The sequence below is a fragment of the Crassostrea angulata genome, chromosome 5 (assembly GCF_025612915.1).
Source record: "Crassostrea angulata isolate pt1a10 chromosome 5, ASM2561291v2, whole genome shotgun sequence".
In the NCBI taxonomy this organism is placed as follows: domain Eukaryota; kingdom Metazoa; phylum Mollusca; class Bivalvia; order Ostreida; family Ostreidae; genus Magallana; species Magallana angulata.
Genome location: NC_069115.1, coordinates 10315030 through 10387118, shown reverse-complemented (window position 1 = coordinate 10387118; position 72089 = coordinate 10315030). Strand labels below are relative to the sequence as shown.

Genomic DNA, 72089 nt, shown 5'->3' with positions numbered 1-72089 from the left:
GAACCTGAGAGACTTGTTTACCATTGTGTCATCAACTCATTTATCAATGCGACATTAGAAGTGTGTGCCTATGCACAGTTCATAGTGTTCGGTAAGAACCACTTTTCATAAGCTTTTTATTAACAAATGAATTTAAAAAAAAATTATATTTTAGTTTATTAAATTCACAGAAATAGAATGTTCTAATGAGCTATTCTGATTTCATGTTGTTTTTTGTCTGTCTTTAATTTCTAATTCAAGACACTGGGCTGAATTCGACAAAAATAAAACGAATTAAAGAAATCTGGATAAAAAAGTACAAACTTATTTCAAAAAGGATGTAAAGACAAAATAGAGATATAAAGGGTATCTTAAAAATCATAACATTTACAGTATTTTTTTCTTGAAAATAAGCATTCAATTATTTTAAGTATTTGTCGTATAGGAATTTGTGTCTCTAGCCATCGCTTATATTCAAATCCACAATTACAGAATTATCATGTGATATGACATAGACGTAAAACATCATATCATTTTTGGTGTTGATTGGCTGTTGATACATTCACTAAGTCGAAAATGAAGAGAAAACATGTCATACTTGTCATTTAAAAGTCATTAGGATTCCAATAAAAACAATACAAAAACAGATCTAAATTTCTTTTCACACACTAATTCAATATGTGTGTGTATTTCAACGAACAAAATCCCCAAACAAACAAACAAACAAACAAACAACACAAATGAAATCTTCTTTTAAAAAATCTAAATAACCCCCGCCTCCCCCCAAAAAAGACCCTCAATTATAAGCCCACTTAAAGGTAAATACAATATATAACTTTAAAGCAAGTAAGGCCAAATATATTGTGAGATGTGTCAAAAGTTAAAAAAATGAGTTTTCGGTCTTATTTTAATTCATTGACAACATTTTTATGTATAATGGAATAAAAAGGACACACACTGCCAAAGTGGGTATCATATTTGCCTGCAAATTCCCGTGTTTTCATCAAACAAAATGCATATTTGTTTATAACTAGAAAGAAATATCGTTTCACACAAAATATTGTTGGTCCAGTTCTTTCAAAAAAAGATACTAGTGTTTAAATTTCAGCTTCTGAGTTTATCATATCCAATTTACTAAACCATGCACACACACACAAAATATCAGTGATAGTATGGATGTTCTTTCAGGTCATTGTACAGATTACAGCATCAGTGGAAATCTAATAAAGCAGAACTGGGGAACAAACTGCGAAGTATTTGAGACAAAACCTTGTCCAAATGTTTATCGATCAACTGAAGCTTACAAGTGTAGGTTGTTGTTTTTATGGGGTTTTTTTATTCGAAAAAAAACTAACATTTTCTAAACGTATTTTTAGAAAGAGATGTGGCATTTTACCCCAGGAATGTCATTCATTTAACTGATTGGTCAGTTTGTCGATTACGTCGGTGCCTCATTTAGTATGTAAATTTATTCTGACGTCACAGAAAAAAACGTTTCCCCGACTTTTAGAAGAGCTAGCTAGTATCATATGAAAAATTAGCTGCAGGTCTGTATCTCCCGGTCTGAAAAAAATCGGATGGACGACCTGGGAGATACAGTGCCTCCAATAGTAAAATGCAGCAATTTACGGCACACAAAAAATGCGCTAGTTTTGGAATGATTAACCTTATTCTCACACAAAATCACGGAAAACAGTTCGTACCATTAAAATTTTCAGGCAGTAAACTACTGACATCGTCACTTTACTTGCCTCAGACTATCTCTTAAATTAAACATTATATCGGACCTCGGAATATTATTTCACGTCGAGATTGAGGGTCGCCATTTTACATGTAAAACAAACTGCACCACTTCACTTTACGAGGCTGGTGATGGTGTTTAAAAAAATATCAGAGGCAAGTGAATTGACGATATCTGTAGTAAAATGTCCGGGTAATGTTTTGGAATCAAACATTTGTACAGAATATGTTAGGAAATGAGATTAATCAGTCCGAAACTAATGCGAATTTGTGTGCCCCGTAAATTGCAGTTTTTTTACTATGGGAGGCACTGTAGCTCCTAGGTCGTCCATCCAATTTTTTTCAGACCGGGAGCTACAGACCTGCAGCTAAGGAAAAATAGCATGCATTACATGTATCTACTTTAATAGTTCCTGATATAATCGTAAATGCTTAGTTTTACAAGGTAATTTACATAAAGTTTGAGAATACTATTTCACTTGCCAAGTTTCTGTGGTCTTGATGATAACGCACTAGAAAAAGCGTGGGGACGCCTTAAAGACGTTAAAAAATGCAGACGAAACGCAAAGTGAACACTATAACCACAGGAACAGCTCTTTGGGTCACTGTGTATACGCACTAAAAACACAACACGTTCATACGCTGTATATGCCAAGTAAAAGCGCGATAAAGACGCATTGACATCACAAAGGACTTTGAGAGGTCTTTGTTCAAGCCAATCGACTTTTAATTGCGTTTATACTATGATTATGATTGTTATCTCGGCGCGCCAACGGAACTCTATTGGCGCTGTTGGGGACCTAACGGTGCTTTCACGGCGACCAAACTTTGTTTCTTCTGCGTATTTATCAGAACACAGAGCAATTGCGCGTAGATTTTGCATGCTCAAAGTGCGCGCCATTGCTAGGTGTTATATGCCATCCTGTCGCGTCAATCAATGTAGATGGCGCTGTCTTGTTTCGGCGTGTAGGAGACTCTACTGCGTGTTCCTTTCCTTTTTGGATTTTTTTAAAGGACGAAGCATGATCGCCTTCAGGACGCATCACCAATATGACAGTCGTTTGAGCAATCACTACAGAAAAAATATCAAAGGCGGTGACGATGGTTATTTTAATTTTTTGTAATGTTTGATAACTTTTTACCGGGTTGATACTCTAAAAGACTTTCACCAAAATGTTTCGGACAACGAATGAGTGTAAAGATCTTTTTTGAACTGTATTAAAGAAAAAACCATAAAATACATGTAACTTACAGTACACAGAATGATATTTTGGAAATGGCGTCTTTAACAACAGAATTAGAAAAAGTTTATCTGTTTATGGAAACAGTCTTACAGATATAAACCTAAATTCCTGATATACTTGTTTTGTCGCAATTATGATAATCTTTTACAATTTTAAAACGTTTCCATTCAATTCGACATTCCAATTCCAATAAATTCATCGTATTGTGCTTATTTCATGCTTATACTAGAAAATATATAGAATAGAACCAATATTTCATTTATTTATTTTCTAAAAATATATTTTTTGATCGTTGCATTAAGAAGTTGTAATTTTATATCCTAGCTTTGGATGCAAACAAATCATTAAGTCAACAAATTGAACGGGGTCTGAATTGGTTGTACCAAATTTAAAGACTAATATTTACAGATGATTCTTACAATAAAAAAACGAAAATTCACAGAACATTCATCTATTTTAGACCCAGGCTGCTATGAACTGACAAAAAATTCGAAGAGGTCAACAACGAAATTTGAATTTGAGATTTCGTCAACACGGGGTATTCCGTCCGATAAAAAGACCAAACTATTGTAAGACACTCCTCTTATATTGACTAAAACAACTATTTATTTTGCTGCTGCTAGAAATTCAAACAAGGCAAAATTGATGTGACTGATAAGTTAAAGTAAAAAAGAAAAACTGCAAAAGATACCACTGACCAAAAAACAAATATTACATTTATAATGATATTTTTTTTCAATTTCAGGCATAAAGGCGACGCCAACATAGTTATTTGGGCCGCATCGATTGCTTTTTTTTCTTCATTTCTTTTTCTTATCATTTCTGTGTTTTTTGCAATCTTTTTAAAAATTGCTGCCGATGAAACAATAAGTAGATGTTTATTGTATTGGATTGTTTAAGATTGAAAATGATTAACACACGAGGGCCATTGTGTGGTGTCTTGTCAAAGCAATTTTTTACAGGTTAATTGACAGAAAACAAATATTAGGGGTTCAACAAAAACATATTCATCTTTGTCTTAGATAAAGTGATTTAGTTTTCTAGACAATTTGTCCCGAAGTTTGAATTACTGTTTCCGTGATTTAGTTTTTTGACACCGATATTGACTATTTTAAAATTTCGGATTTTTGGACATTCACCCTAATATTTCAACAAGGATAAGTATCATCAAGGCAATAATAAGATTAAAAAAAGAATCGTGCAATAATGAGAATTGTTAAGACTTTACTAGCATAGAAGAATTCAATCGAGGTGTTTTTCCGAGCCTGTCGGAAAGGCCCGGGGGGTTTTCTTCCAGTGGCAAAATTTGTGTTTGTTTTCTGGCCATATTTTTTTTGTTCTTTTTCCATGAGATTGAGAGCTTCTGTGAGAATATTTCAATATTTTTCTGCTGCTTACAATTTAATTTAGTGCTAAATTCTTTTTTCCCACAGTAGTTCGCTTTTTGCATTTTGTGTCTGGAACAGCCGGTGTAACGAAAAATATAGACCCGGGTTGAAAATTGACCCGGGGGTCATTTTTCAACGTTGAATATTGACCCGGGAGGTCATTTTTCAACGTTGAAAATTGAGACCAAAATCGTGAAATTTATACCCGGGGTCATTTTTCAACGGTATAAAATTCCCGTTGATGACCTCGACACGTTGAAAATTGATCCTGTTGAAAATTGACCCCAACTTCAGAGTTTTGATCTGAACTGGAACTTACTCCACACGGTATAAATGTACAATCATGCACATATTTGAAAGTTTCAGTTTTAAAATTTCAATACTGTCCAATACATATACATGTATATGTGGACGTGGCTGTTTTATTGTTGGTTGATTCATGTATGTCCGATTAAATATTTAATTCTGAGACTGGAAATATAATATCCATTTATTATTACAATATTTACTCTGTAAATAAAACTAAGAAGATAACCGTTTTCTTCGGAATGGAACGGGCTAGTAGGAATATAATAGTTTATAATTATTATTATCATTATTATTATTATATTATTGACTTATATAGCGCAAAATATACATGTAGTTTTTATGCGCTGTACCCTGTGTTAATAAAAGGGGTGTGCTTATAATTTTTTTTTGGACATAGAATTGATTTTCATTCTCTTGTGTGACAGAATTTACTGTTTAAACTTGTGATAATCTTTGACATATATTATCTAATAAATGTTGACCGTAGCTTTGTTCGGTCAACAGGCAGCTGGCGTTGTATATTTTTTAATAATTAAAATAAATTTAACCTCTATACTGTTTTATTAGGTAAAGGGTAATATATTTATTTGTATTAAGACAGAAATATATAACATCAGGTACCTGTGCTTGATTTGAAGAAGTCAGAATACTTCCCGACGTAATATTAAATGAATGGTTGTCATATTTTTATCCAACAAGTTGCAGAAGTCTTTATTTTATACGACTTAACAATAGTTTTTCATAAAATTGCCAAAAAAAACCCCTATTTTTGAAGCACCCGCCAACTTTCTGCACTGTATAGTCATAGTTTATATTTAAACAATACAATTCATCTCTATTATTTTGAGTTTTGCAATTTCATTATTTACCTGTAAATTAGAACCACATAAAACAGAGGTTATATATAGTTAATAGTTAATAACATACCCTCTACAGTAAAAATAAAAACAAAGGAATTTTAAAAAGTAGGGTTGCATCTACATGTACAGGCGGAGAATGATTGATCTAAACATTGTAATTCTATATATGAAAAGGCAATCAAAAAAGTTGAAAAGATTAAGATTTCTATAGTATACAATTAATTAAGAAACACTTAATAAAGTTTGGCTTTTATAAGACCTAGATTGGGATGTGGTGATGTTGTGTAGTGCAACTGTATCATGGAAAACTCTAATTGCTTAAAAATCATTTATATAGTGAACTTGGTTGGAAAACCTTACAATCTCGAAGGGAAAAACATAAACTAATTCTATTCTACAAGATTCTAAATGGTTTAACAGCAAAATACATGCTAGATTTAATTCAATCATATTTTCCAACTGAACATGCATATAATCTTAGGTAGATTGACCTTTTTTCCTGTCTACAACTATATCGGATTACTTATTACAATAGCTTTGTTACGTCTACATGTAAATAATGGAAAAACATTCATGTATTAACGAAAATTACATACATTTTATCCATCTTTAAGTCAAAACTTAAAAACAAAATATAACATTAGCTTACAAACACTTCAGTTTGGGGAATAGGAAAGAAAATATGAGTTGTTTTTCTTGGATGTCCAAAATACACTCAACAAAGAGACGAGCTTTTAAAACAACTTAAAAAGGCGTACCTTTTCATATTAACTATTATTTATATACATTATGGGAGATCTGATTTTTTAGATAAATAAAATTATTACATGCGTATTTAGTTCCCTTTTATTTACTGTTCTTTTCAAATGGGCTGGATCATGAAAATCTCATTCTTATGTTTGTATCTCTGCAAGTATAAATATGGTGATATGTTTGTTAATGTAGGTGTGAATTAACATGTCTAACAACAATATGTCTTACAATCATACATTGTATATGGTAAATGTTCAGATAATTATCTAATATCCAAGTATCCCTTGTCTTATATATACACAATATCAATAATATTCTGTATACTAGTAATTATATATACTTATGACCATATGTCATTTGTTTGAAAGGGTTTACATACATGTAAGCTTTGTTGTTATCCAATCCATTTGAATATCAATAAAGAACGTTTAAATTAAATTAATAACGTAGGTGCCTGTGATAGGAAGGGAAACCTTCTATTTTAACGCTGTTGTATGATCTTCTACTACATTTATGAATTTTTATTTTTTAAAGAAGTGCAATTTACCAATTTGTATTACAGAAAACATTTAATGTTAGTTTTATGTGAAAGTTTTGTAATCAAAGCAATTTAGAAACTACATGTTGTATGATCTTCTACTACATATATCACCGTGCAAAATTCACCTTTAAATTACAACTTTATTATTTTGGACTTTACTTTTAAAATTCAACATCTGTTATATAATATTTTCTCACAGTTTATATCTTACAAAGTTACTTATCTAATGTGATTGACACTTTTCGGACTCTATGTGTGATTTTAAAGAGACAGAGTTTAGTGTCTCAATAACTGCTAATCCCTTAAAACAACATTTTGCAATTATCTGTTTTTCATGTCTAGGACATCAAAGACTCATTGAGTTTATTTAATTATTTAATAACTGTCGATATTTCACTCAGCTTACTTATGTCATCACCTGTCAATTTATAGTCATTGTTCAGATTCCTTTTTATAGTTTTGTACAATTGTCAATCGGTAGTCTGGAATACGGCGGCCAGCCTCGGCCACGTCCGACTCACCCAGAGTCTTGAGTCCGGAGGCCACTACTGGCCATATCCGACTTGTTTGTAAAATGTATGTCTGTTAAAATGTTATAATGTTGCCATCATTGAATCTCGTCCAATAAATACGGAATCCTTCATCACTTGGTTTATTTCTCTGGAACTGTATACTGGTGGACCTTTGGGAATACGGCAAACCTACCCTTCGTTTTTACCTTACGGCCCACAGCGCGCCTCAACCTTATACTACTCATCCCGTCCGTACTGCACACGGCGAATATACAGCTCCAGACGAATTCCCTAGCACCGTAAAATCTACGCAGTCACACATATATGAATTTTTATTTTTAAAAAAAGTACAATTTACCAATTTGTATTGAAGAAAACATTTAATTTAGTTTTATGTGAAGGTTTTGTAATCAAAGAAATTAAGAAACTACATGTATTAAAGCAAAATTATTTTTTCGTCAGTCTGTACTAAATAATTGGTTGTTTACTTGCTACAGATTCCGTGAAACTGAATTGTTTATGCCTAGAGAAAATTATCATTTTAATTGATTATACACACACAAAAATATATCGACTAAAGATATATAGTTACTACAGCATTGTGTAAACAGATAGCCATGCTATGACCTTGAATTGCTAGTATTACATAATGGTCACTATGATATTTATGTGTACCTAGGTACTGCGCACTGAATGGTTTTAATGATAATTAACAGAATGAACTCTGTGAATCTTGTAGCACTGCGTAGTATTCCTAAATGATGTTATAAAACCAAGTGAATAATACGGGCATAATAATATCCAAATTGAGAGTTTAAAAACGATTCTGTGTCTGCAACGATATCTCTGGTACTCTATATTGAGTCATGTATTGCATATTCTATATAATCTTTTAAACCATTAACTCATGTATATTTTTATACATGATATTTCAATACTGCACGCAAGCCATGCGTCATAATAAGGCAGGACACTCAAAGCCTGCATCCAAATACTTTAAGTCCTTAATGAGGTTATTTAATTCTGGCACAGTAAAATCCAAACTGAAAATATATAAACAAGTTATCAACAAATTGTCATATTTGGCATCCTGTGTCCGTAATAAAGACTCTAATTTTGCATGTTAGTCCTGTAATGCTATTTAACCTTTGTAACCTTATACCATGTATGAATGAATGTATTATGAGTTAGTGATGCCTCATACCTGGCGGGGGGGGGGGGGGGAGGACTCAGAAACTAGGACTCGGAGACTCAAAACCTGCGTCACAACATTATTTCTGACAGTTTTGACAGTTTTGTTACTTTATATAGAAATATAATATTAATCTTAATTTTGAACACTAAATGTTCACTCATGATCGTCGTAAATGGGCCGAACTAATCAGAATTGTCCATCATAAGTAAAATCTGATATATATCCATGTGAAATGAGGTTGAGCAGATTCTTTGATTTGGGCTGCTTTTAATTGTTGTAATTCTAACTGTACGACCACGATTCTTAATAAACTTTTGGTGAAAGAAGTACTGGACTGCGTAGTTTGAGTAGCATCTCCAGGAGATAAAGTTTGAAGGCTTACAATTGTTTATGAAGAGTTCATGATAGCGTATCATCATTTTGTAAACTGTTATTGGCTGGTTGGGTGTTAATACAAAATTCAGATAATCACAGTTTTCACAAACTGAGTGGGTGCAAACACAAAAATCACAAATCGAGATACTTTGAATTGTTGTCAATTTTGTTTTTGCACCCACCAAGAAAATTTACAATGAACAAAATCAAAGTTTCAATTTACTGGGTGAATGTAAAACCAAAATTAAACAACATGACGTTTGTAATTTTTTTTTTTTAAATTTATCTATAAGTGTACACTTATGAGTTTTACTGAATTGAATAGTTTAACGTGTAACCATGTATACAAATATTATGAAAAAACCCATTGTTTTGAATATAGATATCAAACAAAACAGCATTAAACGCTAAAAGATTATTTTATATAAAATAGTCATTAAATATTAAAAGAAATAATACGTTAATTAAAAAAAATAATCATGTTTGCCCCCTCCTCATCTTGAAACATATAAACATATAAACATGTAAATCTAAAGAATAAAAATGTAAAAACTGATAATTTCCAATTAAATAAATTCAAGTTATTTATATTGGAGTAAGTTTTTGCTTCTTTGCTGTTGAATTTTGAACCGGTTTCATGATCAAAATTCCACGATGCGGGTCAATTTTCAACAGATTAGGGTCTTTATTTAACACTTTTGGTCTCAATATTCAACGTTGAAAAATGACCCCTGGGTCAATTTTCAACCCGGGTCAAAATTCTTCGTTACACCGGACTTTTAAGAATAAATTAGTTCTGCATCAGAAACATTAAAGAATGGGAATGGCGATCTCATGTCGAGCTATGATCATGGTCAAGCGTTTTTGGTCGCTCTTTTCTTATAAGTTGATTTCTTTTTGACAACCATTAGGCTTACTGTTCAAGATTTCCTGCAGTGTGTTGAAAATGGCCGATTTTCTGACATTTGAAACAGCGCCTACTCATAGCTGTACACTTTGTCAGTTGTCCTTTGTAGAATAATTCTACGCATCGTAGCATATTATGTCGGACATGATGCGCGATATCAGGGGAATTAACTGATTGCACAGTGGTAAAGCTGAAGGCTGGAATCTAGCTATTACACAGTAAACTGCAATACCTCAAATTGTAACAACCTGACCTATGCGTAATTTTAAAAGGAACACAAAAATGGCCTAATTAAAAAAACAGAAAAAGTGAATATTTAAGTTAGAAAACTGAATTATTTCTTTGATGACGGAAAGTCCAGTCCATCTAAATCATGTCCGTTAATCTCCACGGCAGAACTCAAACTGTCTCTTTCACACAGCGCGCATCTTTCACTCAACATTCAAAAACACAATTGAGAAATTATAACACTTTCACACCGGTGAGTCTTTGATGGGAGGAATGGCAGCAAAACATATAATACCTACATGTATACTCTAAAGTTGTCTCCAAGTATCACCATGACCGAGCGTCTGATCAGTAACAACAACAATTTTATATACAATAAAATATTTACATACAATATTTACTGATATACAAAAATGTCAGCAATATACGACGTGAGACGGTCCTTAGTCTCTAATCCTCTCGTCTCCACCAATCACTATGGTACCCTGAACCATTGTTCACTGTGTCCACCGTGTCCACCTTACTGTATTTTACGCGAGTACTTAATTCCGCGATTCAACGGTTTTCCATCAAATCGCAAGAACATAAAATCGCGAATGCCGAAATTTTATCATAGTTTCATGCAGTTTACATATGTCTGAAAATTAAAAGCGATATTTTAAAATTCGCGTTACGTGCTTCTCGCGATTTTGCGCGGATATTTATTCCTCGCGTTTAATTAGGAATTTACAGTATTCACTAGTACATCACTTCACCTGCTCCAGGTAATCAATTCCGGAAACTCTTCCGGTCGTCAACAGTAGGCCGTAAGTCAGCATCAGAACCTCCCAGGCCAATACACAGAGCCTCGTCCATGCACAGAATGTGACTAACCCCGGGAACCTTTAATTATAATGCTACATAAGTACAATGATATTAATGACCTTAACCGGTCTCCGTACACTGAACTCTCGACACTTAGATATATGTTTACACACCGTAGCGAACGGCACAGGTAGCTAAACTACACCATATACTAAATATCTAAACAAAACATGACACTTTTAGACTATAATGCACAAATATTGCGATATATACGTGGCATACACATGGCACTGTTAAACATACAACGCTAGGTAACATTCACGTGGTAACTCTTGTCCGCTATTTATAGTAATATAAAGTAGCACTTAAAAGCTTTAATATTTACAAAAATGAAAATGAAATGAATAAAAGCAAACTTACCCCGTCTGGAGATTTAGTTACCAGGCAATTACGAAACACGTCAGATCCGTGTGGCGAAATCGTGCACTCTGTCCAGAACTGCAAAACTCAAATCTTATAAAGCTCTAACAATGCGGGTAGAATGACCAAGGTTGAGTCTATTATGCTGACCAATGCCAAACTGAAAAACATGAGGCTCCATACGGGATAAAAATAAAATGTATATCAAAACACTGGGGTTCAGTACGGGATAAATTTACTACATATAAAAACAACTTACACTACAGCAATTACTAGGATTTGATTGTGACACCAAGGCCCTCGAGGAATTTGAAGAGAATGTTTTCAATTTAAAAAGAATTTGAGAAAAGCTCGTCATTTTCGAAATTGAGATTTTTCATTAAATTTACAATGTGACACTAGCTAGGATAACACGCTCACAACATAGATATAGTCCCCTGCATAAGCTGAATCAATTAAAACTTGTTACATTACATGTTGTGCTGTGAGAAAATGTATAAGTGGAAAAAAGATACATGTAACAAATGCACTTTGTGTTCGGAAATTTAAGATATTCAACATCTTGTATTCAAGTGCAAGAATGTATATAATTATCTCTTGTTATCCAAGTGAAAATTCAATGGAAAGATGTTATTTTTGGAGTATACATTGAATGTAACAAAAAGACGAGCTTTTTCAACTACCTCATATCTTTTGATGCTTTAAAAATATACGAATACAAAATGTTTTGCAGACTTGAAAGTCTTGATGAAAGAGAATATAATCTAAGAAATCATGTTAAAAAGTATTCTTTTTTCTGAATAAATGTATTGCAATTTAGTAATTGTGACTTAAGAATTGACATTATAATAATGTTGTGAGACACATGTTTTTTCCTCATATATATTTGTATGATTTAGATATACATTTATACTACTTGTACCAAATTGAACAAAGCGATTAAAAAAATATCCTTTCCTTTGTGAAACTACAACAATTATGAAGGTGTTGACCCCAAACGAGTCTTGTATGATGGTCTAAAATTAGCTGTTGATATCACGTGATACATGTATATTGAGAATCAAAAGGATGCATTACTTTCATTGCAAGAAAATGAATATGTTTTATTATTTAAAATTTGATATCTTTATTACGTGATCAAATTAGGCATTATAATTAACAGTATAAAGGTAACTTTTGTAAGTAATCCATTACATGCTATTTCCCCGCCATTAGAAATTGACATAAACTATAGCGTGCATACATGGAGCTTTATTTTATGATATTAATTGTCCGAGTTTGAGTCTATAACATGTCTTCAGATATTTATGCATTTTAACACGATTTGTTTCTCTAGATAAATAAATACTGTAAAGCACATGTAAGTATTTGACATACTGCTTTCGGTTTTTAGTATAAGTGAATCCATCTTTTTTACAAAATCGATTTTTGTCATTGGAGCAGCCATGTTGCTATATTGTTTCTTTTTATTACGCATGCTCTGATTGGTCAGAAGAAGAGGTCACAAAAGTTCAAAAATGAGTTTTCTCACAAGATGGCATGATCGTTAACCCGCATATATTGTCTTTTCGGTCAACGATTCATGTAGAGCGGAGCGGATCAGAAACTTTTGACTTGTGAAGATGCGAAATTTAAATTTGTATCGTTTTGCAGTGCACAAGTAAATATGTCTGTAAAACTGTAATATATTTACTCTGATTATTAGATCAATTGATTCGGTTATACCCGAATTAAAATTTTAATTAAAAACTGTTGGTGTATATTTCAAATACGCATGTTCTGTTCAATGATACACACTCTTAAACTTATGCAACTTCTCTCTGTAGTAATGTACATGAATTATATGGCATCAGGGGCAACAAAACAGACTGAGTATTTGACCAGAGAATAATTTGTCTCGAGTGAACAAGAAAGCCCTTGAGCGTTACATCGCCCAAATCTATTGGTAAATGCAAAATTCCTGTAACTGAAGTGTAAATATCACATTATCTATCCAAATGCTTTATTACTGCCTTGTTAGTTCTCGATTTTTATCGTTAGCGCTACACGTTTCCTATAAAAAGCTGAGAACATAATTTATGATTCATTCAAACCCTTTGGAGGAGGGGAAAATTAGTTTAACTTTGTTCTGAAGAAAAAAAATGACAGCCACTGCGATTATAGAAAATATCCAATAAAACACCGAGAAATATTGAATTATATACTACCTTGTTATTTGAATACCAAGAATCTTTATTACAGAACGTAACTTTGTGTAACATATATTCATTTATTACAACAGCACGTTAAACACATCCAGTTAAATTCAGGCATGTTTTACGGAGGTTGTTGACTATCCGTAAACCTCTCGGAAATGGACACTTGTTTTGATTGCATTTTATCTTAATATCCTATCAATCGTATTTTTGATGTGACATCCAAGAAGATAACGTATTTTTAAAACAGCCAGCTGCCTAATTTTTGAAGCAACCCTTACAGTTTAAATGACATAATTATGAATAATAAAGAAAACATTTTCAAATTTCACAAGTCTAGAGTTTCTTTCACGATAATGTGGGAATTGTGTGTCTTTATAAATCAAATAAAGTTAATGTTCATTTCCAAAGTTCACAAATATAATGTCAATAATGACTGCTATGTTTTTGTAACGTCATTTTCAACGCAATGGCGTTTTAGAAAATGTACCAGCCTTCAAATAACAGAGTATCCATTAAAACAGATAGGGTATTTTGAAATCTGTAACATTTTCTTTATAGATATTTCTTTTCACCTCGAGGCGCTAAATGGAAGTGGCATGGGGAGAAGCCCAATTTTCAAGGTGCTAATGAGAGATATTTAAAAGCAATTGAAACTACATTAATCAATCCATGTTTAGGCACTTAATTATATTATACCCGATAACCCATACCGTTTACCTGTGTAATTGTATAAACAAACAGAACCGACAGCATCTGATATTTAAATGAACACTTCTATAAAGCCTTAAAAATGGACTGACGTTATTGTTCTGCAACTTGAAGAAATTTAATACATATGGAAAATCGTTGGCGCACTATTAATTTTAGCGCTCAGAGGCAGTTGCCCCAAAGGCGCTAAAATTTGTAGTGCGCCATATTTTCTCGTTTTACAGTATTTTATTTCAAAAGTGGTTGTCATGAAACGAATCCTAAACCACTTTTGAAATAAAGTATTTCAATAGTGGTTGAATAAAAAGCCTCCCTAACCACTATTGAAATAAATTATTTCAATAGTGATTGAAATGAAACGCATCCTTAACCACTATTGAAATAATATATTTCAATAGTGGTCGTAATGAAGTACACCCCAAACCACTATTGAAATAATTTATCTCAATAGTGATATTTATAATAATATTTATCAATAAATGATTATTCAACATGCAGGGGGTTTGAATAGAAGTTCTGGCAATGTGAAAGATGTTCACTATTGTGCAAATAACACACAATATTCATAGAACATGATATGTCTGTAAAAAGAGAATTGAAAAGAAAAAAATATAAACTTTCAAGTAATATTGATAAAGAAATTCATTCTAAGCCACGAGTGAAAAAATAATTGTAATAGTAGTTGAACTTCAACAGTGTCTGTAAATTGATTTATAAAATGTAATACATCCCGGAACATCTTTTAAAAAATTCTATATTAGTAGTGGTTTTATTTCAATAGTGGTTGCAAAGTGATTCTTCAAATGAAATACATCCCCAACCACTATTGAAATAATTTATTTCAAAAGTGGTTTATTTCAATAGTGGTTGCAAAGTGATTTTTCTAATAAAATGCATTCCTAACCACTATTGAAAAAATTTATTTCAATTGTGGTTTTATTTCAATAGTGGTTGCAACAAAGCATGCTCACAGTGTAGATTCAAGTTTGTTCAAATCATGGTCTTCGAAAGAAAGATGGGGCCACTACGAAAGCCGAGAAGGATCATTCGAGATTCGAGATTCAAAATACGAGATTCGATATACAAGATTCAAGTTTCGAAATTCGAGATTCAAAATCTAAATTAACCAATCAAATCATGGATCTGAAACCTGTATCCTAGCAACATCAAACTGTTCCAAATAAAGATCATTCGTACATGCTCTTTCCTACAAATAAATGTCTTTATAGCTCTTATATAGTGATTATAAAATGGTTAAATTAACATTGATGAATTATGTTAATTGTTGGCTTTGCGAATCTAAGTGGTTTTGTTGGCCCTGTATGTTTTTCCCCCCGAACAATTTTAACCCGAAGTGTATTCGCCCCAACTGTGTAAAAATCGGCTCGCGAAGAAAGATCTGTTTTATCTAAATAATTAAAACTGAGTGTGGTTTTAGCTATGAAACGAAATTCAATGAAATAATCGACATGTCAAAATATAGGTTATGATAAAGTTTTAAACCATAGAAGATATACTGATTTTACAACCTCAACGACAACAATCCAGATAGGAATAGTGTATTGTAGGGTATGGCAATGCCATTATCGATATGAGAGAGAAAGAGACAGAGAGAAAGAGAGAGAGAGTTTTGTAGTGTCAAATTCAATTTTGATTTAGAATTTGAAATTGATTTTATTTGATACAAGCATATATAGACAATAATTAAGCCTCTAAAAGGAGAAAAGAGAGGAGGTTAGCTAGGGTAGGGCAGACCAACTAGCAAGCTTTATTTTTACAGTGTTAGCGCACTGTGATTTACATCGACATTCTCTCTCTCTCTCTCTCTCTCTCTCTCTCTCTCTCTCTCTCTCTCTCTCATCAGCTAGCATTTCCTTTTCCGTGAGGGGGTTTGGGGTATTTGTGATGTCTTACATTAGCTAGCGAAAATGATAAAAAAACATGAAATTTTCTTTAAATTGTGTGCGGATGTTGTACTCAATAATCTGTTTTCAGTATATACATTTCAAAAAAGAGGGGGGGGGGGGGCTATATAGTCCTAATTAATTTGTCAGTTATTCTTTCCCCACTTGGTTTTCTCTTCGTTTTTCAGACTCTTTTTTTATTTGGCTCGGCAAATTAATATAAAACTTTCTGTGTAGCTCCATAACGATGCACTGTAGATAAATTATGAGTAGTTTTACTTTTGATAAACAGGTACATATCCGTTCTTGATTTTTAATTTGACTCTTATAATCGGATTTAATATTCCAATAAATATAGGGTAGGAAAGAATAGACGGGACTTTTTTGCGCATATCCTTCTGTACCATTCATTCAACACAGGTATTAGCACTCATCGAGTTCGACTTGCTTTCCTTATCCACTGGATTTAAAGCTATTAATTTTTTAAAATGTTTTGAAATTATGGCCTGATTATATATAAATTAGAGCTGCGCTGGTGCATCTATTTACCCAAATGGACCAAAATATATAACCAAATGAATCTAAAAACTTTGACAAAATAAGTTTTAAACGTACGACTCATTTTTCAATTCTAATCGGGTATGTCCTTTAGAAAAATTTTGAACAACACACATTTTAGCAAATAAAACGACAATTGTTTCATTTTTTTATGGGGAGGGAGGTGGTGCCGGTAAAGGACACGTATTGCTTGTGGCAGTTGTGCTATACTCTCATTTGTTATAATAGGTAATACTACATATTGATATAAAATACACTGTACATAGCTTCTATCATTTATATTGACCCGTGCGATAGTTTAAAACAATTTTCAAAGCATTTAATGTAATTCAACCGATCATTTTTGAAATTTATTTTTTCTGGATCCCCGCCTGATACGTCTGCCTTCTGAATCATTAGGGTCTTCCGTTTCCAATGGAAGACCTTATACTGATTCTGATGGTTCTTCTTCATTATAATTTTTCTTCTTCTAGACTTTTTTAAATCCTCAATAACTTTTTTGTTTGTCATCTGATTTCATTCAAATTTTCACGGTATATTGTAAATTGAATTAGGTTTCTGGAGCACAAAAAAAATTGAAATCGCAACTTCCGGTTTTGAGTTATTCCCCTTTTTCTAAAATTTTAGGGGCGTTAGTTTCCAGACAAAGGCTCCGAAATGGTCCGTAGCAAATAATTTATAGTTAAAAATCTTTATTATTGACACTTTGAATATTGTCCTCTGATTTTTTTTATTTTAGTTTCTTCCAATTATTCCACTCGAATTAATCAATCGAAATCTATGTTTTAAAAATAGCGAAATTTTTCTCATGTTTTAGCTTCGTAACTTTTTAGTTTGAAATATTTCCTAAATACATATAGAACAAAAGTTGTGCATAATGTTAAGGGCTTTCATTTGACACCAATAAAAAAGGACTTGCCTCTTAAATTAAGGGCCAGTAGCCCTCAAAAGATTTTGCTTAATAACTCAAAAACGGTTAGGATTTCGATATTGCTGTCGCTGGAAAAGTTGTTTGTTGGGATCTCATAAAGGTCGTTACAATGTTATTTTATAAGTGATTTGGTAGTATGAGTGTAAAAAGCTTTACATGTTGAATTGAATTGAACATATTTTATTGAATAAATCAAAAGGATAAGACACAAGTTCTAAAACTTAGATAGTCCTCTCCTAGTAATGAAATTTTATAAATATTGCCATACATTGAATATATTGAAATATTGAATACACATAAATATACATGAATAAACAATCTACTGCATATATAATAGAACAAAAGTTGTGCATAATGTTAAGGGCTTTCATTTGACACCAATAAAAAAGGACTTGCCTCTTAAATTAAGGGCCAGTAGCCCTCAAAAGATTTTGCTTAATAACTCAAAAACGGTTAGGATTTCGATATTGCTGTCGCTGGAAAAGTTGTTTGTTGGGATCTCATAAAGGTCGTTACAATGTTATTTTGTAAGTGATTTGGTAGTATGAGTGTAAAAAGCTTTACATGTTAACACGTACCTGCTTTCATTTGGCAAGTTAAAAAAAGTCTTTGCGCGTAAAACTGGCAAAAAGTTACCACAGAAAGTATGATGGTTTATACAGGAGGCTTTAATTCATGAGAAAAAAATTAGAACACATGCTTTTTTTTTTTTTTTATAGAAGTTAAAGTCATTGTTGTTTAGTTCTTATAGTGCACAATCCTTAAAGACGAGAATCGAAAAACAAAACATTCTTTTTCTTTTCTAGTAAAACACAAAATACTTATTGAAAAAAAAATTCTATGCATTACATTTTAGTTATCATACTGCATGCATGTGTATTATTACGTGAGCTATCCCTCGCGCACGGCCGAGAAAATTGGTCACCATGGTCGCGGCTGGACTACCTAGCGGTCAGCGGTTATGTAATACACGAGAGTTGCGTCTCTCATATATGAGTTAATCTAGCTGCGAACTGAAGAATTATTTCAGTTTTGATTACACATATTAGGTTTATTCTTCAATTGGATTAAACGATAGGGTGTCAATTAAGAAATCGTTCAGTTAATTAATAAAAGCAATGCCATTCTCAATCTAATGCAATATCATACATATATATCAATTGTGGGTAAAAAAAGAATTTCTATTTGATAGAATTTAGACATTAAATTGCAACCTTTTCAAATCTTCCTGGGGTCTGAGCTGTGCGTGTGTATGCGTTAAACCTTTATGTAATCTATCCTTCGCCCGCGGCCGAGGAAATCATCCACGGCTGCACTACCCAGCGGTAAACGGTTATCTAATACACAAGATTCGCAACCGCACACTTACATGAATATGAACGTGTTTGAGTTTATATAGCCGTTAATACACTGTACACTGTTTTAATTTTATGTTATAAAAGGTTGTTCATTTTGTATTTAGTTAAATTAAACATTGGAGAGTAAATTAAAAAGTCGTTCTGAAAATTAATAAAAGCGATATTAATTACTCCAAATCGGAAATACTCGTGAGACATATTTGAATGGTTGGTTTGTAAGTCTTAAATGTTTTAAAAACTGTACAAATAATGTTTTCAATCAACAACAAAAAAACAACATCACAAATATTAAAACCTTTAAATAATGATCATCCCTCGCACATGGCCGAGGAGATCCCGCGCAAGTGACCTCTACATGTACCTTATCACGCGTGCATGTTTGGTATTTTGTACGAACGCAACTATTTTTATTATGTTTTAAACTATTATATTGGATGAACCGATAAATTTATTTTACTCGTACAGTTGATTTAGCATTAATTTATACGACAGCGTACAAGGTAATTCAAAAAATCAAATCAAATTATGATCAAAGTGCCATGTTTGCGGTAGGTGCTGACACGATAAGAGAATGCCCTGAATTAAGGCATTCGGTGATTATTTTAAAGAATATTCACATGAGTTTTGAAACAAGTTTGTTTAGATTCTATCGGTCACATATTAATAACTTCTGTAGTGTTTCTACATGGTCGTTAGTTTCATTGTGAAAACGAACTTATTTCTGTGTTGCCCTCCCACTGCCCCGCTGCCAAGTGCTCTTTTTTTTTTAAATTCCAGATCTGTCGAAAATCATTTGATAGTGAATTCTTATGTGTAACATTTTCTCCTGAGCGTGTTTCTCTTTCCCACCCGGTCAGTCTTTGTAAATTTCAACTTTCTTTATTGCGTAAATTCAATCGCCACGTGCTACCGAAAATCTTGTGTCACTTTGAACAGCGCAAACAGCTCAGAACATATATAGCCCCAGCTTATTTATGGCTGCAGATCATCAATTGTTATGAAATTAATCAACAGTTCGAATGGTGCTTTCTTCAAAGTGGTCAATTTTCAAACAAGACTTTCATTTTCACATTAAAGGTGCGGGATCGTAATCTGAGAACGTGGCTATAATAAATTAACATGTCGAACACGCTAAACTTCTATTATATATAGTTATGAACAGAATAATATAATATATTATTATTAAAAGTTTTAAGTCAAATGTAATGTTTTCTTGGGATAAGATGTTATGAAATACGACTACATTATGCTATGCAGGTGGTCGCCATAGAAATCATCAAAGTATTGCAAGTTGGGACAGATTAGTTTACTTGACTTACAGACTATAATATAGCGACATATCTGCCTCCAAAAAATATATGCGCTTCTCAAAGTTACACTTCAGTGAGATGGACATGTGTTCTTGGGGATTTTCTTTATTGCTAATTATATGAAAATTGATTTTAAAAAAAAAGTTGTATTGAAGTTGTGTGGTATGAGGATGTCATGCAACTTAATTTACTTACAAGGTTAGCTACAGCCAGTGGAATACTAATTTTAGGTCAACAATCATTGGCGGATTTAAGGGGGGCGTGGAGGGCGCACGCCCCCCCCCCCCCCTAAAATTTTCAAAGTATGCATGACTGTAGATAATTTGTTTTGTTTCAAGTCTAGACTGCGCTGTCATTTCCATATTGCGACGCAAGAAGAAATTTCGGAATAACTATATTTTTTGAATTTTTTTCTAGGTAAATAGACTATTCTAATTTAATATAAGAATATTGAAGATTTGATGCATCAGATATTTCTAACAGCTAATAGGGGGTCGGATACCGTAACGTCATTACAATGTTGTAACTTAGATAACCTAGTTAATTTTGGGAGTTCATAAATGCCCAATTTTTTTGTGTTTAATCCAATACATGTATTAGGTATAAGTAACAATATGTGTCAAATTGTTATATATATGTAATAGGCTTTTGTGTAAAGTGTACATAACTGAAAAAATACCACTATTTTGAGCCTGGTTTTACCTTCAAAATACACGAAACCCAGGAGCTTCCGGGGGCTTCGCCCTCTGGGCCCCCACCAGGGCTTTGCCCGGGACCCACCCCCCAGACCCCCTGCCTCAATAATTTTATCCACGCCCCCCCCCCCCTAACTACAAATCCTGTATCCGCCCCTGACAATGATTACCCCAATCTATTAATATACAAGATAAATAGAGAAGGCAAATATTGCTTGTGACATGTACGTAGTTTTTTTTATATATCTTTATGATAAAGCAGAGAAAACCAAAAAAAAAAAATGAAAACAAAAAAAAACCCACAAAAAACAAACATGGAACTTGCATCAAATTTACTTCATGTACATGTTACCAAAAATCCGACCGAATATGCGCCTTTGTCACATTTAATTAAATTAACTATAAATAAAAACCGTAACACCATTATTTTCCGCTTATTTTTATTGAAGTTTCTCCTTTTTTTAAATATACATACGTAAACTTTCTCCGAGAGAATAACTGTTGATCCGATAAAGGAGAAAGAACTGACTTAAAAATAGGGATTTTGAATATTATTGCATCGTAGGGAGAAGTAATATTCATTTCTGTAAATAATGTTATTAAATTTTACGTTACATAGCGGTGTCTGTATATCAGGAGTAAAATTTAGACGCTCACTTATGCATAAATTCTCCCGATGATCTTAGATAGCTGATTATTATTATTTTAAATGTTCAAGTCTACTCGTATTATCAAATAATGTCAGCCCTGAAAAAATTTTCATAGATGCCATCAATTTTGGCTATTTACCAAATTTTGACAACACGAAACAAATTCAAACTTGCACATAGTCTTGAAAAAATTAGAAAGATTTTTGTACAGAAGTTACGTGTTTTTTATGCACGTTTTTACTTACATTTCCTTACATGAATCATGAGTACATGTAATATATAACAATCCATTCTACCCTGAAAAATATAACTCGCCATTAAACTTCTCATTGATTAAACCCCTGTCACACTGGAGCTGCGTCCTCACAGCGATCCCGCTGCGTAATTGAATAATGTAAAACGCCATGGTAAACGAACTAGAGTCTTCTACAGCGCCGTAACAACTCAACGGCATCTTCGTTCGCCGCGGTGGGATATCCTAGCCTAGAACATTTTAGAACGCCATGCGACGGCGCGTACTTTGAACATGCACAAAGTACGCGCCGTGGCTCTGCGTTCTGATAAACACGCCGTAGAAGTGGAGTAAGGTCGCCATGACAGCGCCGTAAAGTCTCCAACAGCGCATGTGCACGCAGTCAGCGCGCAGAGCACGCTGTGGATGCGCTGTAAAAACTCCTAGCACGTCATGAGCGCTCGGCGGATACCCAGCGAGAGGGCAGTCAATCGCCAAGTAGAACTCTGTGGAAACGTAGTTGGGAGCTCTGTAAAAACGCCTTTCTGAATTTTATTTGCGATCCTACGGCGATTCCATTAATTTTACAACGCTGTGAACACGCACTGGGAACGAAACTTTGTGTGACAGGGCCTTAAAGAGTTTTCAAAACAATTATACAAACTGTGTTCGACAAATAGTTTTCCTAAAACATTTTATTCCTGTCTTTATACAGGTTTTCAATCACAGTACGATTTTTATAACAAAAGCAGAAGTGAAATTTTATTCATTAGTCATTAACATCGTTTGACACCAAATCACATAAATTTTCATCTCGCAGCAACAACGGAAGACCTACTCGTGGCTTTGCCACGAGCTCTGCTTTAGTTAATTTTCTTATTCAAGTTATATTTAAAGCAATACGAGCTGTAATTTTCATGCTGAAAATTTTCTTTACGAGAAATGTTTTTTTTTTCTACCAAAATGACAAAAATATCATGGTTTTAAAAGTTTTGATAGCCATATTTTGATTGGAAAATCCGTAAATAAACCTTAAGTGAAGCAAAATTGAATTACTGTCGTCCTGTACAGAAATTGATCTGCTATATATTCCTTAGAAGAGAAATCTTTCTTCTGACAAAAATTAATGAATCCTTCAAATCTTTTTTATCATTGGAGTTTAATTTACATGCAGACTTATCATACTACAATGTAGCATGTTTTTGCAGCAAAATAAAATTCTAAAAAATACAGCTCATATTGCTTTAATTAAAACCTATTCTAAATTGTTAACTTTAGTTACAATTATGTTTTTTTTATGGAATCAGTAGTTAAATAAGTTTAATCATATTTATTTTTGGTTTATTAAATCATAACTGACACCTGCCGCACTTGCACTTTATTTCTTTTTACAGAGTCGGAAATAGTTATTCCGTTTTTGGTTCTTGAGTTTAAGACTTGTTTACGGCACTGCGATGCAACATTTAACTTTTATATTGTAAGTTTATACTTTAGATACTTAATTGATACTTATTTAAAGGAATACTCAGGTAAATTTATACATTGTTTGAATCACTGCTTCGTTTGTGTAAAACCCTGTTCATCAGATAACTATTTACTCTATTTACTTTTATAAGTTCGAATTTCCTCGACACTTGTTTACATTAACGATTATTTAGGAAAATGTCATTGTTTAGATTTTTTTAATACAGAGTGAGTGTTTTTATATTGTTTAATCACTCTGATAGTCACCAGCGTTAGAAAAGCTAGGGCACCCATATTTGTGATGCTTATGGAGATATTTGTCATAATGTTTTTTGTGCTTGGCGAGTAATATTGTGTTCATTCTGATCTGAGACCTGCAACAATAAAATCATAATTATTTTTTTGAAGGCTTTCCTGCTTCTACCATTTGTGCAATAGTCCCAAACCTTTTTTGAATGGAAATTGCCAAACGGGTCCTTCCACCCAAAGTGAGTTAAACATTCTCAAAGCTCATATCGACGACGAAACCTGTCACGATATTAGAACAATCATTCGTGTGAGAAAATAATAACAATAGGTTTTATGAAAGGTTATTACCATTAATTCTAAAATAAAGTCCATCCATGGTATGTAATATTGAGTTGATTTTTTTATCCATGAACATATTAGAGATGCCATAAAGTAAGCAAGGTTAAAGCTCTTCTGAAATCATAAAATAGCTACGAATGTAAAAAAAATCAGCCGCCATATTTTATCGATAAACGATAAAATTATGGTGGCAGGGGATAGTTTCGGAGGAAAGACCCGGTCAAAATTTTGAAATAAAAGAAGAACCTGGGGTTTGGCTGGTTATTTGAGGGGTGTAAATTGCAAGAATATTTATTGCATTCATTTTGTGGATAGAGGAGCTCATGTCAATTTCATTGATATATGACACTTTAATACTGGTAGCACTTTTCATCAGATATGGAATGAAAATGCGAAACTGTGTAAAACATTTTCACTTTCAGTTTTGTGCTTGAAAAGTAGGGCGGGTTCAGAACACGAATTGTCACTTGAAAAGAAGGTGATTGACCCCCCATCAATTGGTGATTATTTGCATGGGTATACATTAAGATACCAATCATATGGTAGTTTATGGCAGTTGCTCGGGACTGGAGCGTGGTTATGGACCCGTGAAAATGTGAAAAAAGGGCAATTTTCCAGAAAATTTTGAGACCGTCCCTGGCTATTCTTTAAAGTACTATATGTAAGATGTACTTGTTTTATTCTGAAATGTTTCAAAATTCTCAAGAGTCGGGACCATGTGTGCCTTGCATGCAAACCAATTTTAGCAACTTTAAAAATCCACTGAAAAATTAAATCTCATATATGTGCACTATCTGCCTCACATTTCCTCGACCAAAAAAACTATCCCCTGCCACCTATATTAGTTGGTGCTCTTATGTTATTTGCTCACCATATAAAGACCTTATACTTCGTCATCCATGAGCGCATTTGTCCTGTGTACTCCTCGACAAAGTGACGAAATGCCGGTGTGTGCATAGACCTAGAGACCGCGGTCGCATCGCGAAGAAGAATTTGTGAAGTTTGCAACAAGTCATGGAATCCAATATAAGTGTCTTGCATAAAAATGCACATTACATACAAGCAATAAAGAACACCAACATCAGCTGCATACAATACACATAAACAAGCTTCATAAAAATTAGATAGATATACAGAATATACACAAGTTTTCATTTTTCTCATTTTCTACATAGTAAGCACACTTCATAAAAAAAAGATAGATGTAAAAAATGCAAAACAATTTCTCTCTTATATGTACCATACAAAATTAAAAAATTATAATCATTACAAACATGGGCACCCTTAAAACATTTACATGCATATTGAAACTGTATTCTGTTGATGTAATATTATACAATCATACAATATATTATAAAATAATGTAAAAAATATTGTTGTTCGAAAATTACCAGGTTAACATAAAAAACCACGCGGTTAAGTGGCCACAGGTTAATAAAATGTAATTTAAATTTTAGTAATTTGGAGAGAGGTAAAGGATACTGGAAATTAAATATCTCGAATCAAGAAAACGAAGACTATAAACGCAGAATCTTAGAATTATTCAAAAACATAGATGACTCATTGGGCGACTTCACTTGGAACAATCGTACGAACTAAAGTTACTCGCGTAACAAATGAACAGCATTTGTATCAACAATAGCGATGAACACTCGATAGCCCCTTGTACTCCTATGGTAAAGCGAAATACAAAGATGGCGGAGAAGGGTGCAACGTGAGTGCAGAGATGTTTTATTTCGTTGTTTATAACGTTATGTGACTTCATTTAAATCTTAAATGAATATTATTATGTTTATTGTCGTTTGATCCTTGTATATAATAATCAGAATAAATTCAAACTTAAAATTTTTTTTTTTACTTACAAATATCTTGCTCAAATTTGTCGTTAGGTCCGCGCTATATACTGCATGTGCTGTAGAAACTTTTTTTGCATGTCTATATGCATGTATATATGAAAAATTGTTCTAATTTACTAATTACTAATTTTAGAGTTAAAATCAAAGTGAGGCAGAAAAATAGCGAAGGAGAGTTGCAAGAAATGACTTGCGAGATGAATGAAGAATTGGCTATTTTCTTGAATAGCCCAAATGGGGGTAATGTTTTTTATTGAAGCTAAAAAGATATATAAACGAATGTTGCTCATTGTTTCTCATATTAATAATTATCCATTCTTGTTATATCATGTATATGAACTCTGTATTTAGTATACGGTTTGTGCAGAGTTCTTTCCGCTATGTATGCTTGTTTTATTTACCATTGGTGTATTTATAGTAACATATATTCTTTTAGATACATTCTGTGACACTGTTTTTATTTTAATATTGATGTTATTCAGATCCAGAGACTAAAGAATCAATTGTTAAAATGATTTTTGATACCCAAGCCCCCCAAGTGGAACAAGGTCCTGAAACTCCTGACAGTGTCCTACATACAGCGGAAACAGAAGATAGTGATCAAAAGGTACAATTTGGTCTCTTTAACATTGATGATGGAGACAAAATTCTGAACTGTTATGCCCCCAAACTCATAGAGATATATCTTTTGGAATCATCTGAGTCCGATTCTGGGTCTTATCCATCATCATGCTTGGCTTCAACAAGATGTTTCACCTCATCTTTATTCACTCCATCTCCTCCTTATCTGTGTACAGAGAATAATTTAATTCAAGTGGGCCCTAAAACATTTCTTACCCCAGAAGAGTTTCAATCAAATATTATCCTGAAATTGAAATTGAATGACTACAATGAAAATGTAAAGAAGAAAAAGAGAAAAGTTAGGAAGAAATCTAAATGATGATGAGTTTAAAGGCAAAGAATGTGTTTAACAGATTAAAGTAGAAAAACAGTTCTCTTTACTGAGCATAACAAAAATTAAACATAATAAAGGAAAATCTAATCTAAAAAAAACTCTTTTTAGGTTCACATATGGAGTGAAACTGAAGAAAAGCAGCTAATTGCACTACGAACAGAAATGGATGATGCCTTCTACAAAAACAAAAATCATGAAACATTATGGCAAAAGATTTTTGAGAATATGAATTCGGCCGGAATTAAAGTCACCAAGCAGCAGATCATGAATAAGTGGAGAAATCTGAAAAGAAAATATAAAGAAACCATTGACTTAAACAAGAAAACTGGTAATGAGAAGCATGAATTCAAGTACCAAAATGAATTTGATAATTTGTTTGGACATAAGGCATCAACGAAAGCAGCAGTGTCATTTGACAGTGGTGTAAATGCAGAAGAAAGCAAGAATAAAAGAGAGATTGATAAGAAAGCAACACGACCCAGAAAGCGTTCTGCAGAAAATCTGCTAATGAAAATGGAAAATATGAACAAGGAAATGAGAGAACAGATGGAGCGGCATCAGGAGGAAAAGCTCAGACGCTTTGACAGATTGCTTGACATCATTGAAAAACAGGGTCAAAAATGATATTTTTAAAGTTGACATGTCTTCCACTCGACACATTGGTTTCCTTTTTTTTTTTTTTGAAGAAATACAGTTAGTAAAAAAGAATTCTTTATTCAGAAACCATTTTGTATATGAAGTTTAATAGGCTTTTTTGTTGAGTTTATGACCATAAAAACAATGAATAACGTCATAATGTGCCCAAATTTATCTGGAAGTGAGAAATGAAACAGATAAATTGACTATTTGATTTTAACAGAAATGGCTACTTTCTATTATTTACAATGAATGACGGCTGTACTTTTGGGGAAGTAAAAGGATCGGTTTTTTATTTTGTTTGACTAATAGAAATGTCATTATGATTGTTTTTGTTTGTTGTTGTTTATATCTTGATTTTGTTAAGTTTGATGCTCTTAAGAAAGATATTGATTTTTCTCCAATTAAAGAAAGTCATTTTGTAGTTTTGATGTTTTATTCCAGTATATTACAATGGTTTTCTTGATATTATCAGATAAAAAGTAATCATGGTAGTCCCTGAACAAGTTGTTGCCTCCTCTGTATTCCATCTCTTCCATCGGGGTACACATTTGGATAATTATTAGGGTTGCCATTGTTCGGATCAATTGTCAGGAAATCCTCGACACCATCGTGATGCAAGATACAAAGATTGTGCAATATACATCCAGATACAATTGTCTTGATTATCTCCTCTAAGTCATGTACAGTTATTTCTTGTAGGCGCCGAAACCTTTGCTTTAAATGACCAATAGCCCTCTCTACAACTTGGCGTGCAGATGACAAAACTCGATTAAACCTTCTTTGATTTATGTTCAAACGGCCATTATCTTTAAATGGAGTGATCAACCAGGCCTTTAAGGGATATGCGCTGTCTGCAATTATGTACTTATTCACATCAAAGTACTGTCCAGCAGTTGCATTGTTAAAGAGACTTGAATTGCGTAGTACACGAGCGTCATGAGTTGATCCTGGCCAGCCTGTGTATATGTCCCGTAACATTAAATCAGAATCTACTACTACCTGTAATTTATAAAGTACATGTATAATTACATATAAGTACATGCATGGAATATTTTAATGAGGTAATAAATTGCACATGTTTCTATTAATACCTGGAGTTGTATGGAAGGGTAATGTTTTCTGTTAAAATAGTCATTATCTCCACCAATACAAGAAGACAATCTTATGTGGGTCCCATCCAGGGCACCAATTATGTCTGGAAGTCCACATAGAAGCTGAAAGTCTTGTGCAATACTATGTTGCTCAAGAAAATTGGGCCACTGTATGATCTAAAATAGTGTGATAAATGTCTGAATAAGTGTGCAAAAAATATTAAAAATTTCACCAAAAATGAAACATCAAAAATATTCTCTATAATTGCATTGTACACTAAGCGTTTAGCAATAAAGCAACCCCCCCCCCCCGTTTCTACAATAATTGCACATACTCGTAATGGCCATGGGGAATGCATTTGAGGTGCCGATGAGTATGAGGCGCCGTTTTAATATTTTTGAGGTATTTTCTGATATCAAAAAATAAATATTTATCAATAATTCGAATTATTGATATCAAAAAATAATTCTTGATATCAAAAAATAATTCTTGATATCAAAAAATCATTTTCTGATATCAGAAAATACCTCAAAAATATTAAAACGGCGCCCCATAGATGAGATCACATAATTAGGCTAATACAGTGATATAGAGTAAAAATACCTTTGATAAGTTTTCATTGAATGCGCCATTCACTCTTTTCAACACAACATGCACCGTGGACTGTCCTATGCCAAAGTAGTGTCCAATTTCACGCATTGTCACTTTATTAAACATGTAACACATGAAAATAAGAAGTTGCTTTGATGGGGGGATCCCTTCGATGCCACCGCCGTGCTTTGAAGTAAGGCATGCCCCAATCTTGGTTAGGATTTCCTCGAACATTTCTTTACTTATTCGATAATGGTATCGAAAGTTATCTGTCGAAAATAATGGAATGATATTTTCAACGTATCCGGTTATTCGTGGTGTTTATTCGTTTTGTGTTTTGGAGGATAAAAGCTCCTGTTTGAAATAGAAAGTTCATATATTCGTAAGAAAAATCATCCTCCCTGTCATCCAGTAAACTTTCGAAAACGTAAAGGCATAGCATTTTATTTTCCGCCATCTTGACATAAACGCGCGTATTTACTATCTTTGTTCAGTTGGATTTTTGCAAATTAGGTTAAATTTAGACATATGACGTCAGTTGACCCCAACTTGACCGTGTACACTAGTTCCAAGTGAAGTCGCCCATTAGATCCAATATAAAAATGGGAATCTTTAAAAAATAAAGGTTCGTAATTATTCCATTAATTAGGCAAGACAATCCAGAAATAATGTAAAATATAGAATAAAATTGATTGAGGAGAGGATAGATTATATAGAAAACTTACCTAGCGGTAATATTGATTTGAATGAAAAAAAAAATTGAAAAGGAATTAGATTACATGTACGATGAAATAGCTAAAGGAGCGCAAATTAGATCTAAAGCAAAATGGATTAACGAATGTGAACGAAATACAAAATTCTTTTTAGGTTTGGAAAAGAAACATCAAGCTAACAATACAATATTAGAAATAAAAACCGATAACAAAACTGTACACAAGGGTGTCCTATCTCAGCACTTCTATATCTGTTTGTTGCGGAAATATTGGCTTATAAATTAAAACACAAATCAGAAATTCAAGGAATAAATATATCAAACATGGTAGACGATTTAAAAACTATTCAACATGCGGATGATGTCTCTTTAGCCTTGGAAAATATTTCTTCTTTAAATGTTGCAAAAAAGACTGTAGAAGAATTCTGTAAACACGCTGGATCAAAAGTTAATATAACAAAAACGCAGTGTATACTACTTGGTTGTTTAAAAGACAAATATAATAATATTAGCGGCATTGATGTAACCAATGATGCTGTTAGATGTTTGGGTATTTATATTGGACATAATAAAAATCAATGCTATGAACTTAATTGGTTACACTATTTTCAAAATATGGAAAAACTGTTCGAGTCCTGGAAAAAAAGAAAATTAACTATATTTGGAAAAGCATGCATTGTTAAATCACTAGCTATATCTAAAATAATTAATGTGGGTTCTATATTACCTATGCCTGACCCTGAGTATATTAAACAACTGAAAAAGAGCATATTTAATTTCATTTGGAATAAAAGAGATAGAATAAAAAGAGATACTGTAATTGGAAGACAAGAAGATGGCGGTATAGGAGATGTTGATATTGAAGTTTAAGGCCTTGAAAGCTGCATGTTGTAGAATATTGATTGACAAAACATGCATAATTAACAAAATAGTTGATAGTTATCTAAGAATTTTAAATGTAGATATCAATTATGTATTAAACGTATCGGAAACTAATAACTCAAATTTTGAAATAATTTTTAAACTTCCTATTTTTTATAGAGAAGTAATTTGTAGTTTCAATGATTGTAAAAAATCCATTGACATTAAAAAATTATCTGACATAAAGTTTGCTAAACAACCAATATGGAACAATATTTTATTTCAATTTGATAATAAAACAATATGTCATAAAAGTTGGATTCAAAGCGGCATACTGTATGTAAAGGATCTTTTTAATGCTGATGGCCAATTCAAAACCCTTCAAGAATTGTCATCTACTTTAAAACAAAAAGCTAACTGGATGTGTGAATATAGAATAGTTAGAAATGCAATATATAAAAATCACTAAAATTTGATATGAAATGTTGTCAATATATACAAAAAGTATCCAATTGTGATTTTCTTTTTATTAATGGCTTACATTGTATTGAAGACAAAAAATGTAAAAAAATTTACGAAAATTTGTTGTTAAAAAAATTCAAGCCTCCCTGTCACCAGGCATTGTTTAAAAGACTGTCTTCAGTGGGAAAAGAATATTGGAATGACATATACAAAACAAAGTAAAAGATTTATATGACAAACGAATATGTGAATTTAACTACAAAATGCTGAACAATACAGTGTGCTGTAACAGCTTTCTTTTTAAATGCAAATATAGGTCTTCTCCTTCTTGTAATATGTGTAGCGAAAATGAAGATGTAAAACATTTGATTTTTGAGTGTGAACATGTTAAGATGATATGGTCAACTTTTAGTTATATGATTTGATATACAGTGGAAACATGTTATTTTTGGTTTTTATTTTGAGAGAAATACAAACATACGCTATTTTAATACTATTGTGTCATTCATAGCATACAAGATATTTAAATATAAAATGTGTTGTAGATCTCAAAAGAAAACAGAGACATTTAATGAATTAGTTTTATATTTGAAAAACAAATCAGATACAATATCGATGTACTTGTAAATATGTCAAAAATACAAATGTTTAGAATTAATATTGTGAAATTTGCAGATATTCTGTAATTGTTATAATACATATAATATTACTCTATGACTAACTATCTTTGCCCGAGATAGTTGGATTTTGTTAATGGGCTGATTTGTAATGTGAAATAAATAAATAAAAAAAAAAGATAACAAAACTGTAGCAAGTAATAGCGAAATTATAGAGGTAATGTGTCACTTTTATGAAAACTTATATACAGGTAAATCTATTAAAATGGTGATATAAATGCTTTTTTAAATGACTTTGAATGTCCAAAACTTAGCAATAGTGAAACAGAATTTTGTGACTCATTACCTACAATTGTTGAATGCGCAGATGCAGTAAAAAAATTGAAAAATAACAAATCCGCGGGTTGAGACGGTATACCAGCTGAATTTTATAAATGCTTTTTATTTGCAGATAGTGTTATAATACATGTAATATTACTTAATTACTAACTTTCTTTGCCCGAGATAGTTGGATATTGGTTAATGGGCTGTTTTGTGATGTGAAATAAATAAATAAAATTAAAATTTTTTTTATAAATGAACCTTTTAATGGATTTATACATTATACATGTAAAATACATGTATGTTATATGTTTTAAAGTGAATTTTAGCTTTTTTTATGCAGTATTGTTGTCCCTGTGAAAACAGGGGGAATGTAAAAGTTGCCCATGCAAGAGGAGAGGTTAACTAATTTTAGGAACCCTTGTTGTCAGTTCAAGACAACAACCACTAATCAGGAAGTAAGTAAGATGAATTTTTCTCCTAGGAGTGTTGGCCATCTATTTAGATGTTCAGACTTCTACCACAATGAGGTCCTCCTAGATCAGAAGGGGTATATTTTGTAGATGTTACAATAATTGTTTCTGATTGTAGCCTGCAAGCTATCACCCTTACGCCTCAAAGAGCATTTGCAACCCGCTGCGGCTAGTCCTGAAAATAGACAGGACATTGAGACAGTGTCAACATTGCGAGTAAGTATTTATGAAGTCATTATTCTCTTATACTTTTACGGCAATATTAAACTATCTTTGCCTTCTGAAACTGTACATTTCTGTTCAATGACTACAGTCAGCATTTCAGTGATAACTTTTTTCTATCAAATGATACACTTCAGGTATACTTTAAGTTGTTTTGTTTTCTTTCTCCCAAATTAAATAATAATACTTATTTTACTTTAGGAAACTATTTCAGAAATGAATGAGTAGAAGCTACGCCAAGTTTTATTTAGAGTAGTTAAAGCTAAACCTGACTTGATGAAACGTTTCATCGAAGGTTCAAGGCAGGACAGTAACCCCAGTTCAGAAATAGAATGATGTTCCTGTGGGAGATGTCAAGCGTTTGATGATTCTCGCATGAATCTATGCTGTTGCCAATCTCCATGCATAACATCAAAACCAAAATTCAGAAATCTGTGTTTGAGGCATTATGTGTAGGAGATTGCAAACATTCTGAACTGAAGTAATCGTACCAACCGGGAACCTTCATTCGCTCCATCTACATTTCGAATCCAAGCGTACAGGAACTTTGTGCTATGGCAACGCAGTATCCTGGGAGCAGGCAGGAGAGTGCCAGTGGCTTCACATGTGTGCGTGGCAATCCGGAGGAGGAGATGGACAATATACGTGCTACCACTCAGGAAATTCAGACTCAGAAAAAAAAATTAATGGTGACAAACTTTTCATTTCTGCAAGTAAAACCAGAGACCCAGGATTTGCTGATCCGTACAAATTGGCAGATATTTTTTCAAGATCTTTTGACTGCCTGGTCCTTGTATAACTCGCAAAAGATCTCCAATATATTTCTTTCATGCAGGTTATAATAAGTCCAGAAGATAAATAATAAATTTGTGGTCGCCTATGAAGATGGTTGTTATGGTTCATTACAGCTAGCATGTTTCTAATGTTGTAGGAATCATAAATCAGGAACTATAGGACACTCTTTTTGGAACATAATGTAAAAGGGTATGGCTAAGAAAGTTTTCAATTACCCAAGTTTGCCAGCAGTTGACATAAAATTCAATACTTCCACACCAATCCCTATTGGTTATTGCTTTCCTAAAATATATGTATGTGGTTACAATTATTGCTTATTATAAGCAGAGTAATGAATATTACAAAAATGTACATTCTGGTGCGCCTACCTTAGTTCTTGAAAAGCAGAAGGATTTCTATGAAGCCATTTTCAATTTGAAGGTATGGAATTCAAGTTATTTCCAGTATGATGACATCTGCATTCCATGAAATGTAATATATTATAGTATTATCTTAGGGAGTCATACACAATTTGATACAAATTAGATTTTCAATATTACCTTAACCATAATGAAGAATGCCAAACCAATTTTTCAACACCTTTTCTACATTGCCTTTTGATGCACTGCAGCAGTACCAACAATGGTTAATAATTGGACGAATCCATGGTGGTATATATTTTTTGCTGTCTTCTTGGCTATCTCTCCAAGCAGAGAGGACAGTTTCTTTGCTGTCCAGATGTCTTAACTGTGCTGCAGATGTTTGAGTGGGTCAATGCCTGTAATATAGTTAAATTTTCAAAATTTTCCTTTTAAAAGTAAATATAAAATGGTGAATAAAATACACAATGTATTATTTCTTATAATATTATGTGAATACATGGATATATACTTACGCATCTCGGAAATTATATTTCTGCTAGCATCAAAAATTATTCCCACATTAGATACGGTGATGCATTTAGAATGTAGTTGAGACCTATCTTAATCAGGAACCTCTCCATTTTAGGACTGTGTCGTCTAACCTCCCGAGAATCTCCAATCTCCAAATGTATGATGTGTTTTGAATTCACATCTGTAAAGACAGCTGTAGACCTGATGACACAAAATCATTAAACATGTTAAAAAAAAAAATTTGAAATTTTTTTCAGTAAATTAAACAAAAAAGCAATAAAATCACAGTCAATCTAATTGAATGCCTGGCACTGTATTTAGTAAATTGTCCACAATAATGCAATAGTGTAGAGGTAAGAAGAATGTTACCCGGAGTATCATATCTTGTATTCACAGCCAGGCTCAGGGATATCTCTTTCAGTTTGTCACCAATATCTTTCATGTGTTTAGTGAACACTTTCTGTACTGCAATACTTTAGCATACTTGATGATACATTCATTGTGCCAAATGGTACATGCACTAGTATGTTGGATGGAAATAAAAAAAGGATAACATCATAAGAATAATACTAGCAAGTATGGATCTACAATTTATATTTAAATCTACGAACGATTAAGAAAGATATCAATACTTGAAAAATACTCTGTATTGAAATGGCATTCTATAGAACTTGTCTTGCTGATGCAATTGCAAGATTTAAAAAAAATGGCACCCATGTTGACCTAATCCCATGATGCTCCTGACAGAAGTACCATCAGTTGCAGATTGCAAGATTCCAACAGCACTCCTGCCTCCATAAAATGGTGTTGAGATCCACTTTCCAACATGACCATTTTGTTTTAATAATAATTATAAGTAAATGTGAAATTCTTCAAATATAACATTACAACAATGATCAAGTGGGACAAAACAAACTACATTATGTATATTTTTCTTTTATATTTTTTCTTTTATACAGAGCTTAATCAGTATCATAAATGTATACTGTGGACTCATTAGATTTCGTGGTGGCTCAGTTTTTGTTGAGTTCGTTGGTACCTCTCATCCAAAAATTACTATTCTCCACAAATAAATATATTTTTCATAGCACATATTAAAAACTTTTTTTTTTTAATTTCATATAAAACATTATGGGTTAATTGACCTATATGTGCAAAAAAAGGTAGTGCCCATTTGTTTATTTTATGATAAAGTACAGTGCAGGTATATTTATACTTTACTCCTGCTGTTATTTTCTCTGCTTCAACAATTGATGCTTGAATGATAGGGTCACCACACTCTTTCAAGGTGCTCCTTTTCAATAGGTCCAATATTCCCTCTCTTTAACAACACATCTTCTATCAGACAATATGTTCATCTCTTCCGGTCTTTATCATTTTTGATTTTTTAAAGAAAATGCATATACATTATATATTTTACCAGACAATTATTATAGATTATATATATAATAAGGATAACGTATCACTGCAAAGTGGGGAGTGTTAGTTAATTTCAAGATTGTCATGAGAGAGAGAGAGTGTGAGAGAGAAAGAGAGAGAGAGAGAGAGAGAGGGGGTCATTGAAGATACACATGATACATGTACATCAACATGTAAATCATTATTTATGGGTATCAAGGGTTGAAATTTTTAACATAATTTTACAATGTAAGCATGCATTGCAATTTACAAACCTGGATGTATTTTGCCACATTTCATTCCCATTTTCTTCATCATCATCACTGCCACCATCATTACCACCATCATCTTCTTCGTCATATTTATCACTAGACGATCCAAATATCTCCTTAATGATATTTTCTACTTCATCAGTGATATCCTGTAGTACATGTAACATAATATGATTAACATGATTTTATTCCATGTGCATGATGTGTAAACAAATTTCAGTATATATTGACTATGTTCAGATTTTTGTATTTCAATATGGTATTTATGTAAGCTAGGTCAAAATGAATATTAACATAAGGAAGAGTAAAACTGCAATAATACATGTATGAATAAACAGCTAGATGTACAAATTAAAAGTAGATAGATAAATTGGTATCATGTCATCATAAATATAATGTACTGAAATCAACTCAGGTCTTTTATTCGTAGTATTTGATTTCTGCAGTATAATATATACTTTTAGTAAAAAGCTGAAAAAATAATAATATAGATTTACAATACTAAAAATACTGACATTTGACAATACTGACTCTATGAAAACAATGATTGAAAAAAATAGACTGATTGAATTCTTTCAACATTGCATGAAAAGGTACATTTACAAAAGTTTACAGCTTAAGTAAATGAACGTAAATGTTTAACTAGAAAACCGACCAGTCAGGAAGGGCCCCGCTATGCCAATTAATATAGAGAAGTGAAGAAAACTTTGAATTTCATCCTCTTTATATTAACAATGATGAAAAATAAATGCCTGGCATAAGATGTAAAGAATTGCAATATATATAAGGTAGTAAAAAAAATATGAAAATTATAAGTAACAACTGTATTTTTAAAATTTCAAGATAATTCCTGAATGTCCAAAAACTCTAAATAGTAACCTTGTATCTGCATAAAACAGGGATAACCTCATGTCTTATAAAAAAAACTAAATTAAATGCGTATTTAAAAAAGATTTAAACAGGTGTTTTATAAAATGCAAACCTTCAGTGAATGCAAATACATTGTATCACCCAAGGTTGACCTCAACTTCAAAACAAACATCAGTTGCAGACAAAGGTGTTCATTAATCTTCATGTGACAGAGAGAGATAAGCCTCTAAATTTTCTGCAACAGGCAAGATAATTAATCCCAGGGGATTAATTGTTCTGCTCTCTCATCCTTTTCTTCAAAATTTACACCATTTTTTTTTTCTTTTCAGAAATGACAGAATGGGGTTATTATCTGATTACCTGTTAAAATTAACAGCATTAAGGCAGAAAAAAATAAAATTAATAATTAAAAAATAAAATAGTGAAAAAGGATATCTTAATATATATCTTGATTTTAGAATTCAGTAAAATTATTATTAATCATTGTGTACGGCATTTTAACCAAAATAAAGTATGACTATATATATAATTTAAAATCCATAGTTCAAAGAATGTATACAATACTACACATCTTTCAAAATTGACCTTAACTTCTAAACAAAGTTCATTTGCAGACACAGGCAGTGCAGTAATTAATCTCAATGTGACAGGTAAAGATAAAGCTTAGGATTTTCTTCCTGTTAATTAATCCCAAATGACAAATATTGCACAGCCTTCCAAGTATACAATGGTAACATTCTCAGCAGTTATCTCTCTTTGCCCACTATTATTATGCATAGTTAAGGAATCTACCCCACCACCCCAGCTCCAAACTAGAAGACATAGAGAACAGAACTTAGCATCAAAATATGTATTTCTGCCTACTGAACTACCATACCAAATTTGAACTTGATTGGGCAACCATGAAAAAAGTTATTAGAAAAAAACCAGAAAATTTGTGGACGGAAGAGTGACAGACGGACGGACAGAAGGACGGACGGACAGAGTGATTACTAAAGGGCACCCGCAAATCCTTGCGGGGCCCTAATAAAAAGCAAGGTTACCTTTACTTTAAATTTACACACAATAAAGTTGTAAAGGTCATATTTAATAATCTTTACAAAATCTTAAATATGTAAAGGTTATCTGTACTGGAAAGTAAAGATGTAAAGGTCAAATTTATTAAACTTTACAAAAAACTTACATTCATAAAGGTTACCTTTATATGGTGGTAAAGATTTAAAGGTCATATTTAATATTCTTTACATAGACTTAAATTCATAAAGGTCTTATACTGAGTATGACCTTTTACATCCTTATTTTTTTAACCTCATCTATTCCTTATAAGTTCTTATTCATATTATCAATTCTTTTACTAATCATATAATGCTATTGTATGTAAATTAACTTTTACAACAATCAATTATTGTATATTATATATAACAATGAAAGTTTTTACTAAACAGAAGCAAATTAAAAGGTATTCTGTGCATTTTTTTTTTATTTTATTGACAAATTTTGCATAATGTAATAATTCATATCTAAATAAAAAGCAATGGATATAGGTATTTTAATATATTAACGTGAAGCATTGAAACTTAATGTGTTTTATAAAAAAAATTATCATCTAATAAAAAGTCATGATGCATAATAAATTTAACACTATAAAAATGTAGAGTATGCACCTTATGCAAGTGAGTTTGCATTTTTTAAGCATGATATTGCTTTATATATAAATACTGCATGTGCTCAACTTAATTAGTTTTGTTGTGTTGAATAATGTTTTGATTGTTTACCAATGTGTCCAGCTTCACACAAAACTGCATGTACTCGACTCTACAAGTTTTTGTCGTGTGGAATGATGATGAAATAAGTGTTTACCTATTTGTCTAGCTTCAAACAAAATTGCATGTGCTCGACTTCACAAGTTTTTGTCGTGTGGAATGATGATGAGATAAGTGTTTACCTATGTGTCCTGTTTCACACAAAATTGCATGTGCTCGACTTCACAAGTGACTGTGTACCTGTTACAATGTGTAAAAAAGTGGGGGGGGGGGCAACTACAAGTAGATAAAATATAGCATATAGAAAACTTCACAAATTAAACTTCATATTTTAAATCCATTGTACAAATGAAATACATTTAAAAATTACATACAATAAGTTTGTAGCATTGTTACATGTATACACTTCTACAACACTAATAACCATAATAAAATTAATATGAATTGAAGTGGGAAAAGAAAATTAGAACAGTATTAAGGATATGTGAACCTGACAAAAACAAATCCACTGCGCAACTCGAGCTGCCGAAAATAGGTCGTGGAAGTCGCGCTAAATAAATCAAAAGATTTTATCAATATAATAATGAAGTCCAATTTTTAATAAATCGGAAATATTAACACTATAAATCGTATAAATATCGAATATTTTCATGAACGACATAGCCGTTCCGAATTACGATAATGTTTTGACAGAGGCAGACGATGACGAAATATCGTAAACAAGGATTTAAGTCGGCAGGGAATGCAGCCAGGTATTCTATAGTGACATCTGCACAGAATCTGCGCTGGGCCAGACTGAAAAGACCCCCTGATCACGATTATATCTGCAGTGATATCGGTAGGTATAATTATAATTTGACATCTATAATTACATACCTTCCTTCGAAAACCAGAGACGTATACATGTAAATATATTTATATTGTATGTGTACATGTACATCTATGAAAACACGAAGTACAGCAGATATTAAAACTTGTTAATATTCTGATATTCATATTCATTGAACCATGCCAACAGTAAGTTTTTCAAATCTATGATGTAGCCGCAAAATTGCAATTCTACGGAAAAATCGGACTGCCGGATCGTACCCAAATTTCTCCGTAGAAATAGTTCTGCAGCTTAATTGACTTGGTCAATGTCGATGTGCATTTTAAATACAGTTTGTACACGAATTTATAAGTAAGAGAGAATGGTCAATAACTACAGAGATAATAAAGAAAAAAATCTGATTAAAATCAGATCCTTGATCCGCTCCGTAGCGACAATATAAAAACAAGGAGCGGATCGAGGATCTGATTTTAATCAGATTGATAAAGAAAACATATTCAGTTATTTTTTTCTCCATTTTTAACACACCAAACTGAACAATGTATGTACATGATCATAAAACCACAATAGCTGTTCAAAGTTTTAGGCATGAAATCTGAAATGTTGATTTTTAAAAAAAATTACTTTGAAGTTGTAACTTAAAAAGAGTATATTGTTTAATAGATCTAATTGATAGCTATGTAATTCTCAAATAGAATTTAAATCACTTCTAATTGAAAAAAAAAAATGAGCAAGGCTAATATTATGAGTCATTGATTACTTTCGTAGAGCAGATAAAAATGAAACACTTGCATGTGCAGATATTGAATGCAAGATTGATATACATTTTTAAGACCACCAAAATTAACATTGTTTTGTATAGTATGGTATGGTAGATACATACTCAAAGTATGCAGGAATTATAGCACTGAGTTTATGTATTTAAAGCTTTTGAACTTGAGTTGTGGTAATGTACCAGCTGTTTTGTTCATTATATACCTAGCTGTAACATAATTACTTTAATCTACATGTTTAGATTGTTTATAAATTTTTAAGCTTAAAAAATCAAAACGATTGCTTCAAATTCATTAAAGAAATCTTTCAATTGATGTTTTGAAAGCCCTAGGCATTACAATCAAAATTCCTGAGATTTAATTAATTGTTATCATACTTTCTGGTTAATTAATATATATCATTAAATTTGTCTGATATATTGTAGGTCCAGATTTATCACATGTAGAAAGAGAGGAAGAAGTTGAGTCTGCTGATACCAAGGAATGCAAAGACTGGAGACTAGGGAGACGGATAGTTGAGCTAGATGTGCTAGCTAAAGGACTGAGTGCCTGTGGGAAGTCTGGCTTGCCCCTCAATTTAGACCACACTAAGGAAATCCAGACTTATGGTCTGGGGTCACTTTTAAATGTGAGTAAAAGTTTATGTGTATTTTTGCACAGTTTACTATATCACAGGTAAAATTGCAACATATGTTGAACATATGTTTCGAGTAACATATGTTGAACATACGTTGAACATATGTTAAACATATGAATTTTTCACAGTATGTTGAACATATGTTTGAAATGTATTGTTAACATATGTTTGAAAAATACGTTAAACATATTACAGACTCAAAACATATGTTGAACATATATTTGTGGTAATCATATGTTCAACGTATGTTTGACATATTTTGAACATATGTTTGTTTAAAACATATGGTCAGCATATGTTTTCAATTTGCGTTATGGTGATTAAACATGTTTGTTGGCTTAAATTTTTACATATGTAGTAATGAATACGTGTATAAACAAATTATATAATCAACATTAGCCATGCATTTTTTTTTCATATGAAGTGTTTCGTTAACAAATCCGGATTTAAGCCTGAATCGGTTTTAGATTTAGTGTTCATAAACATACGTCATATTTTACGTCACGGAGGGAGAAGATCAATCTGCAGGATGGATTTTAACTTGTACTTATAAGGTAAAAATGCGTTTTCATTTACCTATTTAAAATTATATAGGGGCAATGAGTCAATCTACGGGCTGTAGTTGTGTTCTTCTAGAAAATTCGGATTGAAAAACCATACTGTAAAAAACAATGTAATGTCAACAACCGACGGTCATCATTGTTGTTAAACTTTTTAAAAACCAGCTGTATAATTGAACCTCTAAGGCTGTTGAAATTGTTTTGAAAATACAGTGAATAAATCATACAGTAATTACAATGTTTACGAATGACAGAATGTAGAATATCTCAAAAAAGGTTAGGTCTGTAAATTTCTTCACACAAAGCTACAACTCAACAGCTTACTGTCTATAGTTTATTTGACCTTACAAGTTTAATGGTAAACAAGCATAAAAATGTAGATTTGAAAAATATATTAAGATCAGACGCATTTAAAAACCTGGAAAGTGAAAGTAGCCCCCAAAACTAGAGCAAAGCTCATTGCAAAGCAACGAGTATGTCTTATATTGCTGTTTTAGATCAGTTATTAATGAAAAAAGTCTTTACAATCCCACAGGGAAATTCCTAATGAATTATTTTGTGTCAACACAAATTGTACAATGATTTATATCATTGTATATTTATTTTCAAGAAATATTTATATCAATTCAATTCATTTTTCCTTTTAAAAAAATCTTTATCAATATTTATAGTGTAATTTTTATAACATGCTAATTGAAAAAAGTGTTTTTATTTTAGGAATGCAGTGACTAGTGGACACATCACAGATGGCATCAAATAACACAGTGTCAGAGATTATGAAGAAGTAAGTACATAATTATAAAAATTTCTTACATTTCTTCAAAACTGCAGCATGATGTATATTTTTTAAACTTGTAATATTATTGTAGCAAAGTTAATTAGGTTCAATGAACATCAAATAATGAGTAACACTGTTTGACAGAGCATTATAATTTGTAGCAAATGGATGTAGTAGTGCAGAGGTGTGTAAAATTTCTTGGATGCAGTCTGAAGACGATGAAGTGATGAAAGATCCAGGATCCAGATATTCGTCCTGAGCTCAAAGATATCTGCACTACATTTGCTATACAAGTTATGGTAATTAAATTTAAACATGGCTCTGACTGTATGATTGATGCTAATGATAAAATCTTAGTTCTAATGATTTTTTGTAAGATTTTAAAATCTCACTTTGTAAAAATAACACAAATATATTAATGGTTTTCCACTTCTTAATTTGCAAAAATTTAAAAGGTCTGATGGTGGTTACTTGTATTTGTATTAATATCTTAGACTGATGTTTCGACTTGACTTGTGAAATGATAAACAGCACATCGAAAAAGAAGTTGGACAAAATGTGGGATTATTGCAGGTATATAGTTATTAATTTCTCTCTCTCTCTCTCTCTCTCTCTCTCTCTCTCTCTCTCTCTCTCTCTCCAGAACGTACAATGATGTAAGTATTCAACAAAATTTACTAAAGGAATAGAATGAAAAAACTTAACTCATGTTGTATTTGCAACTTGATCTTGATACTCTTCAAACTTTTATTTTAATAATGGAACAACTGAGGCAATTATAAACTTATATTTACATTCTACTGTGTTTTTCCATTAAATTCTGTGATCTTCAAATGCCTCTAAATGCAACAGGTAGTCAAAGGTCAAATTGACGAGTTTTATTATGACGTCACAAGCGTTGAACGCTGTTAACTGCAACGTCACAAGCGAAAATCAAAGTTCACGCTTGTGGCTGTTACTGTGGCTCTTCCATTAATATTAACTTACCCTTAGGATAAGATAGGCATTTTAAGGTATGGATCACATTTACAGACAAGGCAGGAAGTTTAAAAAAATGTAAATATAAGCATTAAATCATGCGCGTTACTCAATTTGTATGCACACACCGCTGTAGTTATGAGAGTGTATACTTCAAAAAATCATGATTCAATGCTATAATAAACCATCTTAAAAAGTGTTACATTCTCTGTTTCTTTTTCAGAGACTATTAAAGCTGCAGTGAGTGAGAACCATTCACAGGAGAATAACAAACTTGTCTATATGATATTTGCAACAATAAAAATGATATGTATTTTTATCTCTGTTTTTTTCATCAAATAGCTGGAGCTACAAAATGAATGCAATTTTTAAAAGACTCAGTGTTGTAAAAACAGGATAATCAGTTGAAGAGGGTAATTCAGAAAGAAAATTTGTACCAACAATGAATTAAAAAATAAAAAAAATATTTAAAGGCATATTTTCAAATATGCATAAGACATAATCCCAAAGGATAAAGAAAATGAGTAAACACAAAAATGAAATTAACATATGTTCAACATATGTCTGACATATATTTATAAACATATGGTAATCATATGGTTATCAAAAACATATGTTTAATATATGTTAAACATATGATGAACATATGTTTATGAACATATGTTTAACATATGGTGCTCGTTTTTTATGGCGAACATATGTTTCAGAACATATGTTAAACATATGTTGAACATATGTTGCAATTTTACCTGTTTATTATAGCATTGAATCATGATTTTTTGAAAGCTACATCTCATAACTGCAGCCGTGTGTGCATACAAATTGAGTAACGCGCATTAGCGCATTATGCATACAAATTGAGTAACGCACGTTAGTACATTATGAAAATTTGTATGCACGCATCGCTGCAGTTATGAGACTGTATACCGGTATTTAAAAAAAAATCATGATTTTAATGCTTATATTTCCAATTTTTTAAACTTCTTGCCATGTCTGCAAATGTGATTTATACCTTTAAATTCCTGTCCTAAGGATAAGTTAATATTATTGGAAGAACCACTGTAACAGCCACAAGCATGAACTTAATATTTGATTTTCACTTGTGACGTTGCAGTTAGCAGTTAGCAGCGTTCAACGTTTGTGACGTCATAATAAAAAACACATTATTTTACCCTTTGACACCATACGTGTGTATATCAGTGTTATAACTGCCATAGCTTTCAACACGCTTTACAAGCAAAAAATATGTGGAATGTAAATGCATTTATAACTAAGAAAATTTGTAAGATGCTAGCTCCCATATTTCATTTATTTTTCTCATGTTTCAAACACTTTCCAAACATTTTTTGTTAGGTTTATATATATATATATATATATATATATATATATATATATATATATATATATATATATATATATATATATATATATATATATATATATATATATATATACCGGTATATATATATATATATATATATATATATATATATATATATATATATATATATATATATATATATATATATATATATATATATATATATATATATATATATCTCGTTAAGAGAGAGAGAGAGGGAGAGAGAAAGAGAGAGCTATATTGATCAGTATGATCTAGCTGTCTTCATCTCAAATTATGGATTTTTAAAAAAATCTTTGAGTCTGGTAAATATAGGTATTATATATTTGCATATATATTTACATTTATCATATTTTGTAGGTACAGTGTTTCAATACCAATTGCATGAACATCAACCATATTCCAACTGGAAAGAGACATGACCGAATATGGGATGTGAACACAAAACTAGCTACAGGTGTGTGAGTCACTGTATGTAAAAATATATGTATATACATGCATATATATAAAATTTCCATATTGTCAAAACATTATATTCATTGACATTTATGTAGCGTTCCTGTGGTTTTGTTGTAATGACATTTATCACAAGAATAAGGACAATAAACCTATGACACATAACAATGTTATTTTGACTGAGTCCTCTTCTAGACGGAAATTGATGAGGTCACAGACGCACATATACACATCAGGTACACAAATTAACACTGCATGTAAACATCCAGGGGCTGCACAGGCATCATGCATACAATGTAACGGCTAGTCTGCACTTTTGACAGTTTAATATCTGCTTACAGTATACATTTATATAGATTGTCTGTGGGTAAATATATATGATAAAGCAATATCACAATTTCATTTCAATAATTTCATATATCATATTTTCTCACAGGTTTAGTTCACTCAGGAATTGCAGTTAGGCAGTTGAATACTAGTATCTTACTTGCAGAGCTAAACATTCCAACAGTCCACTACAAGACTATAAATGCTAGATTAAAAGAGACAGGGAAGATGGTGGAAAAGATAGCAATGGATTCTACAGATGAGGCCCTACAGAATGAAATAAAAGCAGTAGAACAGTATGTTGATGCATAATTATAGCATTTCCTTGATCAGATAATCTTGTATTATGGGACCCATAAATATTAAATCCATCTTTTTATAGTATTTCAAATACTTTATGCCAATTAAGAAATAAATTGTATACGAATATATGCAGTATATGAATAGAAATATCAATTAATCTCTATTGAAAATCAGATAATTAGTATTCTAGTGTGCCAATATAACAAATCATTCAAGTGAGGCAATGTCAAATCATTTGTAGTGTTTACAAATAAGCTTGCATGATCATTAAATTATTTTAGGACAAATGGAAAATTTCTAGTTGCCGTTGATGCAGGCTGGCAGAAAAGAGGGAGTGGAAGATCGTATAACAGCCTCTCAGGCAAGTAAAAGAATCTTTACAAAATGGAGCTATTTTAAGTTTTATAGGTCACATGAGTCACTCAGGTGACCCATTGCAATGGGTTTTTGTCAGCTGTACATTAATCGCCAATCTATTAGTTGTCTGTTAACAATTTTAACTTCTTGAAAAAAAAACCCCATATATATAAACCCATGAGTGATATATCCACCGCATATTGAAATAAACATGTGATGAAATTATATCTTTCCTTCTCAGTAAATAGTATATACTATTCATTGTCCATACTTGCAGGGTCTTTTGTATTTTTATAACTTTTATTTTAATTTTTAGGACACTGCTCTATGGTAGGCACACAGACAGGACAGATTATCCACTACGCTGTGCGGTCCAAAGATTGTAGAGTCTGTTCAACAGCAGCTTCAAGAAATGAGCCGCCTAAACCGCATGACTGCTATCAAAACTGGGAAGGCAGTGCTAAAGCAATGGAGGCTGACATGGTCACCCAGATGGTGAAAGATGTTGGGGAGAAGGGTTTTAAAGTTGAGGCAATAGTTGGTGATGAAGGACTATAGGACGGCTACGTGCCAATGTTAATGAGAAGATTGAGAAGATATCCGACAAGAAGCACATACGTAAGCTGCTGGGGAACTCTCTGTATGCACTTAAAAAACAACACCCAATGCTAACAGTGAAAGTCATCAAATATCTCCAGAGATGTTTTGACTACATCATTGCTCAAGGAAAGGAGAATCCTTCACATATTTCATCTGACCTTAATGCACTTTCAAAGCATCCATTCGGGGACCATAGTTCTTGTTCATCTCGATGGTGCAGATTTATTGGAAACCCAAACTGCCTTTACAAATCATTCCCTCATGGAAAACCACTTGCCAACCAATGTCTGCAGTCATCTCTGGAGAAAGTTTTTAGCACTTATGCTGGTCATAGTAATAAGCTCTCATCTCTCGGAAGCACACAAGGAAACGAAAGTTTCAATCACATGGTAGCAGCCAAGGCTCCAAAGAACATTCATTTTAGTTCTTCACGAAACCTTTCTTACAGAGTTGCTGCTTGTGTTGCCCAAAAGAACAGTGGCCATAAGTACCTTGTCAGTGTAAGTTCAAGTTATAAAACATACATGTATTAGAGTTTTAAATATTGCAACTATATCAATTTGTCACTTTGGTAAAGAAAAAGCTATCCTATATGTTTAAACAACAATTAAAATGTACTACTCACGGTAAACAGAAAATAAAAATGAAACATTCATTTTGTAGGTGAATCGTTCATTAGGACTCTCCCCAGGTTTCTACACCAACCGTCTTGCCAAACTGAGGGATTCCCAGCGCATTAAGCAGAGAGCTGTTGCAAATTCCCACAAGTTCAAGAGAAAAAGACTAGCAAAGAAATCAATGAAGTAATAATGAGTTATTTAGGTCTTATTTAAATGATTAAGATTTCATGACTTAGTTGCATTATATTTTTAGATAACCAAAGTTAGCATTCTTTATGGTAATTAAAATATTTGAAATATTAAAATCTAATAAGCAGTGGCGTCGGAAGTAAATTGAAAGTGGGTGGGGGGGGGGGGGGGGGGGGGTAGACTAATCTTGACTTCAGAAATCTTGACAAGCAAAAAAAAAACTTAATTCCCAAAATCATGAAAATGTTAATCCTGGGAGGGGGGGGGGATATGTATACCTATGACTCCAACTTCTCAATATTATCAAGGTAAATTTAGGAACAATTATAAAGTGGGGGGGGGGGGCTGAACTCTCTATGATGCTATGTGTCTAATGGTTAGGTCTAACTTTGCAAAAAAAAGTGTGTGTGTGTGTGGGGGGGGGGGGGGGGGGGGGCTAAGCCTCCCTAGCCCCCTGGTTCCGACGCCTATGAGATAAGCTAAAAGATGCATTATATATTAAATAGATAATTCTGTTAATAACAGGTACCAAAGAAATGCAAGCTTAGAGGTGGGAGAAGGGACTTCATACCAGTCAGGCTGTACAATAATGGGTCACCTATCCACTGATATTCAGAGTATACCTGCACCTGTTATACAACCCGAATATACACCTGTTGAGATAGAGCAACTGAGAGAATGTCATTTGGCCTTCTTTGATGTTGAAACAACTGGACTTGGTATAAAATATTGAACTTTTAAATTAATGAAAATTTAATTAATTTACATGCAATCATTGATCCTCATGGTCACAATGATACTTTTTTAACTTACATAAATTTACTGACATCCTAGGTTATCTACAAACCAACTAAGAGCATCATAATTAAGTACTGTCAGTTAAATCTGCATTACATGTTGCCATGATATATGCTTGCTTCAAATTTAATGAATGAACATTTTAAATTCACTTCCTTAGTTATACAAATTCATTTTTGAACTTTTTTCAGGTCGTGACTCCCATATCATACAGTTGTCAGTTAGTGTAGACCCTAATGAAGAAATTTTCAACTGTTATATTAAGCCTGGAAAGAAAATTTCTCCTGCTGCTTCAATAGTTACATGTACAGGTTTGAAAACGGGAACATGTACCACAATAACAGGGAAGTTGAGTACTCCAGAATTCAACCAGCTTTAGAGAAACTTTTTGTGTTTTTGGCAAAGTTCGAGAAAGTGGTTTAAGTTGGACATAACTGTAAATCTTTTGACATTCCAGTATTACTTTCAGCATTAGAAAATAACAATATGTTAGAAAGCTTCATGTCAACTGGAGTAATTGGTGTGATTGATACTCTTCCTCTTTTTAAGGTATGTCTTCCTAACTTGCCATCTTACTCCCAACCTAAAGTATATGAAACAGTGTTTGAGGATCAGTACAATGCTCATGATTCTTTGCAAGATGTTTTTGCTTTATCTAGACTTGTAGAGAAGGTAGAGCCCAGTATAACAGACAAATCCAGCTTTTCTTTTTCATTGGCATCTGTTGTGTCGATTTTTAAGTTCAGAAAAGATGCAAAGCCCCGTTGTGATTCACTGCTTCCTTTGGTTCAATCAAAGACTATTTCAAAATGTATGGCCTCCAAAATAGCTAATAGTGGATTGTCTCTTTCCCATATCATATTAGCCTTTAAACGAGATGACCAACAGGGTTTGGAAAACCTATTGTCTGAAATTTGTGAAAACTCAAAAGTGAGAGTGACAAAGTCAAAGAGGATTATTCAATCCATATCTCAGTACATCCATTCTTTTGAAGAGTAGAGTAGTTGTGCTTGCTAAAATTCATGTAAAATGTATAATGAAAAGCAACACATTTTTGTACATGCATGCAGGATACATATAATTATTAAGATTTGCAAATACTTTTTTATTAAATGAACGAAACATTGATAACCATACAGATTGTGGTTTGACTGTTACCCTATTATTATGAATATACAATTCAACCATGTATAATCAGTTCAGATATTTTATTGAAATGATGCTGCCTAATGATTTTTTTTTACTCATTTTATATAACTGAAAGATTGAATTGCTAATTGTAATGAGCATAATTTCTTAATTGGTTGAACGTTTGGATATAGAAACTTAAGTAGTCATAAGCATGTATTGTATGGATTTTGCAACGTATGTAATTTTGTCATAATTGTTTGCAGATGGAAGATACTCCCTTTACATTTTTTTTTTCATCTGCATAAACGGATGCATAAATGATTTTTTTATGCAGAATGAGCATTCATGTATATATGTTGTGCTGATATAATTAAAACAAATCTGTGATGATGTTGCAAATTGGATTTCATAACTTGCAATGTTAAAGATGCTGATGTGTAAGCTTGATGTTGTTCATGAATGTGTGATAATTATAATTTGGATATAGCATTTACCATCAGATCTTGTGTACAGTTACTGTAATCACTGAAGTGTCATATTGCCATGATTTTAAAGTTGGGTGACAGATTGCATTGATTTTTTTTTTAAATTGTTCAGTGAAAAATTCTTGTATTGTGCAGTTATTGTAATAAAAATAATTGTAATTTATATGACAATCATGATTTCTAACCTGCATTTCTATATGTGAATTTGGAAAAATTTTCTATGATCCTAGCTCCTACGTAATTTTCAGCACCATATATTTTGAAACAAGCTTAATTAATATTATTCTAGTAAGCCAGAAAAAATTCTAAGCAGATTTTGCTTTGTTATGATTATCTCAAATATATTTTGAAAGACTGATGTTTTAGTTTAATAATCTTTAAAAATTTCAATAAATTTCATGTGAATAATGTTAGCAAAGTTTTTCTCTTTTGTTTGCTCTATTGATACAGAATTGAGAGTGGAGTCGCGTACACATGTAAAACATATTGTTTTGAGGTTGTTGGCACCCTTAAATCAATAAATAAATTCTTCGACTTACCAGTATACCTGGAATACAATAATTATAAATAATCTAAGTCATATATTCATATTCATACCTTTATTTTTTTTTGAAAATGAAAATACCGGTAATTGTTTGCTAATATAACTATTCTTATGCTCAAAGTGTAATTTTTTAAAGGACAGAGGAAATTTGGACTTAAAACCTTAATTACTAAATGGTATTCGAAGCACAATTCTATTTCCTTTTCTTTACAAACACTTCAGAATCAGTAGACATTATATTATAAGTTTTTGTTAAAAAATATTATTCACAGCAAAATTTTACAACTTATATTTCACATTAATAGGTTTATAAACAGTTATTTTAAAAAAGGTCAGAGGAAATTTGGACGTTCATATCTTTTTTTCTAATCCACGAACATATGTTTTTTCCCCATTTATTTATTGCTATATGTCATATCTTTAAATAGATGTTTTAAAAAATTGGGTGTAATTATAAGAAATATTATTTCATGACTTATTTCTCTCATAGGATAGAAAAATTTCACTTTTAGGATGACCAGAGGAAATTCGAACTTAAATTGTGGCTTTATGAGAAGTGATAATAAAAAAAAATTCGGATAAATAAAAATGTATCAAGCACATTTTCATAATTTACAAAGGGAATGTAATCTTGAAAGTTGGCAGTTTGTTTTTTATTACTTTTTTGAGTTGCGCAGATAATTCCTTTTCCTATTTCACCTATTTTAATATGCTTATGTTTGAAGGTCGTTACCATGGAAACGAACTCATAAACATATGTTAAAAATAACTTTATTTACACAAGGAACCCCATTACTGTCAGTTCAGACAATATTTTTGACAATTCAATTATTTTCATCTTATGTTCACAAGATTGTGTGTTTTAAAGTTTTCATGCTTGTTTTTCTTTTTTGTGTACAGAGACTAGAGTTTCTTGATTATATCAGATGCACAACTATGACACTCTGTTAATTACCATTGAAATAAACTCTTTAGGAAGTGAAGAAATTGTTAAATTAAAGAATCATTTTATCTTTATATGATTTGTTTTTAGAAATACAACCATTTATGGCAGTATTGACTTTCATGAAGCGCGCAGAGTGATTTTTTGTAAAAGTCAATTCAGAGGAAATCCGGATTTTCAGTCTTTTTTATTCCATTAATTGTAGTATTTGCAACACAACTCCATTAATTTTGTTCTACAAGAACTTATGCATGTTCACAGTATAACTAGTTGAAAGAAATTGCCATTTAAAACTGAATTATACGTCTTTTCTAACAGCATGTAGGGTTTGTAGCATCTATTTCAATAGAGGTCAGAGGAAATTCAGACGTTATTATCTTTTTTTCTAATTCACGAACATGCCAATTATTTATTATTAATTTTTTGCTATTTAGCATTTCTTCAAAATTACATTAAAAAAATAAGAGTGTAATTATAGGAAATAGTATTTTTTGCAATTTTTCTAGCTCGGGTCACGTCAAAAAATGTCACTTTTTTAGTGGTCAGAGGAAATTCAAACTAAAATAGCGGATTAAATAAAAGGAATTCTTATAATCCATTTTCAGATAAATAGAGTATTTTATTAACCTTTTTAATATTTTTGTGACAAAAGTTTTCTAGTTAATTGTAAATATGTGTTTTATGACATTTTAGATTTGCATTTAAGGTTTTTTTTCTCGTTCTAATTATTTGAACATGGGTAAGTTTGAAGGTCGTTGCCATGGAAACGAACTCACGAACATATGCTTAAAATGTCTTTTTTGACAAAAACAAATGGATTAGAGTCTGTTTAAACAATTTTTTCAATTATTCAATTAGTTTCATGTCAGGTTCACATATCCTTAAAACATGCTAGAGCTTCCAATCCAATACAATTTAAAATAAAAATCTCTCTCTTGGAATAACAACAATTCCGTTAACCCCTTGAACATTCTGATATGCATGAACAAATTTGGATTTTATTCTCTGAATTGGAATGAAGCTAGCAGGTCCCTCATCCTCATATACATCTGTCTTCCAAATTTCAATAGGTTTACCATTATAATTTTGTAAAGATTCGTTAACAGGTGAAAACCAAAATAGCAAATATCCAAATTTCTCGAGGACATGTGAAAAAACTTTCATACTGACACATCTGCATTTCGGCTAATGTACCTCTATCTTTTCCATCAATCATAAACACAATCTTCTTAAAATCTGGTCCAAAGTTTTGAATTACACTTTCCTCACAGTCAATTTCATGAACATGCAAAGTTTTAAAAAAAAATTCTCATAGGCTGTAGCTCAACAAATCGGTTATTAGATGGATTAGCACCTAATATTACATTTTCTCTTTCAAAATTGAAGAGCGAAAATGCATATACAGGACCAAAATTATACAAGCACTTATGTAAATAAGCATGCAAATGCATATTTGGTGTAATAGCCTCTTGACCAAATGCTTTTTCTACAGATTCACAAAATGACAAGAGCAACTTGTGTGCTACCTTAACTTTGTTTTTGGCTAGTGATCGAGTACACAAAATTTTACATGCTATCAATAACAAATTTCCGCCAATATTCTAAAAGATTATCAGGGAGAAGACCTTTAAGTGCATAAACTAAAAATATAATGGTCTAGTTTTTCCACTGGTCAGCGTTAAATGAACCATAGCTTGAAGAAAACTTTTGAGGCAATTTGTCAATAACTGAGGGACTAATGACCATTGAAATTTTTTCTTATATTTAATCAAAATGTTTTGGCAAAAGAAGCTTCTGATCTTTTCATACTGATAACATGCGTTTTGCTGTTCCCAAAAACAAATTATGCATTGGGTCGATTATCGTCATAGCAATAGGATCAAAATAATCAAGCTATATAAAGTACTGAATATCTTATCCCATTCTTCTTTTCTATCTCTTCTCTATGGGATATGGTTTTACATTTCAAATATCTTTGACCACCTTCATATGGGAATCTTCATCACGTTCCACCCATTTCTTCAAATTAAGTCCACCATAATTTTTTTGACCAATATCTCTTTCAAACCTTTTAAAGCATGTGTTACACCCCATTGTAGCTGAATGACCAAGAAACCCACACAACCAGGGATGGGCTAATGGTAATTTGTAATGGTAACTGAGTGTAATTAATTACAAATTTTGATGTAATTGGAAGTAATGTGTAATTGGCCAAATTTTCAATTACATGAAATGGTAATTTGATTAATTACTTTCAAAACGGCATGTAATTCCAATTACTTTTTAATTACTTTCAATTGCACACTGGTATATTTAAATATGAAGCTGTCCACTACCCATTGTTCACCACACCATCAATTGTACAAGATCAAGTTAGGAAGAGTAGTTAAAAAGCATTGAACTATTATTAAGGTCTTCCGTTTCCAACGGAAGACCTTGTACTGATTCTGATGGTTCTTCTTCATTATAATTTTTCTTCTTCTAGACGTTTTTAAATCCTCAATAACTTTTTTGTTTGTCATCTGATTTCATTCAAATTTTCACGGTATATTGTAAATTGAATTAGTTTTCTAGAGCACAAAACAAATTGAAATCGCAACTTCCAGTTTTGAGTTATTCCCTTTTTCTAAAATCTTAGGGGCGTTAGTTTCCAGACAAAGGCTCCGAAATGGTCCGTAGCAAATAATTTATAGTTAAAAATCTCTTTTATTGACACTTTAAATATTGTCCTCTGATTTTTGGATTTTAGTTTCTTCCAATTATTCCACTCGAATTAATCAATCAAAATCTATGTTTTAAAAATAGCGAAATTTTTCTCATGTTTTAGCTTCGTAACTTTTTAGTTTGAAATATTTCCTAAATACATATAGAACAAAAGTTGTGCATAATGTTAAGGGCTTTCATTAGACACCAATTGTGATTTGTGTAGTATGAGTGTGAAAAGCTTTACATGTTAACATGTACATGCTTTCATTTGACAAGTTAACGAAAGTCTTTGCGCGTAAAACTGGAAAAAAGTTACCACAGAAAGTATGATGGTTTATACAGGAGGCTTTAATTCATGAGAAAAAAAATTAGAACACATGTTTTTTTTTATAGAAGTTAAAGTCATTGTTGTTTAGTTCTTATAGTGCACAATGCTTAAAGACGAGAATCGAAAAACAAAACATTCTTCTTCTTTTCTAGTAAAACACAAAATACTTATTGAAAAAAAATTCTATGCATTACATTTTAGTTAACATACTGCATGCATTTAAAATCCACCTTGAATCAGAGATGTGTATTATTACGTAAGCTATACCTCGCCCACGGCCGAGAAAATCGGTCACCATGGTCGCGGCTGGACTACCTAGCGGTCAGCGGTTATCTAATACACGAGAGTTGCGTCTCTCATATATGAGTTAATCTAGCTGCGAACTGAAGAATTATTTCAGTTTTGATTACACATACAGGTTTATTCTTCAATTGGATTAAACGATAGGGTGTCAATTAAGAAATCGTTCAGTTAATTAATAAAAGCAATGCCATTCTCAATCTAATGCAATATCAGACATATATATCAATTGTGGGTTTTAAGTAAAAAAAATAATTTCTATTTGATAGAATTTAGTCATTAAATTGCAAACTTTTCAAATCTTCCTAGGTTCTGAGCTGTGCGTGTGTACATGCATTAAACCTTTATGTAATCTATCCTTCGCCCGCGGCCGAGGAAATCATCCACGGCTGCACTACCTAGCGGTAAACGGTTATCTAATACACAAGATTCGCACCCGCACACTTACATGAATATGAACGTGTTTGAGTTTATATAGCCGTTATTACACTGTACACTGTTTTAATTTTATCTTATAAAAGTTTGTTCATTTTGTATTTAGTTAAATTAAACATTGGAGAGTAAATTAAAAAGTCGTTCTGAAAATTAATGAAAGCGATATTACTCCAAATCGGAAATACTCGTGAGACATATTTGAATGGTTGGTTTATAAGTCTTAAATGTTTTAAAAAATGTACAAATAATGTTTTCAATCAACAAAAAAAAAAACAAAACAACACAAATATTAAAATGATCATCCCTCGCACATGGCCGAGGAGATCCCGCGCAAGTGACCTCTACATGTACCTTATCACGCGTGCATGTTTGGTATTTTGTACGAAAGCAACTATATTTTTATTATGTTTTAAACTATTATATTGGTTTCAGATGAACCGATAAATTTATTTTACTCGTACAGTTGATTTAGCATTGATTTATACGACAGCGTACAAGGTAATTTAAAAAATCAAATCAAATTATGATCAAAGTGCCATGTTTGCGGTAGGTGCTGACACGATAAGAGAATGCCCTGAATTAAAATTAAGGCATTCTGTGATTATTTTAAAGAATATTCACATGAGTTTTGAAACAAGTTTTGTTTAGATTCTATCGGTCACATATTAATAACTTCTGTAGTGTTTCTACATGGTCGTTAGTTTCATTGTGAAAACGAACTTATTTCTGTGTTGCCCTCCCACCGCCCCGCTGCCAAGTGCTCTCTTTTTTTTAAATTCCAGATCTGTAGAAAATCATTTGATAGTGACTTCTTATGTGTAACATTTTCTCCTGAGCGTGTTTCTCTTTCCCACCCCGTTTTTTTATTCGGTCAGTCTTTGTAAATTTCAACTTTCTTTATTGCGTAAATTCAATCGCCACGTGCTACCGAAAATCTTGTGTCACTTTGAACAGCGCAAACAGCTCAGAACATATATAGCCCCAGCTTATTTATGGCTGCAGATCATCAATTGTTATGTAATTAATCAACAGTTCGAAGGGTGCTTTCTTCAAAGTGGTCAATTTTCAAAAAACAAGACTTTCATTTTCACATTAAAGGTGCGGGATCGTAATCTGAGAACGTGGCTATAATAAATTAACATGTCGAACACGCTAAACTTCTATTATATATAGTTATGAACAGAATGATATATATTATAATGAAAAGTTTTTAAGTGAAATGTAATGTTTTCTTGGGATACGATGCTATGAAATACGACTACATTACGCTATGCAGGTGGTCGCCATAGAAATCATCAAAGTATTTCAAGTAAGGACAGATTAGTTTACTTGACTTACAGACTATAATATAGCGACATATCTGCCTCCAAAAAAAATATGCGCTTCTCAAAGTTACACTTCAGTGAGATGAACATGTGTTCTTGGGGATTTTCTTTATTGCTAATTATATGAAAATTGATTTTTTAAAAAAAGTTTTATTGAAGTTGTGTGGTATGAGGATGTCATGCAACTTAATTTACTTACAAGTTTAGCTACAGCCAGTGGAATACTAATTTTAGGTCAACAATCACTGGCGGATTTAAGGGGGGGGGGGGGGGGGCGTGGAGGGCGCACCCCCCCCCCCTAAAATTTTCAAAGTATGCATGACTGTAGATGATTTGATAAATTTTACATAGAAAAGTTAGCATTTTGTGTTTCACTTTATTTATAATTATGCCTGACTCAATATTACACCTCATTGATACATTAGATGTGCTATGCTGACTGTAATTCTGGTGCTCTATAAACATCTATAAACATCTAATCCTAATACATGTTGACAGGTTCTGATAACAAACCAATTAAACTGTGTTTAAAACAAGCAGTGTTGGTCATTTCATTATGGTGGCTGCAACAAATTCCCCAGGGCCCTGAACTTGGGGCTTCGACCAAGAATCGACTGGAAATCCCAGCAGTTTTGTTTCAAGTGTAGACTGCGCTGTCATTTCCATATTGCGACGCAAGCAGAAATTTCTGAATAACTGTATATCTTTTGAATTTTTTTCTAGTTAAATAGACTATTTTAATATAAGAATATTGAAGATTTGATGCATCAGATATTTCTAACAGCTAATAGGGGGTCGGATACCGTAACGTCATTACAATGTTGTAACTTTGATAACCTAGTTAATTTTGGGAGTTCATAAATGCCCAAATTTTTTTGTTTTTAATCCAATACATGTATTAGGTATAAGTAACAATATGTGTCAAATTGTTATATATATATATATATATATATATATGTAATAGGCTTTTGTGTAAAGTGTACATAACTGAAAAAATACCACTATTTTGAGCCTGGTTTTACCTTCAAAATACACGAAACCCAGGAGCTTCCGGGGGCTTCGCCCTCTGGGCCCCCACCAGGGCTTTGCCCGGGACCCACCCCCCAGACCCCCTGCCTCAATAATTTTATCCACGCCCCCCCCCCCCCCCTAACTACAAATCCTGTATCCGCCCCTGACAATGATTACCCCAATCTATTAATATACAAGATAAATAGAGAAGGCAAATATTGCTTGTGACATGTACGTAGTTTTTTTATATATCTTTATGATAAAGCAGAGAAAACCAAAAAAAAAAAAATGAAAACAAAAAAAACCCCACAAAAAACAAACATGGAACTTGCATCAAATTTACTTCATGTACATGTTACCAAAAATCCGACCGAATATGCGCCTTTGTCACATTTAATTAAATTAACTATAAATAAAAGCCGTAACACCATTATTTTCCGCTTATTTTTATTGAAGTTTCTCCTTTTTTTTAAATATACATACGTAAACTTTCTCCGAGAGAATAACTGTTGATCCGATAAAGGAGAAAGAACTGACTTAAAAATAGGGATTTTGAATATTATTGCATCGTAGGGAGAAGTAATATTCATTTCTGTAAATAATGTTATTAAATTTTACGTTACATAGCGGTGTCTGTATATCAGGAGTAAAATTTAGACGCTCACTTATGCATAAATTCTCCCGATGATCTTAGATAGCTGATTATTATTTTAAATGTTCAAGTCTACTCGTATTATCAAATAATGTCAGCCCTGAATAAATTTTCATAGATGCCATCAATTTTGGCTATTTACCAAATTTTGACAGCACGAAACAAATTCAAACTTGCATATAGTCTTAAAAAAATTAGAAAGATTTATTTACAGAAGTTACGTGTTTTTTTATGCACGTTTTTGCTTACATTTCCCTACATGAATAACGAGTACATGTAATATATAAAAATCCATGCTACCCTGAAAAATTTAACTCGCCTTTAAACTTCTCATTGTTTAAACCCCGTCACACTGGAGCTGCGTCCTCACAGCGATCCCGCTGCGTATTTGAATAATGTAAAACGCCATGGTAAATGAACTAGAGTCTTCTACAGCGCCGTAACAACTCAACGGCATCTTCGTTCGCCGCGGTGGGATATCCTAGCCTAGAACATTTTAGAACGCCATGCGACGGCGCGTACTTTGAACATGCACAAAGTACGCGCCGTGGCTCTGCGTTCCGATAAACAGGCCGTAGAAGTGGAATAAGGTCGCCATGACAGCGCCGTAAAGTCTCCAACAGCGCATGTGCACGCAGTCAGCGCGCAGAGCACGCTGTGGATGAGCGGTAAAAACTCCTAGCACGTCATGAGCGCTCGGCGGATACCCAGCGAGAGGGCAGTCAATCGCCAAGTAGAACTCTAAAGAAACGTAGTTGGGAGCTCTGTAAGAACGCCTTTCTAAATTTTCCTTGCGATCCTACGGCGATTTATTTTACAACGCCGTGAACACGCACTAGGAACGCAACTTTGTGTGACAGGGCCTTAAAGAGTTTTCAAAACAATTACACAAATTGTGTTCGACAAATAGTTTTCCTAAAACATTTTCATCCTGTCTTTATACAGGCTTTCAATCACAACACGTTTTTATAACAAAAGCAGAAGTGAAATTTTAGTCATTAGTCATTATAATCGTTTGACACCAAATCACATAAATTTTCATCTCGCAGCAACAACGGATGACCTACTCGTGGCTTTGCCACGAGCTCTGCTCTAGTTTTATATATCATACTAAATATTTTTCAGAGTGAAATTTTTCAGTGATTGAAAATTTAATCATAAGTTTCCCAAATTTAATTAAGTACATGTATTTGATGATTTGCTTGATCTCTTTTTCTTACAAAATACTTATTTCCCTTCTTATTAGAAAAATTAGTGTGTCAATTATCATTGAGTTAGATTAAAACATCACTGTTCAATTTACAAACAAAATCAGTGTTATCTATATTATATAAACTATCAAGTCAAGCTTTTTAATTGATAGCCTAAAATACATAGAGCTAAAATGCATGGCTTCAAATGGGTTTTAAGTTTTTTATGCCTAACATGTCCACAGGGTGTGTTCCCTTATTGCAAACATTTGATAATTAGGTAGAGAACAAAAGATGTGAATTGTGTTTTGATAACAATTATAGTCTGCCCTCTACCCGAGATTAACCCGTACTTTGGCATTGTATTTATAAAGAAAAAAGTGTAAAAATCCAAAGGAGAAAGTTTTCATTTAATAGTTTTGCATGCAGGAAATACTTTAGTTGACATGATAGGTGTAGGTTAGGGGATATACTTTCAAATGTTTATTGAATATTAAGGTGGTATGGGACACCTCCATATTGTGACTATCGGTACCTGCGTTTTAAAATAAACAAAACAACCAAATTTATGTTTTTTTCTTTCCAAAAAGTTTTACTTATCAAAGTAGTTAGCAAATTCTCAAACAGTTAAAGTATTTTGATTATGACGAAATCTTATCCACATTTTACACATACCTCCTTAAATGTTTATGTGTTGTAGATAGTAATCATAGTTTTATTAAATTTTTATGAATTTCAAATTGTAATTTGTGATTTAATTAATAACATTTGCAAAGTAATTATAATTTAATTAAATACATATGAAAACTCTTGTAATGGTAATGGTAATTTAATTGAAGAATTTAAGCAAGTAATAATAATTTAATTAATTACTTTCCATTTAAATTGACCCCATCCCCACACACAATTTTCTGCTTGCTGAGACATCACACCTTACACACAAAAGGGCGAGCCTGTATTTTACAGGATCAGAGGGGGGTGCATAGCTATACAAATAAAAACCCTCCCATGCCTCTTGCAACTCATCCACTGAAGGTTCCAAAAAGTATTTGTGGGAGGTTCTGTTTTACAATCTGGTATTATACCCACCAAAATAATGTAGTTTCGTTTAAAGCGCTCTTCTCGTGGCAAATTTAAAATTGATAGATAAACAGCACCAACAGAATAATTTGAATATTTAAAAGGTTGAAACCAATTTACATTTAACATAAGTCCAACATTTCTTTGCTCTTGAAAAAAAATCATATTTTCTTCCATTAAAGTCTTTCTAAATATTGCCATTATAAACATCACTTAATATATCTTCAGAAGAACTTCGATTTCTCCAATTATTACATAAATCTTCAAATCCCTTTTTCTTCACAAGTCTATGTACACTTTCCTTCTGACCTTTGTAACAACATATTTATTAAAATTATCTAACTTTAAATGCAATGCAATTTTTGCTTGATATACAGTTGATGGAAATTTCCTGTGAAGCTTGTCAAGAAAAGTGGATGAGAATGAACACAGACAAAACACAGACTTGAGCAACAAAATTATAAAAGATAATGCAAGATCTGAAACAAAAAAAACTGACTGCCACCTAAAGAGTAGTTTCAATATTGTTTGAACATACAAAGTGTCCTGGTCTTCAGATTCTATATCAGATGTGTTGACTTTCCTTCACCGCTTTGAATGATCATTTCTAACAATTCATCATTAATAATTGTACATTCACGTTCACTCTCAGTGTCGGACGATAACTCATTCCTTTCAAGATCACTTGCGGTACATGCTTCCGTTTCCTCTGTTTCCATAAAGCAGTCAACCGTGCCTCTGGATGTAGACGGAGTCTCCGAGAGATTGGTTGTTTGCACATCTTGATCACCAGCAGCACTCGTCTGGTCAATGGGTTTCTTTTTACATGTATGTCTTGCAAAGTACCTGTTTGAAAATTCTTCATTGCAGGTCATACAAAACTTTCTCTTTCGCTTTTGAAGGTCCATCACGAAACTAAAAAAAATCAGCGATAAATTTCAGAACATATGTACATAAAATTTAATTAATTAAACATAAAATCATATTTGGAAAGAAAATTTTTTAAGGTACTACAGCTCTCTTTAAGATGCCCTATCCCTCGGGTTTATATGTAAACTAAATCTTATATCGTAGTACATGTACTAAGAATGGATATGAAAAAGAAATAAAAAATGGATATTAAAAGCATTCAATGGCTATGAAAAGTAGCAGGACAAAAATGACAATTCTTAAACTTTGTTTGCTTTAAGTATAAATGTGTGCTTCAGAAAACTTACACAATGAAAAATTCTTCATTCAGACTTAACAGTTGACATTCCTCATTTCCTCTTTAATTTGTTCCTTGTTGCAACATAAGATTTAAAGTCCTTCATCAACGGATCCTGGAAAAGGCTTGAAGATAAAGGTGTATCCTCTTGGGCCCTGACCGGGGGATTTTGATTTACATCTATACATAGAATTAAGGGATATCATATTCATAACAATTGAACTTAAGTTTAACTGCTAAATTAATGGCTAGAAATTGGATTTGGAATTTTTTATCACAATGCCATTAATATAAATTAAAGGAACAGAAAAATCTACATATTCGAATGAAATATTTAATCAATTAAATCAATTAAATTACATCGTCATCTGTGATTTGAATATTTCTAAAATATCCAAACATACCTTTCTTTGTTTTCTGTTTTCTTTCATATCTATCACAAAAAGTCCCTAGAGATTCATCAGACGCTGATGAGGCACATTTAACTTCTTTCTCAACTTCATGTTTGTGAAATCTCCGACTTCTTTTTAATTTTCTTTTTTTCTTTGATCGCTGCTTCACATGATTGGCTGCCTTTGTCGTACTGATACCTTCTCTCTCCATGTAAACTGTTAAAATATGTTTTAAAAGAAAATACGTCTTAAAATTTAAAATTATTGATTTTTCCCCACTTGCATACAACTGTAACATTGTGGATTTCTGATTATTGTCATGATACATACATCTATATATGCTGCCTTTCAAAATACATATTTAAAATTACAATATTGCAATAGCTACAAGACACATACAAAGAATACAAATGTATTCTGTATAATTTAATTTACGATGTACGGTTGACGTTTGAAGACAATAAATGTTTAGAGCATTGCACAAGCTTTGCTAAGACCTAGTATGAAATCTTTTACGTGCTTCCATTCTTTCATATTGAGTCGATGTACATATGATTATAGATTTAAATGTATGATGTCACAGTGATATCGCTCTATTTTTTTTCCGGAAATAAATTTTAGAGTATGGATCAAACATATGTAATATGTGTACTAGCTTTTTCAAGATAAACTACGATAACTGCCTCGATCAGATGATCAGTTTTCAAAATTACTTTTGGCTTCTGCTTAGGTATAGAGATTATATATATACAAGTAAGAGCCAGACTTAAGTGTCTTATTTTTTCCAATTTTAAGCTAAATCTGCATAGACAATACATGTACAGTAAATATCAGTAGGGAGGAAATTAAAAAAATATAGTCCTTTCAAAGTTACAGCCTTGTCATTTTGAACCAAATTAAAAAAAGAATAAAGACAAATAAATAAACAGTTTAAAATCTATGTAGATACTGCATATTGTCAAACCATCAAATTGGAAAATGGGAAATTACACATCTACATGTACTTACATGGACTGTGGGCAATGATACAATATATGTATTTAGAATGCAAAAATAGAATTTTTTTTTTAAATTATGAACCACGAAAAAAATTAAAATTAAAGTCAGAAAACAACAAATTACAAAAGAAAATAATATTCATCGCTTACACCTTTCATCAAACTACACACAAATTACATTTTACAGTCTGATCAAATCCCCCTAAAAGTAAAGAATGGTTTTACGGGGAAGCAGATTTATGTATTTTGTAAGAATTTTTTGAAAACTTTGAAAATAATTCTCTCTCCTCTCTCCTTTAAAAATCATTTCATGTCAATTGATAATTGCCAATATATCAGTTAGTTAGTTGACAATGATGCATGGTATTGTAATTCTTGCTGCGCTTAAAGCATATTATATATATTGATGTACACGAGTTTAAGATGGCGACTTTGTACAGAAGCACCCTATCTCTCTCTCTCCACCCCCTTCTTTCATCTACTAGCTGCAACATAATGGTTTCACAAATAATGATCTAGAGACACGTCGTTACTGATACAATTTTAAGAGACAGCAACTAAAATACATACAGGAACTACATACTGACGATCTTAAACTGTTCCACTGGCTATCATGTGTATACACACATATTCTTAGCAAACTGAAAGATGTATAGGTATAGCCTATGCCTAAAAGAATATTTGATTTCCATGCACGTGCATACATTTCTAACAATTTTACTTGAAAAAATACTTACATAAACTTGGATTTCCTTTGTTCTCGACCAGTTGATCGAAATGGAGCGGTGCGTCTCATCTTACAACGACGTCAGCATCATTAACTTTATCAATAGCGTATTTGATGTTGATCAGAAAGTGTAAAATCGTGCTTTTTTACGAATAGGCCTAGCGATTCTGCACACTTTTAAGATATGGTATTTTGAATAATATGCTAAACGATGATATATTTCCTTTCATAAGCTATTCATAAAATGTGCAATAAGTAAAGTACAAAACTTGGTACGATCTGTCATACCAGTTGCTGATAAAAAATAGCCAATCGAATCATCCATCTCAGCATGCAATTTGCGCGGTCAGTTTCTCCGAGAGTTTAAAAAGAAGTTTGGAAATTGAAGATGAAAGTTTAAGTCTGCATCTTTACTTTTCCGGTGAAGATTCTGCATCCCTGTTATCTGGAACTCCAAAGGTATGATTTTGTTTTGTTTTTCCTTTTTTGTTTCAATGGTTCAAAATTTTGTTCTGATCATCAACAGTCTCCTTACTGTTCTAATAGTGACGTTAGTGTTATAACCAACTTTTTCTACAGTATCATTATAACAGTTCACGTAAAATATTTTCCGACGTTCAGGTAGGGGTTTGGTCCAATTGTTATGTAATTATTTTTAGAATATGACTCATGCGTTGATAAATAATAATGAAAAAAAAATCACATAGGGAGGAATAGGTGGTTCCGGAAGATTATTTTGTTTGCCCATGGGGGAGGGGGGGGGGAACCACTTGCTCATAACTTTTACTATATGTGAATTCAGAAGTTTCCCCCCGGGGGGGGGGGGGTTAACACATCTTCTTAGAAATTAAACTTTTAATAGTTTAACAAAGGTAGCTGGTCTATAATGAGGCAAATTCCATTCATAAGGATCCTTAACACCCCATGACTTCTACTCTTTTAGTTTATGACAGAACATCACAACATGGCGATTTTAGCGCATTGTAAAACAGTTTATATTGCCAAAATTTGTTGTCCATCTCTGTGGCGCAGTGGGTGTTGCTTCGGTCTACTAACCCGCAGGTTCTTAGTTCAATTACTGCAGGGACTTTTATTTTCATAAATGGCATTAAAATTTAAAAAGTTGATTTTTTCTACAAACCCTTAAGGAATATACTTCATTGAAAACAGGGATATCAGGTTATAAACATTAGTTTAAAAACTCTCTACTAGTGTGCGACCAGTTTATGTAAATGACAACTTTTAGGTAAAACAATTTTTCTACAGAAACAAAAAGTCAGGATTTGATAGTCAAGAGCCCTGAGGGTCATCATTGAGCTCAGTACAAATCCCCCACTGAGTTGAGTTTATCTTTTTCCCCAAGCCAATCATATTTCTAAACTTTACATGCTATTAGTTGAAACATTTTAAAAAAAAATAATTTTTTAGGGAACTCGGAATGCGGAGAACAATTTTGCACTCTTAGACGATCTCCCAGAAAAATCTGTGAAAAATGTAAATACTGAAAAAAGACAGCTATCTTCATCAGAGTCTGGAGATTCAAATGACAACAGAGAAGTACAAAAGCCTGAGCAACGACAAAAGGTAAGACAAGCATGACATTTCATAAGTTGAACCGTTTTTTATTTACCTACTTTAGAAAGCTGGAAATAAAGTGCAATCTGAAGACAGGTTAGGAAAAATGCAGAAAAAATCTTCTCAACAGCTTATATCAACAGAGTCGGAGGATTCAGATATCCTTTTAAGGAGATCAACATTTCAAACGCAGAAGGTATACTTATAACCGCTTGATATTTTCTTTTCAATTGTAAGTTTAATTATCATTGTGCGTTCATTTTTGGACGGTCTTAACCATGGGTTTCCTTCAGAAATTGAATGAGCAATGAATTTATAATTTGAACAGATTATTAGGAGTAGCAATCACAGCTTACTTTTTGTTTTTTTACATTAGCGAATAAACCTCTTATACAGTTATATTTATGCTGTCAACATTAATGCATGTTTTTCATTAATGAACCTTTAGTCTTAAAACAGTTTGCAGACAATACATCAAAGGGTTCATCATACCATTTTAATATCGTAGTACAACTTATGAATTTAGAGTTTTAATTAACAAATTCAGCTGATTTTGTTTGGATAAACTTATTATTTACTTTAAATTTTTTACTTATTTGAAGCACATTTTAATAAAATCTTAGTCGATTGATTGTTAGTTTACTGTAGTACCATATGCATACGAAAGTGCATGTGCTTCTTTGATAATGAGCAATATGTAAACAAAAAATATCTTAATCGCATGGAAAGGCATAAAGGGTTACTCAGCTTTACAACGCTTGCATGTTTTCATTGACATTTCGGCAGATTTGGATGATCATAAATGGTGGAAAATAAAATGAATTATGACGATGAAAACGTTTCATTGATCTGAGTTGTTTGGGTTCTTAACAAACAATAGGTTTTTTTTGCCCAATATAGTGAGTCATTTCAGTCACTTTTCCGTTGAATTTTTCTCGAAAAAGAATTTTACTCCACGTGTTGAAATTAAAAGATCGCCAAGGAAATCTGTCAGAGAAGCAAATGGAAGTTTTCAAGAATTGTCATCATCGGAGTCTGGAGATACAGATGACTCTTTCCACCTTCAAAGGCCCAAATCTACCAATGTTAGATATAGTTTTATGGAAACCTGTAGGTTTAGCATGATTTATATATCAATCAATAATAAAACTATATTTACAATGTATGGTTTAAAAATTAATTTTCTTCTGAATGTACAAAATGTAATACATTGTATTTTTTAATGATAGAAAAAGACTCCAGAAGATGGACAAACACAAAAAGCAGGTCAAAAATCAAAGGAAAAGAATAACGAGAACTCTTTTCTTGCCCTTGAATCAATAACTTATTCTAGATGCACATATTTTTGTTGGGTTTAAATTTCATTGTTTTTTTTTTTACCAAAAACAATTTTGTTGGCAAGTAATTTTGTCATATTGTAATACCTAATATGTATTGCGTATCAACTCTGTATTTATTAATAATACTTAGGTTAAAAATTCGTCATGAAATTAATTTTGTTGAATATAACTGGCAACAAATATAACGAAATTAAATCCTCCACGAATATTTCTGCTTGTACAGTATATTAACATGTAGATACATCCATGAATAATGTGTTGGTTTATTTGTTTGATGTCGAAATCATTTAACTTAAAGTTTGTTTTTGATTTTGTTGTTAAGACACCAGGAACATGCTCAAGGAATCAGCTAGCAAGTGTGTCAGCTGTTAGAACTCCCATTAATGGTAAAATCACTAATTAAGGTCTTCCGTTGGAAACGGAAGACCTTATTGTTTTTGCTTTGTTTCTTTTCCTCTATTATTAGGTCTTTCCACCTTTCAGGTGAAAGACCTTTTGTATTTCTTATGTTTTTTATTTTTTTTCTTCTCTTTTTTTCTAGGGACAGCTTTTTTGTTTCTAGATGTATTGAAACAATTTTTTCTTAATGCTATTAACCATTAAAAGTTATGGTACTAAATGATCCTTTTCGTGATAACTCCTAGAACTTACAAAGTTATTGCCCTTTGTGTACGAAGTGATTGTTATCGCTACTCCTCTGAAACCATAAGAGATAGAGACTTGGAACTTTTACCAATGTCTTCATTACACTTAGAGGGTTCTTCAACCCATTCATACCGAAAGGATCTGAGGCCCCCTTCTAGTAGTTATTGCCCCTGAAAGTATTTACATTTCTATAAAATCACTTCCAACTTTTTAATTATTTGTCATAGAGACTTCGGACCACTTGGGATGGAAGCGTCTACCTTGGCCGAACAAAATGACATATAGGTCGAAGGTCAAGGTCATTTAGAAATCCGTTAATTAAGGAGTTTTTAGATCTCTTTTGTTTAGTGTGGCAGAGAAAAACTGTTTCATAGATGTAGTAGGACATCTTAAGACATTTCAAAATATATCCCCTTGGTTCCTTCCTTTAAAAAATCTATAGAGTTATTGCCCCTATTGTACAAAATGCTTGTTATCGCTACTCCTCAAAAACCGTAAGAGATAGAGACTGGAAACTTTTACCAATGTCTTTAGTACACTTAGAGGGTTCTTCAACCTATTCATACCAAAAGGATCTGAGGCCCCCTTCTAGTAGTTATTGCCCCTGAAAGTATTTACATTTCCATAAAATCACTTCCAACTTTTTTATTACTTATCATAGAGACTTCGGACCACTTGTGATGGAAGCGCTTACCTTGGCCAAACAAAATGACGTAAAGGTCAAAGGTCAAGGTCATTTGGAAATCTCTAAATTAATGCGTTTTCAGATCTCTTTTGTTTGGGGTGCTAGAAAAAAACATTTTCATGGATGTAGTAGGACATGTCAAGACATTTCAAAACATAACCCATTGACCCTTACCATGTAACAATTATAGAGTTATTGCCCCTATTGTACAAAATGCTTGTTATCGCTACTCCTCATTAACCGTTAGAGATAGGGACTTGAAATGTTTACTAATTATTCAGTACACTTAGACACTCCTTCAATTTATTCATACCGAAAGGGTCTCAAGTCCCTTTTTAGCAGTTAATGCCCCTGAAAGTTTCTAACATTGAATAAAAACACAAATAATTTTTGAGTCAATAATTAAATATACATCGGACCACTTGGTATTGAAGCGTCTACCTTGTCAGATAAAAATGACATTAAGGTCAAAGGTCAAGGTCAAGCAATAAAAAATTGCAAACTTAATCGTTTGACACTTTTTTATCAAAGTAACACAGAAAAAATACTTTATTCTATAAAAGCAATCTTATTTCAAACATAAAAAACAATAATGTGGAAAGACCTCTAATTGTTCGAGAACAATTAGTCTACTAGTTAGGGCTTTTCGACTTTCGGTCGAAAAGACCTATTGTTTTCGTTCTGTTTTATTATTATTATTCTTCTCGACAAAGTTTCGTCATGGATTTTTTGAAAACGGAATGGAAAAATCAAAATTTAATGTTAGCTTCTTTTAGCAATTGTTTAGTTCTCCTGTATGTCCCTTTTTGGACTTCCGGTCTATATACTTCCGGTTTACACATGCAAAAAACCAAATATTAAAAGGACCTTTGTATCTATTTTATTTTTTGATTATTAATTAAGAAATTTTGGATTTAGATACTTCATAGTATTATATACAAAATCGTAAGCGACAACTTTTTGGTATCTCTTGCTGTTTTTGAGATATTAGACTTCAAACTATGAAAAAAGGGGGGATGAAAAAACTGAAAATTGAAATAACCACCAAATTTTTTAAACGAGGAATGGAAAATGTTAAAACTGTCATAATAATCATATATTTAAAGTTTCGTTTGAAACCATTGAGAACTTCCGGTTTTATAAGTTGATAAAAAATCGTCTATGAGTGTTTTAATGTTAATCTGAATTCATGCGTGCCACTTTTTCTCAAACAGTTTTCAAGTAAATATTTCCATATTTAATATTTATATTGAGGGACCTAATTTGCAAACTTGAAAATATTTTGAGATAAAAATTTTGAAAGATAAGGGATCTAGAGGGGTCAAAGCTAAAAACAACCCTTTAGCTGTATCTTTTTTATTTTTCATCCGATTTTTAAAATCTTTTCGGTTTTAAGTTTTGAGTAAAGAGTACAATTTAAAAATTATGGTCCGTAGGTCCATTATTTCACTTCTTATAGGAGTATTAAGGTTGTGAATATTGCAACTTTTTAAAAGTTGAAAAAGTGATTTAGAAAGAGTTATCTCGCTTTGCTAAATGAACGTAGAACATTAATACTCTATGCATACCACGTTTCTATTTGAGAAAGGAATACTTACTTTTTTATGATTTTTTGGAAATATTCTTTAAATTAAATATTTACTTTTAAATTGCTGAAGATATCTTTTTTTGACATTGCATTATTTATAAGGTTATATTTCTAATAGGCAACTGATTATACCAAGGCGGTTAAGAATTTTTAAATAAAAAATAGATACGATTTTACCTGACATTTACAATCAAAAAAGGGAAAGGGGATGTCGAAAAGCCCTTACTTTTTGTTGAAGACAAAAAAAGTTCTAGTTATTATTAAGATCATGATTTGATATTGTATTGTTCAATAAATTATATTTTTATGGTATTGTTTCGTTTGATACGACATTGTATTGCATAATATATGTTATAATAAAATACAATGTAATCTTTCGTATAATGCAATTCTGTATTTAAGGTCTTCCGTTGGAAACGGAAGACCTTATTGTTTTTGCTTTGTTTCTTTTCCTCTATTATTATTAAGGTCTTCCGTTGGAAACGGAAGACCTTATTGTTTTTGCTTTGTTTCTTTTCCTCTATTATTAAGGTCTTCCGTTTCCAACGGAAGACCTTCTTGTTATTGCTTTGTTTCTTTTTCACTATTATTTTTATTCTTTTTTTTTCTGTCACGTTTTCTCAAAAATGCTTCAGCCAATTTTCATGACATTTTCAGATCTTATTCATGACAAAATTTGTAAGAAAATTACGAGAGCTTTTTTTTGTCGTCACTTCCGGTACCGAGATATTAAAGATTTTACGTTTTTGCTTGTTCACGATTTTTCTCAAAAAGTATTTACGATAGAACCTTCAAATTTTCAGAGAAGGTAGAGATTGAACGGCCGCAGTGCCCTTTGCATATCCGAACGTCTGCCGTCACTTCCGGTCGTCACCGGAAGGAAATGAAAAACCTTAATTTTTCAATTTTTTAGATTTTGATTTTATTTATGTTTTTATTCGATAGAGACGCTTAAAACACTTCAGAATATAGAATTCGTTTTAAAATCGATCAAAGCATTCCTGAGATTTTGAGCTCAAAAGTTCTGAAGCGAGAGTCCGCGTAGCTCAGTCGTTAGAGTGTTGGACTTGTGCCCAGGCGACCCGGGTTCCGTCCCCGAGTGCCGATTATTTTTTCTTCCCTAATTTTGTTTTCTTTAACGATTTTATCTTTAAAATGGTGGTTTTTATTGTTTTCCGTTTTATTTTTATCATAAATAAAAATAATAACAGCTTTTTTAGTACAAATAAAGTTCTCGTTTCTGTCAGAAGTTTGCTTAATTCAGACGCTCGTCGCATCGCCGGCATCAAAGACATGCCGCCGAAGCGCCCCTGCAGTAGGACCGCATTAGAGTTCACTGGGTCGCTTTGCCGGCATCAAAGAAATGCCGCAATCTCCATGATTGTATGCACACAACATTTAGCAATACACCAACGATATTCTACATGGCTTTAAAAAGAGGACTGATTAGTATTTATTCACATAATTATATAGATACACGCATGCATGTATAAATGCGTTTACTGACATATGTTGCTTATATATTGATTCCCTGAACATTATAAAACACTATGAAATCTCTCTCTCTTTCTCTCTCTCTCTCTCTCTCTCACCCTGACAACCGGGTGATTGCGATACGGTGTGAAAACTGACCACCCTTGTATCTGTGTTTGGGCCTATGTATTAACAGATGTAAACACTGATCGTTGATATACACTGTTGAAACAAAGAGTCTGATTATTCACTTTTGATTTATAAAAATCATTACGGCAGGGTGGATTGGGATTATAATCATTTACAATCTGTCTTATAAAGTTTAGATTTATTTACAAAAGTCTATAAACATGTACATGTTCGCCCAAAAGCGGGATTAGTGATTAAGCAGCGGGGTCAATAATTCTCTCTCTCTCTCTCTCTCTCTCTCTCTCTCTCTCTCTCTCTCTCTCTCTCTCTTTCTCATTATAGCTAGATAAACAATGAATGTGGATATCCGTATAAATTAACCTAGCGAACATTTTTGTATGGGTATAATATATGTATTAATTTATTTAATCGGAATTTGAATTAATTATTCTCCCCTGGGAAAAAACCCCGTTTCGAAATCGCCCTCACTTGGTTTCAGACTTTTGACGAGTCATCGGACAATATGCTTTGCCCTGCGTATAATCTCTCTCGGATGGGGATCCGATTAATATTGATGAAATAAAATCACTATTATTGATGAAATAAAATGTTTTTCTATTAACTTATATAGCAAATTAAAAATGCTGAGATGGATTGAAAATACGCTTCATATATCAGACGTCCGCGTCAATTTGTTCCCGCCCATTTCAAACGTTTTGACCTGCTGCATTCATCTCCATGTACCTAATGTTAATGCTCTACATATATTAGAATAAAAGTAAATATCAAAGAAAAAATCATAATTAAGATTTTGAGATTTTTAAATTTCAAATCAATGGTAGAGTGGCTTATACAGCACTTATACATTGTTCTAACATATGTAAATCGTGAAATATGTGATATTTAGAATTTAATATTCTACGTTTAATATAGAAGTCACCGACCAACCCCCCCCCCCCAATTCATAAAATCATTTAGTTTTTCTGGTCCGATTTTACTTGATCTTTGATCTT

The 72089-nt window shown here is 32.3% G+C and overlaps 3 protein-coding genes and 5 pseudogenes across 3 annotated transcripts in view; 5 read left to right on the top strand and 3 right to left on the bottom strand.

The window, feature by feature from the left end:
- LOC128183800 (uncharacterized) overlaps positions 1–3536 on the top strand; it is a 6595-nt gene extending 3059 nt beyond the window's left edge. The window contains exons 2-4 of the mRNA XM_052852958.1: positions 1–91; positions 1168–1287; positions 3424–3536. The exon at positions 1–91 is cut by the window's left edge and continues 150 nt beyond it. Of these exons, the coding sequence (XP_052708918.1) occupies positions 1–91; positions 1168–1287; positions 3424–3536 (324 nt within the window). The remainder of the gene's footprint in view (positions 92–1167; positions 1288–3423) is intronic.
- Positions 3537–25467: 21931 nt separating this feature from the next.
- Positions 25468–27660, top strand: LOC128183799 (uncharacterized). The gene is made up of 4 exons (XM_052852957.1): positions 25468–25565; positions 25841–25944; positions 26187–26311; positions 26768–27660. The coding sequence occupies exons 1-4, from the start codon at positions 25468–25470 to the stop codon at positions 27281–27283; spliced, it is 843 nt and encodes a 280-aa protein (XP_052708917.1). The 3' UTR covers positions 27284–27660.
- A 70-nt stretch (positions 27661–27730) lies between these two features.
- LOC128185004 (uncharacterized) lies at positions 27731–29558 on the bottom strand (annotated as a pseudogene).
- A 3307-nt stretch (positions 29559–32865) lies between these two features.
- LOC128183798 (uncharacterized) lies at positions 32866–33325 on the top strand (annotated as a pseudogene).
- Positions 33326–33351: 26 nt separating this feature from the next.
- LOC128183797 (uncharacterized) lies at positions 33352–36153 on the bottom strand (annotated as a pseudogene).
- A 3168-nt stretch (positions 36154–39321) lies between these two features.
- LOC128183794 (uncharacterized) lies at positions 39322–41071 on the top strand. The gene is made up of 3 exons (XM_052852945.1): positions 39322–39457; positions 40647–40849; positions 41054–41071. Exons 1-3 carry the CDS (start codon positions 39322–39324, stop codon positions 41069–41071), a joined length of 357 nt encoding a protein of 118 aa, XP_052708905.1.
- Positions 41072–41893: 822 nt separating this feature from the next.
- On the top strand, positions 41894–49226 carry LOC128183793 (uncharacterized; annotated as a pseudogene).
- An 11370-nt stretch (positions 49227–60596) lies between these two features.
- On the bottom strand, positions 60597–61225 carry LOC128183792 (uncharacterized; annotated as a pseudogene).
- Between the last annotated feature and the right edge of the window lie 10864 nt (positions 61226–72089).

Coding starts and splice junctions, on each gene's coding strand:
- LOC128183799 (XM_052852957.1), top strand. CDS start 25,468: ATGAACAGCATTTGTATCAACAATAGCGATGAACACTCGATAGCCCCT. Junction 25,566..25,840: donor ATGGCGGAGAAGGGTGCAAC/GTGAGTGCAGAG, acceptor TACTAATTTTAG/AGTTAAAATCAAAGTGAGGC. Junction 26,312..26,767: donor CAGAAGATAGTGATCAAAAG/GTACAATTTGGT, acceptor AACTCTTTTTAG/GTTCACATATGGAGTGAAAC.
- LOC128183794 (XM_052852945.1), top strand. CDS start 39,322: ATGACGAAATATCGTAAACAAGGATTTAAGTCGGCAGGGAATGCAGCC. Junction 39,458..40,646: donor TTATATCTGCAGTGATATCG/GTAGGTATAATT, acceptor GATATATTGTAG/GTCCAGATTTATCACATGTA.